Source organism: Gavia stellata, unplaced genomic scaffold, assembly GCF_030936135.1.
Source record: "Gavia stellata isolate bGavSte3 unplaced genomic scaffold, bGavSte3.hap2 HAP2_SCAFFOLD_218, whole genome shotgun sequence".
Taxonomy (NCBI): domain Eukaryota; kingdom Metazoa; phylum Chordata; class Aves; order Gaviiformes; family Gaviidae; genus Gavia; species Gavia stellata.
This window is the reverse complement of record NW_026777302.1, coordinates 17,536-87,189: the sequence shown is the minus strand read 5'-3', so window position 1 is coordinate 87,189 and position 69,654 is coordinate 17,536. Positions and strand designations below refer to the sequence as shown.

General features: G+C 51.3%; 2 protein-coding genes across 2 annotated transcripts; both read left to right on the top strand.

The window, feature by feature from the left end:
• Positions 1–28,236: 28,236 nt before the first annotated feature.
• LOC132321896 (SUN domain-containing protein 3-like) lies at positions 28,237–46,186 on the top strand. The gene is made up of 7 exons (XM_059835274.1): positions 28,237–28,352; positions 44,330–44,468; positions 44,695–44,779; positions 44,916–45,031; positions 45,214–45,381; positions 45,744–45,830; positions 46,040–46,186. Exons 1-7 carry the CDS (start codon positions 28,237–28,239, stop codon positions 46,184–46,186), a joined length of 858 nt encoding a protein of 285 aa, XP_059691257.1.
• Positions 46,187–56,633: 10,447 nt separating this feature from the next.
• On the top strand, positions 56,634–60,279 carry LOC132321895 (SUN domain-containing protein 3-like). The gene is made up of 8 exons (XM_059835273.1): positions 56,634–56,657; positions 58,106–58,146; positions 58,423–58,561; positions 58,788–58,872; positions 59,009–59,124; positions 59,307–59,474; positions 59,837–59,923; positions 60,133–60,279. Exons 1-8 carry the CDS (start codon positions 56,634–56,636, stop codon positions 60,277–60,279), a joined length of 807 nt encoding a protein of 268 aa, XP_059691256.1.
• Positions 60,280–69,654: the final 9,375 nt, after the last annotated feature.

Sequence of the window (69,654 nt, the reverse complement as noted above, 5' to 3'; positions counted from 1 at the left end):
CGACCCCACGGCATGGGAGGCGGTACCGAGATGCTGGAGTGAAACGTTAGGATGCTGCAAAGGAGCAGGCAGCGACAGCCGAGAGGCAGATCCTCTCCTCGGCTGCATCGTCACTCCCGTGTTTAACAAAGTCGTTGGGTCCCAGCGGTGCCCGTGAACAGTTTGTGGTGCCTGGCAGGAGCATCGCAGACTAGTCGGGTCTCCTTCTGTGCTCTGAACTTGCAGAGAGCTACAGAGGTGCCAAAACGTCTTGGCCAAGAAGATCCTCCTCAGGTGACCCCAACGTGTGTTTGGAATGCACCCAGAGAGTATTTCTTCTTGAAGAAGAAAGCCAATCCCAAAGCTAAGGAAGGAAGACACTTTTTAAGGAATGCACCTGGCATTTAGACGTGTTAAAGATAAAACCTGTCTCCACTAACTAACAATAAGCATTAACACAAGGACGACTTCCAGGAAGATAGAATAGAGTGCCAATACAGTGTCCGAAGGCTGACCTGCCCCATTATCCTGCGAAAACCACACCTCCTAGGTAGAAAACGCCCCCAACCCAAATAAGCCCCCTCCTCTCTGGGCATGCATAGTGAATTAAGAGAACTGTCGCTTTGCTTTAAGGTGAAGTAAGAAAGGTACCAACCAATAGCTAAGGGGTGGGACCAGTAGGCGTCACTCACTTTGCTAACTGTTTAAATACTTGTCATGATTTCAAGTGGGTGTGCATGCTAGGAGGAGAAATCCCCCATGCACCCAGCGCAGCAATAAACCAATGTCGGCTTTCTGAACTGTCATTTGGCTTGGGGAGTTTTCTTGGTTACGATTTTCCGTAACAGGCAGGGCAGGAGTAAATCCAGGTACCCTGCGTGGAGAAGGGGGAAAAAAGAGCTTCCCCAAGCAAGAGAGGGGAACAAAGAGCCGTCCCGAGAGGGACGTGATGAGAAAAAGCCGAGCAAGGCCGTGGCCAAACTGGATGCCCCACGTAGAGGATAAAAAGAAGAAAACCTCCCTGAGTGGAGCAGGGGCTAAACTCCCTGCCCTGACTGAGCAGGAGTACAACTAACTGCCCCGAGTAGGACTGGGGAAACTAGATGACCCAGGTGGGGCAGGGGCCAAACCAGACAGTTCAAGTAGGGCAGGAATAAGAACCAGCTGCCTCGTCAGGGCAGGAGCAATACAAGTGCCCGCCGAGCAGGAACAGGGGGTTATAGCAGACGTCCCAAGTGAGGACTGCCCAAAACTACATAAGCCAAGTGGGGCGGGAATAAAACTGCCTCCAGCCACCCCGAGTGGGAATTGGGCAAAGCTGGGGCAGATAGAAAGCTCACAAACCCTGGAGGTGGGAGAAAATGTGAAGACGCTAAAAATCCGCTCCTGAACATTTTTGGAGCTCCAGGGTGGGAGAGCAGCTGGGTGGGGGCCTGGCAGCCAGCCAAGGTCAACCCTGCCCAGTTGGTGAGTGTTCCTGTGGTAGCACTAGTTCAGAGTCAGCCTGAGGCTGTATCTTGGGGGGGCAGATGAAATTCATTGGAAACGAACCCATAAGAGACCTGGTGCTTTGCTGCACGCGTCTCACGGACACAGTCCCGTAGCTGGGAAGAGCGGAAAAGAAACTCTCAGTAACCCAATGTGCCAGCCAAAGCTGTGAACAGGCACGCTTACAGCCCTGGGCAGGTTTTTATTCCTCTGGCTGTGCGGCTCAGGGAAGAGGTGGGAGCTCTGCCGGGGGACGAACAGCCCTTTGCCAGCAGTGTGTGGGGAAGCCCAGCGGCTGCCAGCTGCTGGCTATGTGAGGTGCCCAGGCTGCGGCGGCTGCATGGCCGCAGTGCGTCCCCATGAGTCCCCGTGCGTCCCCGTGCGTCTCCGTGTCACAAAGGGGCAGTGATGCAGGACCCGCCCGCTGCTTGTGAGCTCACCAGGCCAGGGCTTCATATCCTGAAAAGCGGGCCAGTGAAAGCCACTTGGGCTGAGCTGGCCTTCGGGATAACTTGGCTCCTTCCTTTGCTTCTTGCGTGGCTACATTGTTCCAACCATTTATCATTTACTGCCCACTTGGCCTCCACTTCCATCCTCTTTCAAAGGTAATTAAGATTTGACTTTCAGGACAGATCACAGAGTAGGTAGATACAGGATAAAAGTCTCCGCTGGTCTATACCTTCCGAGCTGTCGGCTGAGCTATTACACCTCTCTGGGCTGGCCAGATATGCGTTATGGGTAGAGTTCCTATTTGCTAATTCTGATGTCTCTACCGTAGCCTGGGATAGGTAAGTGGGGGGTGGGGGCAGCGTAGTCTGAGGCGTTGGGCTCAGCCTAGAATGACAAGGAGCCCACCCTGGCTGCTGCGGTAGGAAGGAAGGCAGAAAAGGAGCACGGCAAAGGCAGCCGTTAAAGTAGTGGCCAAAAGCTGGTCCGTCACTCCTGCATCCGAGGTGGGAAAGTGTGGGCTGGAGAGCCAGAGGGCTCTGCTGCTAAAGCTGGCAACAGGTCAGCAGCAGGTCCTCTTCCGAGAAGGTGACGCACATTTGAGCCTTTCAAAAGGGCCTTTGGAACTGCTGTGAACCAGGGCCCCGTGACAGTGATGGTGAGGTCGTCAGCCTGCGGCTCTGCAGCAGTTAAAACTACCACGGAAACAGTTTTGATGGCGGATGCTGTTCTGTGAGTTTCCTTTGGGGTTTTCTTCCATCATTTTGTTGAGCTACAATTATTTCTTGGCGATCAGGTGACGGGATTGGCGCTGGTCTTCTCTTCCGCGAGCACATCCTGACATCCTTTGTCATCCCGAGCTTTCCCCTCTGTTCCTGAGAGAAGCGATGGCCGCAATGGGGAACGACTCCTGTGAGTAACAGTTTCCCCAGCAGGCTTGGATTTTGTGAATCCCCAAAGGCGATGGACGCGGCTGGTCCTCCATCCCTGAAAGCTGATGTGCTGACAACCTGGAGTGAAGTCTGGGGCGTTTCCTTATAGTGGCCAGATCTACCCAGGTGTTTTCAATTAGACACAGGAAACGGCGTTTTCTCACTCCTCTGCCACTATGTACAAGACGTTGAAAGATGACATTGCTCATAGAAAGCTCTGACATCAGTAGGGTTACCTTCTGTGCTAGGGTCTTGCTTGTTTTTGTCCAGTTACAATCAGGAAAAGGGAAGACTTGACCTGATAATCTAGTTCAAGAGCCTAGAGGGAAAGGAAGGTAGCCCGAGGCACAGAAATCAGAGTGTGGGTTTGTTGGACTTTGGGCAACGTAAGCAAGGGAACAGACTATCTTCCACAGCTGTTTCTTAACAAGCAAATTTCAATGGCAGCGTTAGGCTTCCCCCAATGTCTCTGTGTTGGAGGTTAGAGCTGGTTGTCCTGGGTGCTCCTGCACAGAACTCGACTTTGAAATATGCTTTTGTGCAACAGTATCGTCTCACCTCTTTTCAAACGTCGTTTCCCTGCAGTCATTGCCGAGGGAATGGCTCCGCCACAAAGGATCCTCTTTCCCCCGGAGAAGATTTGCATGGGCTGGCAGCAACGACAGAGAGCTGGAGCGGGACTCCACAACCTGCACAATACGTGCTTCCTCAACTCCGTCCTGCAGTGCCTGACGTACACACCCCCTCTGGCCAACTACCTGCTCTCTCGTGAGCACAGCTTGTCGTGTGAGTACTTTTAGGAACATCTCTTTGTCAATCTGTTGGGCACTTCCTGAGGATTCCCAGAACCTGGAATTTGATTTAGGGGAAAAGCAGCCCTTCTTTGTCAACCCCCCACCCCACCCGCCCCGAGCGGGTGTCCTTTGAACGCTCAAGCCTAGAAGCCGCTTGTCGTACCTAGGTGTGTTCCTCTTCAGAAAGTCACCTCTTTCTAGCCCCGGGTCTCCGTCCCTATTCCTGCAGCTTAAACTCTCTTTGCTTACGGCACACAAAACTTCTGTCAGTTTAGCATCCCTCTGAAAAAAGTTTTCTACGCACAAAAATGTCCCGGGCTTGTTGGGACATTGTCACCTTAGGAGAAGAGAGTAGAACTCCTCTCCATTAAGTTTCCCGTTGCTACGGATATTTTGCTAAGCTGACAAATCGCTTTCCTCTCTCTCCTCAGGTCGCCAGCTAGGCTTCTGCATGATGTGCAGAATGGAAGCGCACGTTAACATGGTCTTGCGTTCCTCCGCCAGTGCCATCGAGCCTTGGGCTGTCCTCAGTGTCCTCAAGCGTAAGTCATTTCAGGTGCTTTGACACGGTGTCTTCTGTTCTCGTAGGAGAGAACTCCTAACTTCTTCTTTCTTAGGAATAGGAGAACATTTCCAGCTTGGCATGCAGGAAGACGCCCACGAGTTCTTATGCTATACTGTCGATGCCATGCAGAGAGCTTGTCTGAGTGGAAGCAGCGAGTAAGCACAAGCAAATGACCTTTTGAAAGTTCCCCAGCCCTTTGGACTCCTCGACGTACTCCCATCAGGGAAAAACTACGCCCAGGGCTTTCAGACAAAGTAAAACTCTTGGAGGAGATAACTCCCTGCCTTACCATTTATTTCCAGCTTGGACATCTCTTCTCAATCAACTACCGTTGTCCATCAAATATTTGGGGGCTTTCTGAGATCCAGAGGTACTTTTCCACACCTATTGCTCTCCTTGGAATTGTCTGTGCCCTTCTGTCTGCCTGTGATCAACAGCTGTTCTTGTGACTGGCGTAGTAGGTACGACGAGTGTAAACCCGCACAGTCCACTCCCTCTATCGCTGAGCATTTCCATTTGCCTTCCAGCCACGTGCTTGAGCTGCAACGCGGTTTCTGATGCCTACGAGACCTTCCTGGATGTTCCTCTGGATATAAAAGTAAGAGGGTTTGGAATTGTGCTTCCAGACGTCCCAAGGCTCCTGTAGCTTTCCAGCATAAACGCAGTTGGCTTTAAAAACGTAGGCGGCAAACACAAGAGAGCTTGGTGGTGGGTGGGGAGTGGAATGGAAGGCGTCCTTCTGGGGAGGCCGTGGCAGTGGTCTCCCTGGAGGTGCCGGCTTTAAGCCGGACAAGCACGAATTATCCTCTCTGCAGCCTCGACGTGCTCTCATCCTTCTTCCCTTTGCCCTCCCTCCACACCTGTCTGACTCCCAGGCTGATGGGTTGTGGTGTTTTCCTTATTGATGACCCTGCACACCATCGGTAGCTGAACCGTGCGGTGCCCCAGAGAGGTGGCTCTTGATGGCCCTGGGATTCCGTGGAATTGAGGGGAATGTTCAGCGTAATCCCCTCTTTCGGCCTCCTCCTGGGCGCTGCTTGCGGGTTCAGGGTGGGTCTCCTCAGCATCAGGTACCTGGGTCTTCTGGTCAACTCCTAGGAAGTGTTGGGGCGAGGGCGTTGCCCTCAGCTCAGTGCTCTCCTTTCTCACTCCTCCAGGCAGCCTCATCGGTCAGCGCAGCTCTCGAGGACTTTGTGAAACCTGAGCAGCTGGATGGTGAAAACTGCTTTAAATGTAGCAAGTAAGATGATTCCTAACGACATATTAATACTAGATCCTGGGGGAAGGTGCTGCATGTCATCGAGCGTAAGTCATCTTTTCCTCTAGGTGAGATGCACAACAAGGACACGCGGCTTTTATTTTTAATCTGGCCTTAGACAACCGAATAGCCTTAAAATAGTGGAAGGACGTGTGAGACGTGAAAGCTTGTCCGGCCTTCTGGGGGGAGAAAAGGGGGCATTTAAGGCTGCGTTTCACCACTCGGCTCTGTGCTTGGATTCCAGGTGTGACAAGATGGTTGCCGCCTCCAAGAGGTTTACAATCCATCGGGCGCCAAAGGTTCTCACGGTGTGTCTGAAAAGGTTTGACCATTTCACCGGCGGGAAGATCAGCAAGGTGCGTACGCAATTGGAGTGCGACTTTCTCCCTGGAGCGGGAGGTTTCCCAAAGCAGTGCACTCTTTCCCAAGCTCTTCATGTTGAGATTTTTGTGTTCCCTTCTGGGGAGAGGAGAGCTCCCGTGGGAAGATGAGCATGCACTCTGCTCCGGCAGAGCTGCTTTGGCTGAGAACACTTTCCTGCCACCCAAACCACGACATGTCGCTTTAGGGAAAACCAAGTTTCCATCAGCCCCAAAAGATGTATTTGTAAACCTCTGGCCCCTGGTCTTGGAAAGCTATTTCGTGTTGAATTTCAGGATCATTTCTGAGCCCTCTTGGTCTCTCCGTAGGTTGTGGAGTATCCCATGTACTTGGATCTTCGGCCATACACGTCTCAGACAGCTGGAGAAGCGCTCTTCTACTCCTTATATGCTGTCCTGGTGCACAGCAGTGGCAGCTGTCATACAGGACACTATTTCTGCTACACGAAGGTGAAGAGCAACTTCTCGCCTAACAAGGGAAAAACGTACCCTGGGGAAGACAACTTCCGCGGCAGCGTTCCCGGCAGCCAAGCTTTTGGGGGGAAGGTCTCCTTACCGGCTGGGTTGGATCAGTTTTGGTGTCCTCTTGGTTCTGTAGTTTTCTGCCTGTCTTTTTGTGGAGACACCATGCAGTTCATCTCCAGATACCGATGCCTTCTTTGCAGGCCAGCAATGGACTGTGGTACGAGATGGACGATTCGTCTGTGGTTCCCTGTGACTTCAACACAGTTCTCAGGCAGCAAGCCTATTTACTGCTCTATGTCAGGTAATAAGCAGTATTCAGCTGTGTTCAGAATACTGTGTTTCCTTTTCCTGGCTTTGCTACTTTTCTTCTCGTCCTCCTGAATGTTCCTCTTTCCGTCACAGAAGGCAATTACTACCTGCATCGTTCCGTGCTGTCAAACCCGAGCTACCCCACGTTAGTCCTTATCCTTTCTTGCTGGGCTTTAGGCTGCTGCCCACATCTAAACTGCTGCTCCTCTGCTATCTGAAGCTAGCTAATGTAGAGGTGAGAACTTAACGGGGGCCTACAGGAAACATGGGGAGGGACCCTTGATCAGGGAGCGCAGGGGTAGGACGAGGGGTAACGGTTTGAAGCTGAAGGAGGGTAGATTTCAATTAGACCTTAGGAAGAAATTCTTTATGCTGGAGGTGGTGAGGCACTGGAAGAGGTTGCTAAGGGAAGTTGCGGATGTCCCTCCCTGGACATGTTCCAGGCCAGGCTGGACGGGGCTTTGAGCAACCTGATCTAGTGGAAGGTGTCCCTGCCCGTGGCAGGGGAGATGGAACTAGATGATGCCTTCCAACCCAAACCATTTGATGATCCTATGATTCTATGAAACGGAGGGTGTAGGGGGTGTAAAGCCGAGGTCTTGCTCCGACAGGGGCAGACCTGGTGGGAAGACCCTAATCGAATTTCCCACTTGTAGTTTTGGTTGCGTCTTCTCTCTGTCATAGAATCTGCTCTGAGAAAATGACAGGTTGGAACTGAACCCCAGAGGAGGCTGTGAGAACAGCACTAAACAGAGATCACTCTTTCTCTCCAGACGCTCCGATCTGAAAATGAGAGAAAGGACTTCTTCCTCACCGGCACCATCACATGCCCGTTCCTTCCTCAGTCAGTGGGCGGCCGGCAGCAAGCAGGCGGGTTCTGTGGGAGCATGGGATCTGCCTTGTCAGACTAAGGTAGCTCTGGGGAAGTGGGTCAGGGCACCAGGCGGATTTCTTTCTGGGATCTTGGCGTTGCTCTCTTTTCCCTCCCACACTGCAGCTTTCTTCACAGCCGCGAGGCTGCTCCCTCTGAAAGCATCCCGCCTAGATCCATCCCCTTTGTCCGCCTTTGGCCCTTCTGCCTTGGCAGCCCTCCAGAAGAGCCTTTGGGAGGCCTTTTGCTGTCCCCTCCCAGAGCTCCTGGGGTTTCCCCACTGTTGTGGTCCTCTTGGGAGGAAAGGGCAGGACCTTTTCACAGCTCTCTTTGCAGGACATGGTGGTGGGCATGGAGGACTCTCCAGAGCACAGCAGCTCCTCCGCACCAGCCAGCACCAGCCAGCTAACCTGGGCAGGTGCCCGGGAGGTGTCTGCAGGCCGGCCGTGCCTCATCTGGCCAGGCAGGCTCAGCGTCACCTCCGCCGTGCCCAGAAGACAGCCTGATTTCCTGCTCCACCGTCAACCATTTGACCGTGCGCTGCACAGCGTGCGAGAAGACAACAACGACGAGGAGCACGGATTCAGCCCTTTTTCCTGCTGCCAGAGGAACGGGGCCAGGGAGAGGGTCTGGAGCAGATCCTCGCAGTGGGGCAGTGGTCTCCGCAGCTGGTTCGTGGACACCACAGACTATGACCACTCAACAGGGAGGAGAAGGATGATAACTAGTCCTCCAAATTGTGGCCATGCTCCCAGGGATGACGCAGCTCCAGGGCCCTCCGATGTCAGCTTCCAGTTGGCTCCCCCACCCAGTGCTGCTTGGGAGCAAACCCTGCCGAGGCAGAGAGAGCGGAGCAGATCCCCGTGGCGGGGCTATGATCTCCGCAGCCGTTTTGTAGAGTACAGTGAGTACTGCTCAGCAAGGAGGAGGAGGAGGAGGGGGAGAATAAGTCTTCCATGTTGTGATGGAGCCCCAAGGGATGATGGAGCTCCAGGGCCCTCCAACGCCAGCTCCCAGTTGGCTCCCGCACCCAGGGCTGCTCGGGGGCAAACTTGGCTGAGGCAGAGAGAGCGGAGTAGATCCCCGCCGCGGGGCTATGATCTCCGCAGCCGGTTTGTGGCCACCACGGACTGTGACCCCGCAGCAGGGAGGAGGAGAAGGGTTTCAGTGCCCCGGAGAGACATGCCAGACAAACACTGCAGCGGTGATGGGGGCAGATTGTGACCCTGGTTGAGGGAGGAGCACAACACCTGACTCCTGCAAAGCCAGAGAGGAGGAGGAGGAGGAGGAGGAGGAGGAGGAGGAGGAATCCAGGAAGCACCAAAGCTGCCCCCAGCAGGGACCAAGCTGCACAAAGGGCACCAGCAGCCCACCCTGTCCCTCCTCCCGGTGCTGCCTCTGGCCAGGAAGAGCTCAGAGAGACCTTCCAGAGCGATGGACAGCTCTGCCGCCTGGCCCGCCTGCCCACAGGTCCCTCGAGGAAGACCTTTAATCCGTGGTCAGATTTTGGTATCACCTTGCAAAAACAACACTCCTTTGGAACCAACAGGCAGAAAAGCCAAAGCCAGAATTAAAAACATTTGTTGGCCTTCCAGGGTGTTTTCTTCTCTCTCGGTTTTGAGGCTTTTGGTGGAAATACCCACTGTGGGAGGTTTATATCTTGGGATTTTGAAAGCCGTGTGCTTGCACATGCCCATCTTCCAATCTCTTCTTTTTAAATATGGAGTTCAAGTCACACAAACAGAAATGGGCTGGATGAGCTGACAGTGAGGGGAACCGAAAACCGGCTGAACGGCCGGGCCCAGAGGGTGCTGCTCAGTGGCACCAAGACGAGTTGGAGGCCGGTAATTCCTGGTGTTGCCCAGGGGTCAGTACTGGCTCCAATCCTGTTTAACATCTTCCTTAATGGTCTGGATGATGGGGCAGAGTGCACCCTCAGCAAGCTGGCAGATGGCACCAGACGGGGAGGAGTGACGCTTAGGCCGGGGGGCCGTGCTGCCATCCCGAGGGACCTGGGCAGGCTGGAGAGATGGGCTGACAGGGACCTCATGCAGTTCAGCAAGGGGAAGTGCAAAGGGTGCTGTGCGGGTGACGAGCAGCGGCACAGAGTGCCCAGGGAACTTGTGGCGTCTCCATCCTTGGAGATGTTCCACAGCCCTCTGGACGTGGTCATGGACAACCGGCTGCAGGTGGCCCTGCTTGAGCAAGGGGGGTTGGACCAGGTGACTTCACCCTCCAGGTGACCTCCCAGCCAGCCTCAAGTAGCCTGTGATGCTGTGAAATGGATCCAGCCACCAACGCTGTCCCCCTCAGGCGGCCATCGACAGCTCCACCAGGAAGCTGCAACCCCTGGAGAAAAGCCCAGGCCAAAGCAGGCTCCTGGCAGGAGCTGCGGCCCCTGGGGCCCAGGCGGGAGCAGGGGGACAAGGTGAGGAGGAGGAAGGGGTGGCAGAGACGAGGCGCTGTGGGCTGCCCGCAGCCCCATTCCCCATCGCCCTGTGCCGCTTGGAGGGGAGAGGTGGCGGAGGAGTCGGGAAGGGAGGAGTGAGGCTGAGCCTGGGAAGAGCGGGGCTGGGGGAAGCTGTTATCATTGGGGTTTGTTGCTGCTCTCCTGCTCCCTTTTTAATTGCCTAATTGGTTAATTACATGAATTGCATCCTCTCCCCCAGCCTAAACCAGTTCCCACCAGTGTAGCACTGGCTGAGGACACCCGTGGTAAGAGCAGCACAAACCCGTTTCCCTTTCCCGCCCCTCTGGCTGCCGGGTGTAGCCGAGCCAGAGACTGGGCACTGGAGGGCTCATCCTGCCAGCGCTGCTCGCGGCAGCACAGGAGGGAGCGGCCCGATCCTGCTGAGCGTGGGGTCGCTCTCCCGCCTCGGTTGTCCCTGAGCCCGGCGCTGTTCGATGCGCCGCTGCCGCAGGCAGGCCAGGCAGTTTGCCTGTTGAGCGCTGGGGACGGCTGCCCCAGGGGAAGGGGGAGATGTCTCTGCTCCGTCCTGCTGCGGGAGCTGGGCTGAGCCTCAGTGTTGAGGGCCGAGAGCAGGTCTTTGCGTTCGTCTAGCTCGGAGAAAAGGAGGCCGAGGGGCGACCTCGTTGCTCTCCGCAGCTTCCTGGGGAGGGGACGTGGAGAGGGAGGTGCTGAGCACTTCTCCCAGGGATAGGACACATGGGAATGGTTCAAAGCTGCCCTAGGGGAGGTTCAGACTTGACATTAGGAGGCATTTCTTTATCGAGAGGGTGCTCAAGCACTGCAACAGGCTTCCTAGAGAGGTGGTCGATGCGCCAGGCCTCTCAGTGTTTAAGAAGCATTTGGACAACGCCCTTAACAACATGCTTTAACTTTTGGTCAGCCCTGAATCGGTCAGGCAGTTGGTCTAGGTGATCCTTGTAGGTCTCTTCCAAATGAAATATTTTATTCTCTTGTATGCTATGCTGTGCTGTAAAGAGGACAGCGTGGGCTGAAGGCATTGCAGTTTCTACAGCTGTGCAACGTGGGCTCGAAAACCAGCTCGACCCAACCCAACCCAGCTCAACCCAACCATAATTGTACAGTGCCGATAGGATTTGTCTTAGAAGATGACGCCTCCCTACCAAAGCCCTCCTGGTACCGTAACTGTGGGTTTTTAGGAGAATGGGAGTGGACGGGGTGTACGCAAAGAGGTGACGTTTGAGCAGGTGCCTCTTGTCAACATCTGCACCTTCCCGGCTCATGCTCCTTATCTCTTCTCCTCTGGTGATAGTCTACAGTTCCACCTTTGTCCTGGAGTAGAGATGTTGTACAAAACGTTGGAAATATCTCTGGTCCCGCCAGCCTACAGAGAGAAAACCTTTCGCTTCCCCATTCAGGAGCTCCTCTCAGACACATGAATTGCTTTACGCAGGACTGTGAGCCGGGAGCTTCCAGAAGCTGAGCATCAGCAAGGAGTTGTTTTGTGATCTGGGATGACCCCACCTTCCTTCATCCCTTTCTCTGTTGCCCAAATGAGAAGTGAAATGCCAGCCTGTTGTAGGTGAAAGCTGAAGGCCTTGTTTGCCTTGGTAAAGGCTTGGGCTGGTAGAAATCACTCTGTACCTGCCAAATACCGTTACGCCGAGGCTCGCCTCCGGCTCGGATGCCCCTGCCTGTTGTCCGTGCCTCCTTGACAGTCCTCCCCGTAGCAAGGTTGCCCTGGCTGACGTCAGACAGCAGAGAGAAACCAGAGCAGAGCAGAAGCCTACGGCTGTGCCCCCCAGCAGGCTGGTGCTACCCACAGCGGGGTGCAGGGAGCAAGGAAAGGCACCAGGAGAAGGGGGAGAAAGTGGCACGGGGAGACCTGCCCTGTCCAGGAGTGGAGGAGCTGCGGCTGCGGCCCCGGGCAGAGGGACCCGCTGCTGCTGCCTCCCCCGGCTCCTCCTGGGGCTGCTCCTGTTCTGCAGGGACGGGCACAGACGGGCACAGCTGGGACCCCTGTGGAGGGTGACCTCCAATGTTCTCGCTTCCTCCTCCGTGTCGGAGCTGGCGGGCTGTGGCGACTGATGGCTACACAGGGCGGGGGGACGCGATGACATGCTCCAGGTAGTCATCTGCTCCCTGCGCAGAGAACTTGATCTCCCACCTCTGTCCACTGCAGAGCGGGCAATTTGACGTCCTTCTTGCAGAAAATGGCGGCAGATGTTTTGGACCCTCAAAATGCCTATTTGGACCCTCAAAATGAGGATTTGGACCCTCAAAAGGAGGATTTGGACCCTCAAAATGAGCGTTTGGATCCTCAAAATGAGGATTTGGACCCTGCAAATGAGGCTTTAGCCCCTCAAAATGACTATTTGGACCCTGAAAATGAGGCTATGGGCTCTCAAAATAAGTATTTGGACCCGCAAAATGAGGATTTGGACCCTCAAATTATGCTTTGGACCATTGAATGAGGCTTCGAGCCCTCAAAATGAGGTTTTGGACCCTCACAATGAGGCTTTGGGACTTCAAAATAACAATTTGGACGTTCAGAATGAGATTTTGGACCCTCAAAATGGCTATTTAGACCCTCAAAATGAGACTAAGGACCCTCAAAATGCCTATTCGAACCCTCAAAATTAGGATTTGCATCCACAAAATGTCTATTTGGATGCTGGAAATTATGATTTGGGCCCACAAAATGACTATTTGGACCCTCAAATTGAGGCTTCATACCCTTAAATGAGGCTTTGGACCTTCAAAATTATGCTTTGGACTCTCAAAATGAGGCTTTGGGCCCTCAAAATGACTCTTTGGACCGTCAAAATGAAGTTTTGGACCCTCAAAATGAGGTATGGCATTCTCAAAATCAGATTTTGGCCCCTCCCAATGAGGATCTGGGCCCTCAAAATGACTATTTGGACTCTGAAAATGAGGCTTTGGACCTTCAAAATGGCTATTTGGACCCTCAAAACAAAGATTTTATTCTTCAAAATGAATATTTCAGCTTTCAAAATGGGGGTTTGGGCCCTCTAAATGAAGATTTGATGGTCAAAATGAAGATATTGGCCCTCAAAACAAGGCTTTGGACCTTGATATTAGTTTTTGTGTCCTCAAGGGATCCCTCGCCGCCAAGAACTGAGGCTTAGCAGCCTAAAAACAGGTCTGCGGAGGCCCCAAATGAGGCTTTGAACCCTCAAAATGACCATTTGGACCCTCAAAATTACTGTTTTGACCCTCAAAATGAGGTTTTGGACCCTCACAATGAGGCTTTGGACCCTCAAAATGGGGATTCCAGCCCCCAAACTAAGTTTTTGTTCCTCAAAATGAAGATTTCAGTCTTCAAAATGAACTTTCTATGTACTCAAAAGTTACTCGTCTTGAGAACGTTCCAAGCACTCCAAGTGAATAGTGCTCCTGCGTGTCGAGAGTCTGCCTGAAAAGAGGGTCCTGGGAAGAAAGAGACTATAAAAGACGCCAGGACAGACTGGGTGAAGGCGCCCCACCACCCAGGAACCACGAACGAGACACTACGCAGGATAAGACATCGCTGGAACCTAGGGTGGTGATATGTCTCTCTCTTTTCTATTTCTCCTTTTCTCTTGTCGATTCTTACCCTTCCTTCTTTTTCCTTTTACCCGTTGCTTGGGAATTATATAACTATAGAGGTCGTCAGGGACATTCCATCCCTTTTGTCTCCAACCAATAAAGGATTTTCTATTGAATCTTCTGCAAACCTGGGGCAGGGGCAGAGAAAGGGGCAGAAGCCAGAGTCAGGCCAGTTGCTGGGCCTGGGGCAGAGGCATGGCCTCTACACAGGCTGAGGGAGCTTCAAGTCTGGGGAGAGGAGACACTTGCCACCGCTCGCGTGTCCTGCCTCCTTTGTGCCAGCGCGGTGGAGGGAGCCCGGCGGGCTCTGCTGGTCTCTCCCTGCTGACTTCATTTCAGCTGCTGCTCTGCGCTGACGTCAAAACAGAGGAGTTTGTTGCCCTGCACAAGGCCCAGAGGTACCTGAGGCATCCAAGCCTGGTGATGCTCTTGCTGGTGCTCAGGGCCCTCATCACGCTTGCGAAGACACCTGAGACGGTGAGCATATAGGCAAGAAAAATGCCGGTCCTGCTGCCGGACATCATGGAGACCCTGCCGGATGCCAACACTGATGTCAAGATGAAGGCCCTGGTATTCCGCAGGAACACGATGCGTCACGTGAAGAGGGAGGAGGCCAGCATCATCGCTTTGCAGCTGGCGGAAAAGTTCCTGCCCCTCTTTGGTGATGTAAGGCTGCCATGGGAGCCTGAGCCCTACAGATGGGCGCTCTGCAAAGACAGCTGCCCGTCAGCCCAGCCCTGTGGGCAGCACTCGGGCAGGGCTCCCCTCCTCGCTCCTCTTGCGCGGCCTTTTAGGGCTCTGGGGCCATTCAGCCACAGCTGCGGATATGGCCCACAGTCCCCGTGTTCAGGATCTGACCCCAGATCGTCTCCCCTCACATCAGCCACGCTAACGCCGATGCATCGATGCATTCTTGCAGGAGCGGAAGTTGTCTCTGGCTTGCTTTTGGCAACAAAGTGCCCGAAGGCCGATGGGTGAAATACAGTACGAGGACTATGGTTTTGGTTCTCAAGTCTACCTACTCCTGATGTCATCCGCAGTGATAACGGCTCGCACTTATCCCGTGTAGGAAGTGCAAGAATGGGCAACACAAGAAGAAATTCAATGGGCGTAATGAGCATTTGGACCCTCAGAATGACTCTTTGGACCCTCACAATGAGGCTTTGAGCCCTCAGACTGTCTATTTGGATCCTAAACATGAGTATTTAGACCGTCAAAATGAGGTTTTGGAAGATCAAAATCAGACCCTCAAAATGGGGATTCGGGCCCTCAGAGTAAAGCTTTTGGCCCTCAAAACAAAGACTTCATTCCTCAAAATGAGATTTCAGCCCTCAAAAAGGGGCTTCAGGCCCTCAAAATGAGGATTTCATCCCTCAAAATGAAGATTTTGGCCCTCAATACAAGGCTTCCGATTTTGACATTAGGTTTTGTGCCCTCAAGGTATCCGTCGCCACTAAAAACTGAGGCGTGGCAGCCTAAAAACGGGTCTGTGGAGGCACAAAATGAGACTTTGGACCCTCAAAACGAGGCTTTGGACCCTCAGAATGCCTGTTTGGACCCTCAAAATGAGGTTTTGAACCTTCAAAATTCCTATTTTGACCCTCAAAATTCCTATTTGAACTTTCAAAATGAGACTTTGGACCCCCTGATATTTTTAATAAATAAAAAATAAATAAAATAATAAAAAATAATAAAAATAAATAATAAATGAAATAATAAAATACAAATGCATAAGTTAGGATTGTTAAGTTAGAAACAATAACCATAGGAACCTCACCAGGGAGTCACTGTTCAATACTAAGAAACTCACAGTAACGAGGTGGAACGATTAAGAATTGAATATAAAAGTCTTGTTTGAGTCCTGTGACAATGTGACCTGATATGCACCAGCGATGCTGCTTGGAAAATTCCTTCCCTTTCCCATCTTGATTCGAATATCAAGAATGCCAATCAATAAATATTAATAGAAATAACCATTGTTTATTTTAAGTATGGATATTGATAGAATAGTATAATCCAGAGAGCGATTAATAAAAAATAAATTACATCATATATTCTGCATGACGGTAACTAGGTATGATTTATCTGTGATTTAATCATAAACTAACTGTTGAACAATGTAGCATTGTGAATAGGTAAAGTTTGCTTGTCAAGAGAATGATAAGTTGTAGGCCTGGTCAGTAAAGGAAACTGAAGAAGATTCCAAGAATGGAATTTTGCAACCAACCTGAGCGTGCGCAAAGATTGGGTTCAACTAAAGGACACCATGAGGAAGACTATGGACGACCACCAGAGGACCTTGGACGATGTGCTGGTTTTGGCTGGGATGGGGTTAACTTTCTTCATAGCAGCTAGTATGGGGCTGTGTTTTGGATTGTATGGGACTATGTTTTGGATTTGGGCTGGAAACAAAGTTGATAAAGCAGGAATGTTTTAGTTACTGCTGAGCAGGGCTCACACAGCACCAAGGCCTTTTCTGCTCCTCACGCCACCCCACCAGCGAGTGGGCTGGGGGTGCACGGGAAGTTGGGAGGGGACACAGCCGGGACAGCTGACCCCATCTGACCAAAGGGATATTCCATACCATATGACATCATGCTCAGTATATAAAGCTGGGGGAGGAAGAAGGAAGGTGGGGACATTCGGAGTAATGGCGTTTGTCTTCCCGAGCAACCGCTACGTGTGATAGAGCCCTGCTTCCCTGCAGATAGCTGAACACCTGCCTGCCGACGGGAAGTGGTGTATGAATTCCTTCTTTTGCTTTGCTTCTCCGCGCGGTGTTTTTTGCTCTACCTATTAAACTGTTTTTATCTCAGCCCACGAGTTTTCTCACTTTTACTCTTCTGGTTCTCTCCCCCACCCCACCAGGGGGGAGTGAGTGAGCGGCTGTGTGGTGCTTAGTTGCCAGCTGGGCTTAAACCACGACAGACGACCACCTGTGTACCTGGAGGCGCATGCGTCACGAGCATTTACATATATTAATGAGTTCTCGGAAACTGTATGAATATGTTAATTGTTTCTTGGAAATATGATGAATATGTATACTTTGATTGTATATAACTTTTCTGGCAGAGAAACTAAGCACGTACACGGTGGAGCGAACCCCTGTGCGTCCAGCGCTGCAATAAAGAAGCGCCTTATCACCTACATACATTGTGTAGGTGAGTCTATATATTACAGATTTGTAACAGTTGGACCTTCAAAATGAGACTTTGGACTCTCAAAATGGGGATTCCGGCCCTCAAAACGGGGCCTCGGACCTTGACAATAGGTTTTGTGCCCTCAAGGGATCCCTTGCCACTAAAAACTGAGGCGCGGCAGCCTAAAAACTGGTCTGCGGAGGCACAAAAATGAAATTTTGGACCCTCAAAACGAGGCTTTGGACCCTCAAAATGACTATTTGGGTCCTCAGAATGAGGACTTGGACCCTCACAATGAGGATTTGGGCCCTCAAAATAACAATTTGGACCCTCAAAATGGTTATTTGGACCTTCAAAATTACTGTTTGACCTTCAAAATGAGGCTTTGGGCCTCAAACTGTCTATTTGGACCCTAAACGTGAGTATTTAGACCGTCAAAATGAGGTTTTGGGAGATCAAAATCAGATTTGGGGCCCTCAAAATGAGAAATTATACCCACAAAAGAAGACTTCCAAACTTCAAAATGAAGCATTGGACTCTCAAATGAGTATTTGGACCCTCAAAACGAGGCTTTGAACCCTCAAAATGAGGCCTTGGGACCTCAAAATGAAGTTTTGGACGCTCAGAATGACATTTGGGGTCCTCAAAATGAGGTTTTGGACCATCGCAATGAGGCTTTGGGATGTCAAAATGACTACTTGGGCCTTTAAAATGTGGTTTTGGACTCTCAAAATGAGGCTTTGGAGACTCAAAATGACTATTTGGGCCTCAAAATGAGGATTTGAGCACTGAAAATCAGACTTTGTGGCCTCCAAATGACTATTTGGACCGTCAAAATGAGGTTTTGGGTCCTCAAAATTACTATTTATGCCTTTAAAATGAGGCTTTGGACCATCAAAATGACTATTCGTACCCTCAAGTTTACAATTTGAAAACCTCAAAAATAAGGATTTGGATGCTCAAAATGAGGCTTCAGACCCTCAAAATGAGGCTTTGAGCCTTAACTGAGGCTACGGGCCCTCAAAATGACTATTTTGGTCCTCAAAATGAGGCTCTGGGCCCTTAAAATGGCTATTTGGAGCCACAAAATGAGGCTATAGTCCCTAAAATGAGGATTTGGATGCTCAAAAAGAATACTTGGACCTTCCAAATGAGACTCTGGACCCTCAAATCGGGGCTTAGGACCTTGACAATAGGTTTTGTGCCCTCAAGGGATCCATTGCTACTAAAAACTGAGGCGTGACAGCCTAAAAACCGGTCTGCGGAGGCACAAAATGAGGCTTTGGACCCTCAAAATGACAATTTGGACCCTCAACATTAGTTTGGATGCTCAAAATTACTGTTTGGACCCTGAAAATGAGGCTTTATACCCTCAAAATTACTATTTCAACCCTCAAAAAAAGGATTTGGACCCTGAAAATGAGGCTTCAAACCCTTAAATGAGGCTTTGGACCCTCAAAACGATGTCTGGGGTCCTCATAATGAGGTTTTGGACCCTCACAATGAGGATTTGGGCCCTCAAAATAACAATTTGGACCCTCAAAATGAGGCTTTGGACCCTCAAACTGTCTATTCGGACCCTAAACGTGAGTATTTAGACCGTCAAAATGAGGTTTTGGAAGATCAAAACCAGATTTTGGGCCCTCAAAATGACTATTTGGACCCTCCAAATGACTTTTTGGGCCCTCAAAATTACAATTTGAAAGTCACAAAATAAGGATTTGGACGCTCAAAATGAGGTTTCAAACCCCCGAAATGAGGCTTTGAGCCTTCACTGAGGGTTTGGCCCTCAAAATGACTATTTGGGCCCTCAAAATGAAGTTCTGGGCCCTCAAAATGGCTCTTTGGAGCCACAAAATGAGGCTAAGGGCCCTAAAATGAGGATTTAGATGCTCAGAAAGAATACTTGGGCCTTCAAAGTGAGGCTTTGTGTTGGAGAGGGAGAACCACCCGGAGTAACGATGAAATCTCAAAATGAGTATAGTCGTTCTTCCCTTTATTCAAGCTTACAGAGTATATATAGACAGATGCCAAGAACACGCGTCCGCAACAGTTGTATAATTGACTTACAGCCTCTGTTCACACGCCAGGGCGGCGAGTGTGATTGGTACAGTGCTCTTGTGCACGCACAGGAGCACTTCTCCTCTTTGTGGATGTAGCTCCTTCTTCTTGTTTACCATTCCACTGTCTCTTATCACAACAGGCTTTCAAGGACAGTTAGCGGTTCCCTCTGAGCCTTTCCTCTCATCAGAGACTGAGTTGCTCATGGGAATCAGATCATGTCCCTTGTTACTAAGCCATTCCTCCACAGCTTTGGACCCTCAAATCGGGGCTTTGGACCTTAACAATAGGTTTTGTGCCCTCAAGGGATCCATTGCCCCTAAAAACTGAGGCGTGGCAGCCTAAAAAATGGTCCGCGGAGGCCCAAAATGAGGCTTTGGACCCTCAAAATGACCATTTGGCCCCTCAAAATGCCTCTTTGGACCCTTCAAAATTATGCTTTGGACCTTCAAAATGACTATTTCGACACTCAAAATTACTATCTGAACCCTCAAAAGGAGGATTTGGACCCTCAAAACGAGGCTTTGGACCCTCAAAATGAGGCCTTGGGACCTCAAAATGAAGTTTTGGACACTCAAAATGACACCTGGGGTCCTCAAAATGAGGATTTGGACTGTCACACTGAGGCTTTGGACCCTCAAAATGACAATTTTGACGCCCAAAATTACTGTTTGGATGCTCAACATTACTGTTTGGACCCTCAAAATGAGGATTTGGACCCTCAAAATGAGGCTTCAAACCCTTAAATGAGGCTTTGGGCCCTCAAAATTAAGTTTTGGACCCTCCAAATGACTGTTTGGGCCTTTAAAATGTCGTTTTCAACTCTCAAATTGCAGCTTTGGAGCCTCAAAATGACTATTTGGGCCCTCAAAACTACCATTTGAACCCTCAAAATAAGGATATGGACGCTCAAAAGGAGGGTTCAAACCCTTGAAATGAGGCTTTGACCCTTAAATGAGCCGTTGGGCCCTCAAAATGACTATTTGGGCCCTCAAAATGCCTATTTGGACCCTCAAAATGAAGCTACGGGCCCTCAAAATGACTATTTGGGCCCTCAAAATGAGGTTCTGGGCCCTCGAAATGGCTACTTGGAGCCACAAAATGAGGCTACGGGCCCTAAAACAAGGATTTGGATGCTCAGAAAGAATACTTGGACCCTCAAAATGAGGCTTTGGACTCTCAAAATGGGGATTCCGGCCCTCAAAATGGGGCCTTGGACCCAGAATGACTATTTGAGGCTCAAAATTAGCATTTGGACACTGAAAATCAGACTTTGGGTCCTCCAAATGGTTATTTGGACTGTCAAAATGAGTTTTTGGGCCCTCAAAATTACTATTTAGGCCTTTAAAATGAGTCTTTGGACCGTCAAAATGAGTATTTGTACCCTCAAAATTACAATTTGAAGAAAATAAGGATTTGGAGGCTCAAAACAAGGCTTCAAACCCTCAAAATGAGGCTTTGAGCCTTAACTGAGGCGACGGGCCCTCAAAATTGCTATTTGGAGCCACAAAATGAGGCTAAGGGCCCTAAAATGAGGATTTAGATGCACAAAAAGAATTCTTGGACCTTCAAAATGAAGATTTTGGCCCTCAAATTGGGGCTTTGGACCTTGACAATAGGTTTTCTGCCCTCAAGGGATCCATTGCCACTAAAAAGTGAGGCATGGCAGCCTAAAAATGGGTCTGCGGAGGCGCAAAATGAGGCTTTGGACCCTCAAAATTACAATTTGGATGCCCAAAATTACTGTTTGGACACTCAAAATTACTGTTTGGACCCTCAAAATCACTGTTTGGACCCTCAAAATGAGGCTTCGAACCCTTAAATGAGGCTTTGGGCCCTCAAAATGATGTCTGGGGTCCTCATAATGAGGTTTTGGACCCTCACAATGAGATTTTGGGCCCTCAAAATAACAATTTGGACCCTCAAAATGAGGATTTGGGCCCTCAAACTGTCTATTTGGACGCTAAACGTGAGTATTTGGACCGTCACAATGAGGTTTTGGAAGACCAAAATCAGACTTTCGGCCCTCAAAATGACTATTTGGGGCCTCAAAATGAGGAAATATACCCTCAAAGAAGACTTTCAGACTTCAAAATGAGGCTTTGGACCCTCAAAATGGGGTTTCGGGCCCTCAGAATAAAGCTTTTGGCCCTCAAAACAAAGATTTCCTTCCTCAAAATGAAGATTTCAGCCCTCAAAAAGGGGGTTCGGGCCCTCAAAAAGAAGATTTCGATGCTCAAAATGAAGATTTCGGCCCTCAAATCAGGGGCTTCAGGCCCTCAAAATGAAGATTTTGGGCCTCAATACAAGGCTTCGCATTTGGACATTCGCAGACTGGTTGGGTCTCCTTCTGTGCTCTGAACTTCCAGAGAGCTACAGAGGTGCCAAAACATCTTGGCCAAGATGATCATCCTCAGGTGACCCCAACGTGTGTTTGGAATGCACCCAGAGAGTATTTCTTGTCTAAGAAGAAAGCCAATCCCAAAGCATCAAGCTTTGGCTGGCTGCAGCAGCTTTTGGCGTAAACAAAGACAGCAAAGTTAGAGCACTGCTCTTCTTGTTCGTCTCAGCTACAGCACTGTTAGATACTGCAGGGACGGGCAATGGATCAAGTCTGCAGATAGCTTCGCAAGTTGGCATTAGAAACATCAAGAGTGTCTGACAAGGGCAGACACGGTCTGCACAGGTCTGCCAGAGCTTCCTAGAGCCTGGAAGCCCTGGCAGCTGCTTCTGGCCAGGCTCCTTGTTGCCTTTACTAATAACAGCAGTGAAATATATTGTGGGTTTTTCATCTTTCTTTTTTCTGTTTTCTTTTTCCCCCCAGGAACCTTCAGAGGAATAATACTAAAAAGTCGAGCAAGAAAAATCTCTGGCCGGTTCAAGGTATGGCCAAGATGCCTTCCATAAAAGGAGCCTCTCAGGACACAGGAATTCTTCAGCCACCTTCACCCAACCAAGCCTGCCTGCCGTGGCATTTTGTGAAGGGTGACAAGCACCACTCTGCCCCAGCACAAAAGCCGTGGCTAAAGTGTATGAGTGAGGAGCCAGCGGCAGAGGCACCCCCTGCCCAACATCCAGCTGCCGGGATCCTCTGCTTTCCTGGGTGGCATCAGGCGCTGCCGGCTCCTGAGCCCTGACCCTCTAATGAGCTCAGCAGTGAGGTAACTTTGCACCTCGGAATGTCAGATGCCAGCTGGAGGAGCGGTGGTAGAGGAGGCTTGGAAGCAAAGCTGACTTTGTGCTGGAGGCGAGGTTGTGGGGCAAAACCAGCCACCCCTATTTGGGCAGGGGCATAAAGAGCCACTTGAGCATGTTATAGCACATCTCAAAACTCAAGGTCAAAAATAAGTGAAAAAGAATGGAAAGAATGGAAGGAAGATACTTTGTAAGGAATGCACCTGGCATTTAGACGTGTTAAAGATAAAACCTGTCTCCACTAACAATAAGCATTAACACAAGGACGACTTCTAGGAAGATAGAATAGAGTGCCAATACAGTGTCCGAAGGCTGACCCGCCTCATTATCCTGCGAAAACCACACCTCCTAGGTAGAAAACGCCCCCAACCCAAATAAGCCCCCTCCTCTCTGGGCATGCATAGTGAATTAAAAGAGAACTGTTGCTTTAAGGTGAAGTAAGAAAGGTACCAACCAATAGCTAAGGGGTGGGACCGGTAGGCGTCACTCACTTTGCTAACTGTTTAAATACTTGTCATGATTTCAAGCGGGTGTGCATGCTAGGAGGAGAAATCCCCCATGCACCCAGCGCAGCAATAAACCAATGTCGGCTTTCTGAACTGTCATTTCGCTTTGGGAGTTTTCTTGGTTACGATTTTCCGTAACAGGCAGGGCAGGAGTAAATCCAGGTACCCTGCGTGGAGAAGGGGGAAAAAAGAGCTTCCCCAAGCAAGAGAGGGGAACAAAGAGCCGTCCTGAGAGGGACGTGATGAGAAAAAGCCGAGCAAGGCTGTGGCCAAACTGGATGCCCCACGTAGAGGATAAAAAGAAGAAAACCTCCCTGAGAGGAGCAGGGGCAAAACTCCCTGCCCTGAGCTGAGCAGGAGTACAACTAACTGACCCGAGTAGGACTGGGGAAACTAGATGACCCAGGTGGGGCAGGGGCCAAACCAGACAGTTCAAGTAGGGCAGGAATAAGAACCGTCTGCCTCGTCAGGGCAGGAGCAATAAAACTGCCCGCCGAGCAGGAACAGGGGGTTATAGCAGACGTCCCAAGTGAGGACTGCCCAAAACTACATAAGCCAAGCGGGGCAGGAATAAAACTGCCTCCAGCCACCCTGAGTGGGAATTGGGCAAAGCTGTGGTGGATAGAAAGCTCACAAACCCTGGAGGCGGGAGAAAATGTGAAGACGCTAAAAAGCCGCTCCTGAACATTTTTGGCGCTCCAGGGTGGGAGAGCAGCTGGGTGGGGGCCTGGCAGCCAGCCAAGGTCAACCCTGCCCAGTTGGTGAGTGTTCCTGTGGTAGCGCTAGTTCAGAGTCAGCCTGAGGCTGTATCTTGGGGGGGCAGATGAAATTCATTGGAAACGAACCCATAAGAGACCTGGTGCTTTGCTGCACGCGTCTCACGGACACAGTCCCGTAGCTGGGAAGAGCGGAAAAGAAACTCTCAGTAACCCAATGTGCCAGCCAAAGCTGTGAAACAGGCACGCTTACAGCCCTGGGCAGGTTTTTATTCCTCTGGCTGTGCGGCTCAGGGAAGAGGTGGGAGCTCTGCTGGCGGACGAACAGCCCTTTGCCAGCAGTGTGTGGGGAAGCCCAGCGGCTGCCAGCTGCTGGCTATGTGAGGCACCCAGGCTGCAGGGGCTGCGTGGCCGCAGTGCGTCCCCATGAGTCCCCGTGCGTCCCCGTGCGTCTCCGTGTCACAAAGGGGCAGTGATGCAGGACCCGCCCGCTGCTTGTGAGCTCACCAGGCCAGGGCTTCATATCCTGAAAAGCCGGCCAGTGAAAGCCACTTGGGCTGAGCTGGCCTTCGGGATAACTTGGCTCCTTCCTTTGCTTCTTGCGTGGCTACATTGTTCCAACCATTTATCGTTTACTGCCCACTTGGCCTCCACTTCCATCATCTTTTAAAGGTAATTAAGATTAGACTTTCGGGACAGATCACAGAGTAGGTAGATACAGGATAAAAGTCTCTGCTGGTCTATACCTTCCAAGCTGTCGGCTGAGCTATTACACCTCTATGGGCTGGCGAGATATGCGCTATGGGTAGAGTTCCTATTTGCTAATTCTGATGTCTCTACCGTAGCCTGGGATAGGTAAGTGGGGGGTGGGGGCAGCGTAGTCTGAGGCGTTGGGCTCAGCCTAGAATGACAAGGAGCCCACCCTGGCTGCTGCGGTAGGAAGGAAGGCAGAAAAGGAGCACGGCAAAGGCAGCCGTTAAAGTAGTGGCCAAAAGCTGGTCCGTCACTCCTGCATCCGAGGTGGGAAAGTGTGGGCTGGAGAGCCAGAGGGCTCTGCTGCTAAAGCTGGCAACAGGTCAGCAGCAGGTCCTCTTCCGAGAAGGTGACGCACATTTGAGCCTTTCAAAAGGGCCTTTGGAACTGCTGTGAACCAGGGCCCCGTGACAGTGATGGTGAGGTCGTCAGCCTGCGGCTCTGCAGCAGTTAAAACTACCACGGAAGCAGTTTTGATGGCGGATGCTGTTCTGTGAGTTTCCTTTGGGGTTTTCTTCCATCATTTTGTTGAGCTACAATTATTTCTTGGCGATCAGGTGACAGGATTGGCGCTGGTCTTCTCTTCCGCGAGCACATCCTGACATCCTTTGTCATCCCGAGCTTTCCCCTCTGTTCCTGAGAGGAGCGATGGCCGCAATGGGGAACGACTCCTGTGAGTAACAGTTTCCCCAGCAGGCTTGGATTTTCTGAATCCCCAAAGGCGATGGACGCGGCTGGTCCTCCATCCCTGAAAGCTGATGTGCTGACAACCTGGAGTGAAGTCTGGGGCGTTTCCTTATAGTGGCCAGATCTACCCAGGTGTTTTCGATTAGACACAGGAAACGGCGTTTTCTCACTCCTCTGCCACTATGTACAAGACGTTGAAAGATGACATTGCTCATAGAAAGCTCTGACATCAGTAGGGTTACCTTCTGTGCTAGGGTCTTGCTTGTTTTTGTCCAGTTACAATCAGGAAAAGGGAAGACTTGACCTGATAATCTAATTCAAGAGCCTAGAGGGAAAGGAAGGTAGCCCGAGGCACAGAAATCAGAGTGTGGGTTTGTTGGACTTTGGGCAACGTAAGCGAGGGAACAGACTATCTTCCACAGCTGTTTCTTAACAAGCAAATTTCAATGGCAGCGTTAGGCTTCCCCCAATGTCTCTGTGTTGGAGGTTAGAGCTGGTTGTCTTGGGTGCTCCTGCACAGAACTCGACTTTGAAATATGCTTTTGTGCAACAGTATCGTCTCACCTCTTTTCAAACGTCGTTTCCCTGCAGTCATTGCCGAGGGAATGGCTCCGCCACAAAGGATCCTCTTTCCCCCGGAGAAGATTTGCATGGGCTGGCAGCAACGACAGAGAGCTGGAGCGGGACTCCACAACCTGCACAATACATGCTTCCTCAACTCCGTCCTGCAGTGCCTGACGTACACACCCCCTCTGGCCAACTACCTGCTCTCTCGTGAGCACAGCTTGTCGTGTGAGTACTTTTAGGAACATCTCTTTGTCAATCTGTTGGGCACTTCCTGAGGATTCCCAGAACCTGGAATTTGATTTAGGGGAAAAGCAGCCCTTCTTTGTCAACCCCCCACCCCACCCGCCCCGAGCGGGTGTCCTTTGAACGCTCAAGCCTAGAAGCCGCTTGTCGTACCTAGGTGTGTTCGTCTTCAGAAAGTAACCTCTTTCTAGCCCCGGGTCTCCGTCCCTATTCCTGCAGCTTAAACTCTCTTTGCTTACGGCACACAAAACTTCTGTCAGTTTAGCACCCCTCTGAAAAAAGTTTTCTACGCACAAAAATGTCCCGGGCTTGTTGGGACATTGTCACCTTAGGAGAAGAGAGTAGCACTCACCTCCATTAAGTTTCCCGTTGCTATGGATATTTTGCTAAGCTGACAAATCGCTTTCCTCTCTCTCCTCAGGTCGCCAGCTAGGCTTCTGCATGATGTGCAGAATGGAAGCGCACGTTAACATGGTCTTGCGTTCCTCCGCCAGTGCCATCGAGCCTTGGGCTGTCCTCAGTGTCCTCAAGCGTAAGTCATTTCAGGTGCTTTGACACGGTGTCTTCTGTTCTCGTAGGAGAGAACTCCTAACTTCTTCTTTCTTAGGAATAGGAGAACATTTCCAGCTTGGCATGCAGGAAGACGCCCACGAGTTCTTATGCTATACTGTCGATGCCATGCAGAGAGCTTGTCTGAGTGGAAGCAGCGAGTAAGCACAAGCAAATGACCTTTTGAATGTTCCCCAGCCCTTTGGACTCCTCGACGTACTCCCGTCAGGGAAAAACTGCGCCCAGGGCTTTCAGACAAAGTAAAACTCTTGGAGGAGATAACTCCCTGCCTTACCATTTATTTCCAGCTTGGACATCTCTTCTCAATCAACTACTGTTGTCCATCAAATATTTGGGGGCTTTCTGAGATCCAGAGGTACTTTTCCACACCTATTGCTCTCCTTGGAATTGTCTGTGCCCTTCTGTCTGCCTGTGATCAACAGCTGTTCTTGTGACTGGCGTAGTAGGTACGACGAGTGTAAACCCGCACAGTCCACTCCCTCTATCTCTGAGCATTTCCATTTGCCTTCCAGCCACGTGCTTGAGCTGCAAAGCGGTTTCTGATTCCTACGAGACCTTCCTGGATGTTCCTCTGGATATAAAAGTAAGAGGGTTTGGAATTGTGCTTCCAGACGTCCCAAGGCTCCTGTAGCTTTCCAGCATAAACGCAGTTGGCTTTAAAAACGTAGACGGCAAACACAAGAGAGCTTGGTGGTGGGTGGGGAGTGGAATGGAAGGCGTCCTTCTGGGGAGGCCGTGGCAGTGGTCTCCCTGGAGGTGCCGGCTTTAAGCCGGACAAGCACGAATTATCCTCTCTGCAGCCTCGACGTGCTCTCATCCTTCTTCCCTTTGCCCTCCCTCCACACCCGTCTGACTCCCAGGCTGATGGGTTGTGGTGTTTTCCTTATTGATGACCCTGCACACCATCGGTAGCTGAACCGTGCGGTGCCCCAGAGAGGTGGCTCTTGATGGCCCTGGGATTCCGTGGAATTGAGGGGAATGTTCAGCGTAATCCCCTCTTTCGGCCTCCTCCTGGGCGCTGCTTGTGGGTTCAGGGTGGGTCTCCTCAGCGTCAGCTACCTGGGTCTTCTGGTCAACTCCTAGGAAGTGTTGGGACGAGGGTGTTGCCCTCAGCTCAGTGCTCTCCTTTCTCACTCCTCCAGGCAGCCTCATCGGTCAGCGCAGCTCTCGAGGACTTTGTGAAACCTGAGCAGCTGGATGGTGAAAACTGCTTTAAATGTAGCAAGTAAGATGATTCCTAACGACATATTAATACTAGATCCTGGGGGAAGGTGCTGCATGTCATCGAGCGTAAGTCATCTTTTCCTCTAGGTGAGATGCACAACAAGGACACGCGGCTTTTATTTTTAATCTGGCCTTAGACAACCGAATAGCCTTAAAATAGCGGAAGGACGTGTGAGACGTGAAAGCTTGTCCGGCCTTCTGGGGGGAGAAAAGGGGGCATTTAAGGCTGCGTTTCACCACTCGGCTCTGTGCTTGGATTCCAGGTGTGACAAGATGGTTGCCGCCTCCAAGAGGTTTACAATCCATCGGGCGCCAAAGGTTCTCACGGTGTGTCTGAAAAGGTTTGACCATTTCACCGGCGGGAAGATCAGCAAGGTGCGTACGCAATTGGAGTGCGACTTTCTCCCTGGAGCGGGAGGTTTCCCAAAGCAGTGCGCTCTTTCCCAAGCTCTTCATGTTGAGATTTTCGTGTTCCCTTCTGGGGAGAGGAGAGCTCCCGTGGGAAGATGAGCATGCACTCTGCTCCGGCAGAGCTGCTTTGGCTGAGAACACTTTCCTGCCACCCAAACCACGACATGTCGCTTTAGGGAAAACCAAGTTTCCATCAGCCCCAAAAGATGTATTTGTAAACCTCTGGCCCCTGGTCTTGGAAAGCTATTTCGTGTTGAATTTCAGGATCATTTCTGAGCCCTCTTGGTCTCTCCGTAGGTTGTGGAGTATCCCATGTACTTGGATCTTCGGCCATACACATCTCAGACAGCTGGAGAACCGCTCCTCTACTCCTTATATGCTGTCCTGGTGCACAGCGGTGGCAGCTAACATACAGGACACTATTTCTGCTACACGAAGGTGAAGAGCAACTTCTCGCCTAACAAGGGAAAAACGTACCCTGGGGAAGACAACTTCCGCGGCAGTGTTCCCGGCAGCCAAGCTTTTGGGGGGAAGGTCTCCTTACCGGCTGGGTTGGATCGGTTTTGGCGTCCTCTTGGTTCTGTAGTTTTCTGCCTGTCTTTTTGTGGAGACACCATGCAGTTCATCTCCAGATACCGATGCCTTCTTTGCAGGCCAGCAATGGACTGTGGTACGAGATGGACGATTCGTCTGTGGTTCCCTGTGACTTCAACACAGTTCTCAGGCAGCAAGCCTATTTACTGTTCTATGTCAGGTAATAAGCAGTATTAACTGTGTTCAGAATACTGTGTTTCCTTTTCCTGGCTTTGCTACTTTTCTTCTCGTCCTCCTGAGTGTTTCTCTTTCCGTCACAGAAGACAATTACTACCTGCATCGTTCAGTGCTGTCAAACCCGAGCTACCCCACGTCAGTCCTTATCCTTCCTTGCTGGGCTTTAGGCTGCTGCCCAGGTCTGAACTGTGAGAACAGCCCTGAACAGAGATCACTCTTTCTCTCCAGACGCTCCGATCTGAAAATGGGAGAAAGGACTTCTTCCTCACCAGCACCATCACATGCCCGCTCCTTCCTCAGTCAGTGGGCGGCCGGCAGCAAGCAGGCGGGTTCTGTGGGAGCATGGGATCTGCCTCGTCAGACTAAGGTAGCTCTGGGGAAGTGGGTCAGGGCACCAGGCGGATTTCTTTCTGGGATCTTGGCATTGCTCTCTTTTCCCTCCCACACTGCAGCTTTCTTCACAGCCGCGAGGCTGCTCCCTCTGAAAGCATCCCGCCTAGATCCATCCCCTTTGTCCGCCTTTGGCCCTTCTGCCTTGGCAGCCCTCCAGAAGAGCCTTTGGGAGGCCTTTTGCTGTCCCCTCCCAGAGCTCCTGGGGTTTCCCCACTGTTGTGGTCCTCTTGGGAGGAAAGGGCAGGACCTTTTCACAGCTCTCTTTGCAGGACATGGTGGTGGGCATGGAGGACTCTCCAGAGCACGGCAGCTCCTCCGCACCAGCCAGCACCAGCCAGCTAACCTGGGCAGGTGCCCGGGAGGCGTCTGCAGGCCGGCCGTGCCTCATCTGGCCAGGCAGGCTCAGCGTCACCTCCGCCATGCCCAGAAGACAGCCTGATTTCCCGCTCCACCGTCAACCATTTGACCGTGCGCTGCACAGCGTTCGAGAAGATAACAACGACGAGGAGCACAGATTCGGCCCTTTTTCCTGCTGCCAGAGGAACGGGGCCAGGGAGAGGGCCTGGAGCAGATCCCCGCAGTGGGGCAGTGGTCTCCGCAGCTGGTTTGTGGACACCATGGACTATGACCACTCAACAGGGAGTAGAAGGAGAACTTGTCCTCCAAATTGTGGCCATGCTCCCAGGGATGACGCAGCTCCAGGGCCCTCCGATGTCAGCTTCCAGTTGAATCCCCCACCCACTGCTGCTTGGGAGCAAACCCTGCCGAGGCAGAGAGAGTGGAGCAGATCCCCACAGCGGGGCTATGATCTCCGCAGCCGTTTTGTAGAGTACAGTGAGTACTGCTCAGCAAGGAGGAGGAGGAGGAGGAGGGGGAGAATAAGTCTTCCACGTTGTCACCGAGTCCCAAGGGATTATGGAGCTCCAGGGCCCTCCAACGCCAGCTCCCAGTTGGCTCCCGCACGCAGGGCTGCTCGGGGGCAAACTTGGCTGAGGCAGAGAGAGCGGAGTAGATCCCCGCCGCGGGGCTATGATCTCCGCAGCCGGTTTGTGGCCACCACAGACTGTGACCCCGCAGCAGGGAGGAGGAGAAGGGTTTCAGCGCCCCAGAGAGACATGCCAGACAAACACTGCAGCGGTGATGGGAGCAGCTTGCGACCCTGGTTGAGGAAGGAGCACAACATCTGACTCCTGCAAAGCCAGAGATGAGGAGGAGGAGGAGGAGGAGGAATCCAGGAAGCACCAAAGCTGCCCCCAGCAGGGACCAAGCTGCACAAAGGGCACCAGCAGCCCACCCTGTCCCTCCTCCCAGTGCTGCCTCTGGCCAGGAAGAGTTCAGAGAGACCTTCCAGAGCGATGGACAGCTCTGCCGCCTGGCCCGCCTGCCCACAGGTCCCTCGAGGAAGACCTTTAATCCGTGGTCAGATTTTGGTATCACCTTGCAAAAACAACTCCTTTGGAACCAACAGGCAGAAAAGCCAAAGCCAGAATTAAAAACATTTGTTGGCCTTCCAGGGTGTTTTCTTCTCTCTCGGTTTTGAGGCTTTTGGTGGAAATACCCACTGTGGGAGGTTTATATCTTGGGATTTTGAAAGCCGTGTGCTTGCACATGCCCATCTTCCAATCTCTTCTTTTTAAATATGGAGTTCAAGTCACACAAACAGAAATGGGCTGGATGAGCTGACAGCGAGGGGAACCGAAAACCGGCTGAACGGCCGGGCCCAGAGGGTGCTGCTCAGTGGCACCAAGACGAGTTGGAGGCCGGTAATTCCTGGTGTTGCCCAGGGGTCAGTACTGGCTCCAATCCTGTTTAACATCTTCCTTAATGGTCTGGATGATGGGGCAGAGTGCACCCTCAGCAAGCTGGCAGATGGCACCAGACGGGGAGGAGTGGCGCTTAGGCCGGGGGGCCGTGCTGCCATCCCGAGGGACCTGGGCAGGCTGGAGAGATGGGCTGACAGGGACCTCATGCAGTTCAGCAAGGGGAAGTGCAAAGTGTGCTGTGCGGGTGACGAGCAGCGGCACAGAGTGCCCAGGGAACTTGTGGCGTCTCCATCCTTGGAGATGTTCCACAGCCCTCTGGACGTGGTCATGGACAACCGGCTGCAGGTGGCCCTGCTTGAGCAAGGGGGGTTGGACCAGGTGACTTCACCCTCCAGGTGACCTCCCAGCCAGCCTCAAGTAGCCTGTGATGCTGTGAAATGGATCCAGCCACCAACGCTGTCCCCCTCAGGCGGCCATCGACAGCTCCACCAGGAAGCTGCAACCCCTGGAGAAAAGCCCAGGCCGAAGCAGGCTCCTGTCAGGAGCTGCGGCCCCTGGGGCCCAGGCGGGAGCAGGGGGACAAGGTGAGGAGGAGGAAGGGGTGGCAGAGACGAGGCGCTGTGGGCTGCCCGCAGCCCCATTCCCCATCGCCCTGTGCCGCTTGGAGGGGAGAGGTGGCGGAGGAGTCGGGAAGGGAGGAGTGAGGCTGAGCCTGGGAAGAGCGGGGCTGGGGGAAGCTGTTATCATTGGGGTTTGTTGCTGCTCTCCTGCTCCCTTTTTAATTGCCTAATTGGTTAATTACATGAATTGCATCCTCTCCCCCAGCCTAAACCAGTTCCCACCAGTGTAGCACTGGCTGAGGACACCCGTGGTAACAGCAGCACAAACCCATTTCCCTTTTCCCACCCCTCCGGCTGCCAGGTGTAGCCAAGCCAGAGGCCGAGCAGGGGAGGGCTCATCCTGCCAGCGCTGCTCGCGGCAGCACAGGAGGGAGCAGCCCGATCCTGCTGAGCGCGGGGTCGCTCTCCCGCCTTGGCTGCCCCTCGGCCCGGCGCTGTTCGATGCGCCGCTGCCGCAGGCAGGCCGGGCAGTTTGCCTGTTGAGCGCTGGGGATGGCTGCCCCAGGGGAAGGGGGAGATGTCTCTGCTCCGTCCTGCTGCGGGAGCTGGGCTGAGCCTCAGTGTTGAGGGCCGAGAGCAGGTCTTTGCGTTCGTCTAGCTCGGAGAAAAGGAGGCCGAGGGGCGAACACGTTGCTCTCCGCAGCTTCCTGGGGAGGGGACGTCGAGAGGGAGGTGCTCAGCACTTCTCCCAGGGATAGGACACATGGGAATGGTTCAAAGCTGCCCCAGGGGAGGTTCAGACTTGACCTTAGGAGGCATTTCTTTACCGAGAGGGTGCTCAAGCACTGCCACAGGCCTCTCAGTGTTTAAGAAGCATTTAGAAAATGCCCTTAACAACATACTTTAACTTTTGGTCAGCCCTGAATCAGTCAGGCAGTTGGACTAGACGATCCTTGTAGGTCTCTTCCAAATGAAATATTTTATTCTCTTGTATGCTATGCTGTGCTATAAAGAGGACAGCGTGGGCTGAAGGCATTGCAGTTTCTACAGCTGTGCAACCTGGGCTCGAAAACCAGCTCGACCCAACGCAACCTAACGCAATTCAATGCAACCCAACCCAACCCAACCCAACCATCATTGTACTTTCTCTTGGAGGTAGTGCTGATAGGATTCAGCTTAGAAGATGACGCCTCCCTACCAAAGCCCTCCTGGTACCATAACTGTGGGATTTTAGGAGAATGGGAGTGGACGGCGTGTACGCAAAGAGGTGACGTTTGAGCAGGTGCCTCTTGTCAACATCTGCACCTTCCCGGCTCATGCTCCTTATCTCTTCTCCTCTGGTGATAGTCTACAGTTCCACCTTTGTCCTGGAGTAGAGATGTTGTACAAAACGTTGGAAATATCTCTGGTCCCGCCAGCCCTACACAGAGAAAAACTTTCACTTCACCATTCAGGAGCTCCTCTCAGACACGTGAATTGCTTTATGCAGGACTGGGAGCCGGGAGCTTCCAGAAGCTGAGCATCAGCAAGGAGTTGTTTTGTGATCTGGGACGACCCCACCTTCCTTCATCCCTTTCTCTGTTGCCCAAATGAGAAGTGAAATGGCAGCCTGTTGTAGGTGAAAGCTGAAGGTCTTGTTTGCCTTGGTAAAGGCTTGGGCTGGTAGAAATCACTCTGTACCTGCCAAATACCGTTACGCCAAGGCTCGCCTCCGGCTCGGATGCCCCTGCCTGTTGTCCGTGCCTCCTTGACAGCCCTCCCTGTAGCAAGGTTGCGCTGGCTGACGTCAGACAGCAGAGAGAAACCAGAGCAGAGCAGAAGCCTACGGCTGTGCCCCCCAGCAGGCTGGTGCTACCCACAGCGGGGTGCAGGGAGCAAGGAAAGGCACCAGGAGAAGGGGGAGAAAGTGGCACGGGGAGACCTGCCCTGTCCAGGAGTGGAGGAGCTGCGGCTGCGGCCCCGGGCAGAGGGACCCGCTGCTGCTGCCTCCCCCGGCTCCTCCTGGGGCTGCTCCTGTTCTGCAGGGACGGGCACAGACAGGGCACAGCTGGGACCCCTGTGGAGGGTGACCTCCAATGTTCTCGCTTCCTCCTCCGTGTCGGAGCTGCCAGGCTGTGGCGACTGAGGGCTACGCAGGGCAGGGGGACGAGATGACATACTCCAGGTAGTCATCTGCTCCCTGCGCAGAGAACTTGATCTCCTACCTCCATCCTCTGCAGAGCGGGCAATTTGACGTCCTTCTTGCGGAAAATGGCGGCAGATGTTTTGGACCTTCAAAATGCCTATTTGGACCCTCAAAATGAGAATTTGGACCGTCAATAAGAGTCTTTGGACCTTCAAATGACGCTTTGGGACTTCAAAATAACAATTTTGACCCTCAGAATGAGATTTTGCACCGTCAAAATGGCTATTTAGAGCCTCAAAATGAGACTAAGGGCCCTCAAAATGACTATTTGGACCCTCAAAATGAGGATTTGCATCCACGAAATGTCTCTTTGGATGCTGAAAATTATGCTTTGGACCTTCAAAATGACTGTTTGAACCCTCAAAATGAAGTTTTGGACCCACAAAATGATGGCTGGCGTCCTCAAAATCAGGTTTTGGACCCTCACAATGAGGATCTGGGCCCTCAAAATGACTATTTGGACTCTGAAAATGAGGCTTTGGACCTTCAAAATGGCTATTTGGACTCTCAAAACAAAGATTTCCTTCCTCAAAATGAAGATTTCAGCCCTCAGAAAGGGGGTTCCGCCCTCAAAATGAAGATTTCGAAGCCCAAAATGAAGATTTCGGCCCTCTAATCAGGGGCTTCAGGCCCTCAAAATGAAGATTTTGGCCCTGAAAATGAGGATTTCAGCCCTCAAAATGAAGATTTTGGACCTCAATTGAAGGCTTCAGATTTTGACATTAGGTTTTGTGCCCTCAAGGGATCTGTCACCACTAAAAACTGAGGCATGGCAGCCTAAAAATGGGTTCGCAGAAGCTCAAAGTGAGGATTTGGACCCTTAAAATGAGGCTTTGGACCCTCAAAATGAGGTCTTAGACCATCAAAATGGAGTTTTGGGAGCTCAAAATGACGTCTGGGGTCCTCCAAATTGGGTTTTGGACCCTCACAATGAGGCCTTATGACTTCAAAATGACAATTTGGACCATCAAAATGACTATTTGCACCCTTAAAATGAATATTTGGGCCTTTAAAATGTAAGTTTGGATTCTCAAAATAAGGCTCTGGGCCCTCAAAATGAGGCTTTGGAACCTCAAAGTGACAATTTGGATTTTCAAAATGGGGATTTGCACCCTCAAAATGAGGATTTCAACCCTCAGAATGAGGCTTTTGGCCCTCAAAATGACTATTTGGACCCTCAATATGAGGCTATGGGCCCTCAAAATGACTATTTGGGCCCTCAGAATGAGGCTCTGGGCCATCAAAATGGCTATTTGGAGCCACAAAATGAGGCTGCGGGACACAAAATGCGGATTTGGATACTCAAAAAGAATACCTGGACCTTCAAAATGAGGCTTTGGACTCTCAAAATGGGGATTCGGGCCCTCAAAATGGGGCCTCGGACCTTGACAATAGGTTTTGTGCCTTCAAGGGATCTGTTGCCACTAAAAAATGAGGCGTGGCAGCCTAAAAACGGGTCTGCGGAGGTGCAAAATGAGGCTATGGACCCTCAAAATGACCATTTGGATGCTCAAAATGAGGTTTTGAACCTTCAAAATTACTACTTCGATCCTCAAAATGAGGATATGAACTTTGCGTGCTCAAACTGCCTATTTGAACCCTCAAAATGTGGTTTCGAGCCCTTGAATAAGGCTTAGGACCCTCAAAATGAACTTTTGGACCCTCAAAATGACGTCTGCGGTCCTCATAATGAGGTTTTGGGCCCTCACAATGAGTATTTGGGACCTCAAAATGAAAATCTGGACCCTCAAAATGAGGCTTTGGGCCCTCAAACTGTCTATTTGGACCCTAAACGTGAGTATTTAGACCGTCACAATGAGGTTTTGGAAGATCAAAACGAGGTTTGGGGCCCTTAAAATGAGGAATTACACCCTCCAAAGAAGACTTTCAGACTTCCAAATGAAGCTTTGGACCCTCAAAATGGGGTTTCGGGCCCTCAGAATAAAGCTTTTGGCCCTCAAAACAAAGATTTCCTTCCTCAAAATGAAGATTTCAGCCCTCAGAAAGGGGATTCGGGCCCTCAAAAAGAAGAAATCGATGCTCAAAATGGAGATTTCGGCCCTCAAATCAGGGGCTTCAGGCCCTCAAAGTGAAGATTTTGGGCCTCATGTGGACATTAGGTTTTGTGCCCTCAAGGGATCTGTCGCCACTAAAAACTGAGGCGTGGCAGCCTAAAAACAGGCTGGCAGAAGCTCAAAATGAGGCTTTGGACCCTCAAAATGAGGTTTTAGACCCTCAAAATGATTATTTGGGCCTTTAAAATATGGTTTTGGACTCTCAAAATGAGGCTTTGGAGACTCGAAATGACTATTTGAGCCCTCAAAATGAGGCTTTGGAACCTCAAAATGACTATTTGGACCATCAGCATGACTATTTGCACCCTCCAAATGACTGTTTGGGCCTTTAAAATGTCGTTTTGGACTCTCAAATTGCCGCTTTGGAGCCTCAAAATGACTATTTGGGCCCTCAATATTACAATTTGAACCTTCAAAATAAGGATTTGGATGCTCAAAACGAGGCTTCAAACCCTTGATATGAGGCTTTGACCCTTAAATGAGCCCTTGGGCCCTCAAAATGACTATTTGGACCCTCAAAATGACGTCTAGGTTCCTCATAATGACTATTTGGGCCCTCAAAATGAGGCTCTGGGGGGGGGGGGGGGGGGGGGGGGGGGGGGGGGGGGGCCCTCAAAATGGCTATTTGGAGCCACAAAATGAGGCTACGGGCCCTAAAATGAGGATTTGGATGCTCAAAAAGAATACTTGGACCTTCAAAATGAGGCTTTGGACTCTCAAAATTGGGATTCCGGCCCTCAAAACGGGGCCTTGGATTTTGACAATAGGTTTTGTGCCCTCAAGGGATCCACTGCCACTAAAAACTGCGCCGCAGCAGTCTAAAAACGGGTCTGCGGAGGCACAAAAATGAGATTTTGGAACCTTAAGATGAGGCTTTGGACTCTCAAAATGACCATTTGGACCCTCAAGATGCCTCTTTGGACCCTCACAATGATGCTTTTGACCTTCAAAATGACTATTTCGACCTTCAAAATTACTACCTGAAGCCTCAAAAGGAGGCTTTGGACCCTCAAAATGCAGCTTTGGGCCCTCAAAATGAAGTTTTGGACCGTCAAAATGACATCTGGAGTCCTCAGAATGAGCTATTGAATCATCACAGTCAGGCTTCGGGACATCAAAATGACAATTTGGACCCTCAAAATGAGGTTTTGGATCCTCAAAATGGGGATTTGGACCTTCAAAATGAGATTTTGGGCCCTTAAAATGAGGTTTGGGGCTTTCAAAATTACTATTTGGATGCTGAAAATGAGGCTTTGGAGACTCAAAATGACTATTTGGAAACCACAAAATGAAGCTACGGGCCCTCAAAATGACTATCTGGAACCTCAAAATGGGGCTATGGGCCCTCAAAATGGCTCTTTGGAGCCAGAAAATGAGGCTACGGGCCCTAAAATGAGGATTTAGATGCTCAGAAAGAATACTTGGACCTTCCAAATGAGGCTTTGGACCCTCAAATCGGGGCTTTGCACCTTGACAATAGGTTTTTTGCCCTCAAGGGATCCATTGCCCCTAAAAACTGAGGCGTGGCAGCCTAAAAACGGTTCTGCGGAGGCGCAAAATGAGGCTTTGGACCCTCAAAATGAGCATTTGGCCCCTCAAAATGCCTCTTTGGACCCTCAAAATTATGCTTTGGACCTTCAAAATGACTATTTCGATGCTCAAAATTACTATCTGAACCCTCAAAAGGAGGATTTGGACCCTCAAAATGAGGCCTTGGGACCTCAAAATGAAGTTTTGGACACTCAAAATGACACCTGGGGTCCTCAAAATGAGGTTTTGGACCGTCACAATGAGGCTTTGGACCCTCAAAATGACTATTTCGATGCTCAAAATTACTGTTTGGATGCTCAACATTACTGTTTGGACCCTCAAAATGAGGATTTGGACCCTCAAAATGAGGCTTCGAACCCTTAAATGAGGCTTTGGGCCCTCAAAATTAAGTTTTGGACCCTCAAAATGACTGTTTGGGCCTTTAAAATGTCATTTTGGACGTGCAAATTGCAGCTTTGGAGCCTCAAAATGACTATTTGGGCCCTCAAAATTGCAATTTGAACCCTCAAAATAAGGATTTGGATGCTCAAAGCGAGGCTTCAAACCCTTGAAATGAGGCTTTGACCTTTAAATGAGCCTTTGGGCCCTCAAAATGACTATTTGGACCCTCAAAATGCCTATTTGGACCCTCAAAATGAAGCTACGGGCCCTCAAAATGACTATTTGGGCCTTGAAAATGAGGCTCTGGGCCCTCAAAATGGCTCTTTGGAGCCACAAAATGAGGCTAAGGGCCCTAAAATGAGGATTTAGATGCACAAGAAGAATTCTTGGACCTTCAAAATGAAGATTTTGGCCCTCAAATCGGGGCTTTGGACCTTGACAATGGGTTTTGTGCCCTCAAGGGATCTGTTGCCACTAAAAAGTGAGGCGCGGCAGCCTAAAAACGGGTCTGCGGAGGCGCAAAATGAGGCTTTGGACCCTCAAAATTACAATTTGGATGCTCAAAATTACTGTTTGGACGCTCAAAATTACTGTTTGGACCCTCAAAATTACTGTTTTGAACCCTCAAAATGAGGCTTCCAACCCTTAAATGAGGCTTTGGGCCCTCAAAATGAAGTTTTGGACCCTCAAAATGATGTCTGGGGTCCTCATAATGAGGTTTTGGACCCTCACAATGAGATTTTGGGCCCTCAAAATTACAATCTGGACCCTCAAAATGAGGCTTTGGGCCCTCAAACTGTATTTGGACCCTAAACGTGAGTATTTAGACCGTCACAATGAGGTTTTGGAAGATCAAAATGAGATTTTGGGCCCTCAAAATGAGGAATTACACCCTCCAAAGAAGACTTTCAGACTTCCAAATGAGGCTTTGGACCCTCAAAATGGGGATCTGGGCCCTCAGAATAAAGCTTTTGGCCCTCAAAACAAAGATTTCCTTCCTCAAAATGAAGATTTCAGCCCTCAGAAAGGGGGTTTGGGCCCTCAAAAAGAAGAATTCAATGCTCAAAATGAAGATTTCGGCCCTCAAATCAGGGGCTTCAGGCCCTCAAAATGAAGATTTTGGGCCTCAATACAAGGCTTCGCATTTGGACATTAGGTTTTGTGCCCTCAAGGGATCTGTCGCCACTAAAAACTGAGGCGTGGCAGCCTAAAAACAGGTTGGCAGAAACTCAAAATGAGGCTTTGGACCCTCAGGATGCGGTTTTGGAGACTCAAAATGACTATTTGAGGCTCAAAATTAGCATTTGGACACTGAAAATCAGACTTTGGGCCCTCCAAATGGTTATTTGGACCATCAAAATGAGTTTTTGGACCCTCAAAATTACTATTTAGGCCTTTAAAATGAGGCTTTGGAGCCTCAGAATGACTATTTGGGCCCTCAAAATGAGGCTTTGGAACCTGAAAATGACAATTCGGACCATCAACAAGACTATTTGCACCCTCAAAATGACTGCTTGGGCCTTTAAAATGTCGTTTTGGACTCTCAAATTGCAGCTTTGGAGCCTCAAAATGACTATTTGGGCCCTCAAAATTGCAATTTGAACCCTCAAAATAAGGATATGGACGCTCAAAGCGAGGCTTCAAACCCTTGAAATGAGGCCTTGACCCTTAAATGAGCCTTTGGGCCCTCAAAATGACTATTTGGACCCTCAAAATGAGGCTCTGGGCCCTAAAAAGAGGATTTGGTTGATCATAAAAAATACTTGGGCCTTCAAAATGAGGCTTTCTTCCTCAAAACTGGGATTCCGGCCCTCAAAACGGGGCCTCGGACCTTCACAATAGGTTTTGTGCCCTCAAGGGATCCACTCCCACTAAAAACTGTGTCGCAGCAGCCTAAATACGCGTCTGCGGAGGTGCAAAAATGAGATTTTGGACCCTCAAAATGAGGCTTTGGACCTTCAAAATGACCATTTGGACCCTCAAGATGCCTCTTTGGACCCTCAAAATGATACTTTGGACCTTCAAAATGACTATTTCGACCATCAAAATAACTATCTGAACCCTCAAAACGAGGCTTTGGACCCTCAAAATGAGGCTTTGGGTCCTCAAACTGTCTATTTGGACCATAAACGTGAGTATTCAGACCGTCAAAACGAGGTTTTGGAAGATCAAAATCAGATTTTGGGCCCTCAAAATTAGTATTTGGGCCCTCAAAATGTGGAATTATACCCACATAAGAAGACTTTCAGACTTCAAAGCGAGGCTTTGGACTACCAAAATGAGGCCCTGGGACCTCAAAATGAAGTTTTGGATCCTCAAAATGACATCTGGAGTCCTCAAAATGAGCTTTTGGATTGTCACAATCAGGCTTTGGGACATCAAAATGACAATTTGGACCCTCAAAATGAGGTTTTGGATCCTCAAAATGGGGATTTGGACCTTCAAAATGAGATTTTGGGCCCTTAAAATGAGGTTTGGGGCTTTCAAAATTACTATTTGGATGCTGAAAATGAGGCTTTGGAGACTCAAAATGACTATTTGGAACCCTCAAAATGAAGCTACGGGCCCTCAGAATGACTATCTGGAACCTCAAAATGGGGCTACGGGCCCTCAAAAAGGCTATTTGGAGCCAGAAAATGAGGCTACGGGCCCTAAAATGAGGGCCTAAACCCTGAAGGCGGAGCTGGTCGCCTGGCAACGGCCGCCCAGGAGTCTGGGGGGAGTCAGTGGACCCAGGACAGCCAATCGCATTTGGGGAAGGGTGTGATTGACATGTAACCAGACAGCCAATGGGAGGCAACATCACCTCAGGGAAGGGCGGGCAGTGATGGGGGTGGGGAGGGAGCCCTCAGGCAGCCAATAAGAGAGAGCATCACCTCAGGGGAGGGTGGGCCCCAACTGAGGGCAGAGTGACAGCCCATGTGGGCAATGAGAGGTCAGAGTCCAGGTGAAGGGCGGGAGCCCACCAGGGCAGCCTGAACCAGCTGGGGGCCAATCAGAGGCAGCATCCCCTCAGGGGAGGAGACTGACAGCCCTCCCGACCTATTCCGGCAAAGACTGGTGTGAGAAGAAGGCGGGCTCCACTGGCAGCCGGGCCGAGCTTCAAGATGGCGCAGGTGGGGCCTGCTGTGAGGCTGAGGGTGGGGAGGAGGGGGAGGACCCGGCCGCCATCCGGCATCTCCCGCCTGAGGTGGTGAGTTGAGTAGGGGGGATGTGGGGCTGGGGTCCCCCCTCAGAGCAGGGGGGTCCCAGGGTTGATGCTCTCCCCACCTCTCTCCCCACAGCTGCTGCACATCATCTCCTTCCTGACGCTGCCCCCACCCCCTGCTGAGACTGGGCCAGACCTGCCGCTGCCTCCACGAGGTGTGCGACAGCGAGGCCGGCTGGCGCCACCTCTGCACCCCTCTCCCCCGGCCGCCGCCAGCCCCCATCCCTGCAGGAGGGCCGCCATCCTCACCTGTGAGTCCCTGTCATTGCCAAGGGATGGGGGGTGGCACTTTGTCCCCCAGCCTCATTTTCAGAGTCCACAGCTTTGATTGTACGGTTGAAAGCCTCATTTGTATGGTCCCAAACCCTCATTTTTAGGGTACAAACCCTCAATCATAAGTTCCAAACCCCCCTTTTAAGGTTCAAAGACTCAGCGATGAACGACTTAAACGATTCTATATTTCTACAATTCTATGATTCTATGCTTTTAAGGGCCCAGAGTTTCATTTTTAAAGCCCAAAGTCTGATTGTGAAGGTCAAAGCCTCAGTTTTAGAGGCCAAAGCCTTATGTAGTGGGTCCAAAGGCTCATTTGTAGCTTCCAAAGCCTCCTTTTCAGGGACCATAGCCTCCTTTTCAGGATTCGGTCCACAATTTGGAGAACCCCAAGGCTATTTTGAGCCCCCCAAGACCCATTTCTAGGGTGCAAAGTCTTAGGTTTTGGTACGGAAGCATCATTTGAGGGCACAAAGCCTAATTTCTGCGTTTGAAGTCTCAATCTCATTTCCAAAGCCCCGTTTTTAAAGAACAAAGCCCCATTTTGAAGGCCCACACCCTCCTTTTGAGGGTCCAAACTCTCATTTATTATTAGGTCCAAACCTCTCTTTTACAGCTCTGAGCCTCCACTGGAGTGCCCAAAGCTCTAAAACTTCATTTCTTGGGGCCATGGACGGTCCAAGAGTTTCCCCTCCTTTGCAGGCTCCAAAACCTCATCTTTAGCATCGAGCCCATCTTTTAGCCCCAAAAGTCTCTTTTTTAGGGCCAGACCCCTCATTTCTAGGGTCCCAACCTGTCTTTTATTACCCATAGTCTATTTTTAGGGCCCACGGTTTCATTCTGAGGGTCTAATCCCGCACCATCAGGGCAGCAAGCCTCTTTTTAGGCTCCAAAGCTACATTTCTAGTGTCCAAAGCCTCCTTTTTACTTTCCAAATCTTAGTTTGCGTTTCCAAAGCCTCATTTCAGGCTCCAAAGCCTCAGTTTTATGGTCCCAGGTGTTATGGCTTTCCACATGCCAGCAAGTGTGCCAGGGTCCGGCCCTAGGATATGGCTGAAAGTGCAAGGTCCGAGTGAAGGTGTCCAATTCCTCTTTTATTACTTCTCAGATGACAGCTCATGCTGGTGCCTGAGGGATTTCTCGAATGACGGTTCAGTTGAGGCAGGTGGGCGTCCGTGGGGAAGCAAGTGTTACCGAAATCTTCAACAGCAGTAGAATGATGTCTCTTCCTTTGGTCTTGGAGGAGACTGCACAACCAAAAGGTAGACTAGACGGGTCTCGGTGGGGTTTTCCAAACTGGTTACCCCCTTGACTTAGTGTAAGCACTGCTCAGCAACAACTAAACCATCAGTGTGTTACCAACGTTAGTCTCCTCCTACATCCAAAACACAGGACCATACCAGCTACTAGGAAGAAAGTTAGCTCCATCCCAGCCGAAACCAGGACAAGTGGGAATTGAAAGAGCTGACCCCTCGGTAGGAGACGTTCTGGTTTTGCAGGGTTTCTTCCCTTGCGGAAAGGAGTGCAAAACCTGCTCCCCGTCAGGTTGGACTTTGCCTCAAAACGTGGCGCTGCCCTTTCTGTTGTGACATCACTGACTGCCGTTGATGTCACAAAGCGTCATTGGCGCTGAGTTAGACCCAGCAGGGCATAAGATTGGGGTCGTGCCTGCACCATTGTCACTCTCGGTCTTGAGAGAAGAGAGATCGCAGAGTGGTTGGCTCGCTCCCGAGCAAGCAGGATGCCTGTTTCCCGCACCTCAGCGGATGCAGAGAGACAGCCATGGAGGGCCCTCGATCTGAACGGGTACGTTTGAAAAATCCTCCTCTCCTTTCCCCAAGGGTATTTTCCACCTCATCTGCTGGGGTGGGTGGGGGACGGACAGGGGACGCACACGAGGGCAGCCTGAGAGCTCGGCCTGGAGGTGGTGTAAGGCAGCAGCAGTCTCCTCAGTCCCTTCACAAACGCCAGCACTAGGCCTCGAAAGCCTTTTGTCTCTGCCAAATGGGGGACGAGTCCCTTTTGGATCGCATGGAGGGAGTCCCAAGCGGTTGCCCAGCTCCATCCTGCTGCAGTAACTGTGACAGCTTAGCTTAGCTGTGGGCTAAGGAACATCCCTGGGCAGCCAGGAAGGCAGCGGAGGCGGTACAGGGCTCACCGCGGAGTGCTCTGGGTGCCTGCAGCAGCTCTTCCTGGCCTGGGGAGAGCAGCTGGCCCCAGCCCTGGGAGGAGGGCGGCAGGCAGGCAGGGAGTGAGGCCAGGACAGCAGCACGACTAGAGACGGAGAGAGCCAGGTCATAACCTGCTGCCCTCCATAAAACCCCACGCTGCAGAGGTGGGCAGCAGGGCGAAGCAGAGCGCTTCCAGCTGCTAGCTGATGCCTAGAGAAGAGGTGCTTGGGTCTCGGGAGGAGAGCAGGCTTTTCCCTCCACCTGGCCAGGGTGCTGGGGTTGCGGAGATGCCAGCCAGGTTGGGCAGGTGGGTGCAAGAGGACCCAGAAAGCAGGGAGGGATCAGGCCAGAAGCCCCGTGTGCTGCCTGGCTGCCTGGCAGGAGCAGGCAGCCCCAGAGCATGGGGGCTGTCTGCACTACTGCCCTCCAGCCGCGCAGCCCAGCACCCCCATTCCGGGGGCACCGTCCTGCCCCTTCTCTGGGGAGAGAGCCGAGCGGGGCCAGGCTGCTGCCCCTGTGTCAGGCCAGAGGCCTGTGTGTGTCCCAGGGGTGCTGTGCAAGGGGCCAGACTTTCCCAAAGGCCCGGGGGCCCTTGGGCTTGCAGCTGTGCTGAGCACAGGAACCTCATAGCAAGTGAGCTCCTGAACGGATCCCTGGCAAACCTGCGTCCCAGCCTTGGGCTTTGGTAACAAGAGTGTTCCTTCTCTTTTTAGACAATGCATCACCCACCAGAAGGGCAGGAGGGTCCTGAGGCTCCTTTTCCTGCTGCTTCCCATCCTGTCTGGTGAGTATCCCTGACCACAAATGGTGTCCTCAGTCCTGGGGAGAGGGACCAACTCCTGAGGAAAATAACCACCTCTTGACAATGTGACCCACAGCTGTTGTCTACTGCTGGGGCTCAACGGCGTGGGGAAAGGGAGCCTTGCGCGTAAGTGTCTCTTGCTGTGGGAAAGCCAACGCCTGCAAAGGCGGAGACGGATCTTCCCGAGTGACCTCCGCAGGGTGGCAGGCTGAAGCGGGGAGCACTTTGGCAGAAGGTGCCTTTGCTGCCTGCATCCATCCTGCCCCCTCTTCATCTTGCAGGAGGCGCCAGGGCTTCCTGAAGAGGAGCTGCAGTCTCTGGGGTAAGAGCGCTTTCTTGCCAAGGAACGCACTCTGTGGAGCCGTCTCAGCTGGCTTCGTGCTGCCTGCACTCACTCGCCTCGCGTCCAGGGCTCCTGACCTTCCCCGTCTGCTACCCGCAGTGGTGGAAGGGAGCCGTTTGTAAACAGGAGGAAGGAAAGGGGCTGGGGGGCGGGGGGTGACCCAAGCCCAGAGCACCCTTCTCTGCACGGCGTTTGGAGCCTGCCTGCAGAGGCTGGGCAGCTGCTGGACAAGAGCTGCTTTCTCTTTGCCTCCAGGAACTCACAGGCTTGGCTGGAGCAGAAGATGCAGGAGCTCAAGGAGACGGCGGCTCAGGTGTCTGCTGCCAGGGCGAACATACTCCAGGCAGTGCGAGAGGTCCTCGGAGACCATGGTGTCCAAGAGGAGAAGAAACAGGTAAGGGTGCTGGGGGTAGATCAGAGACCTTTCTGCCTTTGCAGGCTCCCTCATGCTGCTTCCTCGTGGCCCTCGCAAAGTCAGCACCTTTTCCGACAGGTCTTGGCTTGGCTTTTCGGACACAGAGGCGCTCCTTGGCTCTGTGCTAGGACTCTGTATTCGTGCAGAACGGCCTGTGCATGTGTTTGTGTTCACTGCCATCTCTCTGTTCCTAATCTTTCCCCAGGAAATTCTGCAGCTGACTCAGGCGGCAATTAAGAACGTGCTTGAAAACTACCTCCCGATGCCTGACTGGGCTCTGGAAGCCATAGGTACGCAGACGGGAAGCCTCACTGCCCTCGGTTTGTGTATGGCACTCCCCAAATCTCCCGAGCTCTGCTGTCAAGCCTGAGAAATACATCCTAATGTGGCGCTTCAACTCCTAATCTCTGGCCACCTTCATGTCAGGTGCCACCATTGAGGAGGAGAGGACATCCAAGAGTTATGGTGGGCAAGGCAAGAAGAGCTGGTGGCTTTCTCCATTCGGCTTCTCTTCTGCAAACCCTCCAGAGACGATCTTGCAGGTATCATGAGAGCAGTCCGGACTCGTGGCTCACCTCCTTGCTTTTGGGCTGCCAGACGAAGTGCACAGCGCTTCCCTTCCGGCCGGCCGTATCGCTCAGCCCTCCTGTCTGCATTGCAGTCCTGACCCCTGCGAGGCTCGTTGGCTGCCTTGCCACTGATGCTCACGGCTTTCTGGTTTCAGCCCCGTATGGCCCCTGGCAACTGCTGGGCTTTCCAGGGATCTTGGGGCCACGTGGTCATCCGGCTGCCTGAGCAGATCTGGCCAAGGGCTTTCACCATCTGGCATATCTCCGAGGCAGTCTCTCCTTCCGGAGAAGTCAGCAGCGCCCCCAAAGAGTTTGCCGTCTCCGTGAGTCTTTGCCTTGTGCTTCTCAGGGTGGGGCCTGGCCCCAGGGAAAAGCTCTACCAGAGACGTGCTTCTCACAGCAGCTTCTCTCAGAGCTCTGTCTGGGGCTGGCTGCTGCAGGGCACTGCCTCCCCTGGGGGGCCACTGGGGGCACGTGGCGGGTCTGTGCCTCTGGGGGCTTCTCTCTGCTTCATGGCCAAGGATCCTGGAGCACGTGCTCAAAGCACCCAGAGTCAGCCTAAGCTGTACTAGGCTACCGCTAGAGCCGAGGGAGGTGGGCAAGGCTTCCCGGTTCGGCCTCGGCGTGCCCTTTTTCTGGCGCCCTGCTCGAGCCTGACCTGCTCCCTTTGTCTCTTGTCTGTGAGGGCGTGGATGAGGCAGGGGCAGAAACTCTCCTGGGGACATTCACCTACGAGGTGCACAAGGAGGTGGCTCAGACGTTCCACGTGCAGGTACCACAAGAGCTGCGAGCAGCATGCGCGGGAAGAAGGCCGGGTTCCCTGCAAGTCCATGGAGGAAAGAGCTCTGGTTGCCCTTGCTTCCTCCTTCGTCAGGGCTGCCGTTTGGTCCTCGGCAGGGGCAGTGTGGGCAGAGGGGGCTCCGGCGATGTGCTGTGGCTCTTGCCACCTGCCTAATGATGGCTCCCCCCATTTCTTTACAGAAGGAGCTTCCCAGGACCTTTCGCTACATCAAATTCAAGGTGCAGAGCAACTGGGGAAACCCAGAGTACACCTGTGTGTACCGTGTACAGGTTCACGGGAAGACGGCGAGCCACCACGACCACCCACAGGCCCAAGATTTCCTTTGAGAAGACTAATAAAACAAGATGTGTGGCAGATTGGCTGTGTGTCTTCCTTGTAAAAAGGAAGGTCTGAGGTCTGCCTCAGACCTGGCTCTTGCCCGATTTGGAGGCAGGAGGGTGTATCCACCATCCTGCATAAACGGCTGCCCTCGCTGCACCGGCAGGAGCCATTGCCCGTGGCGCCTTTCCTTCTGCTGTAGAGCTCCAGCCCCGGCAAAACCTCCAGCAGGACACAGGGAGCACCGGCACTGTCCCCATGTCCCCGGCAGGGCACCAGCACTGTCTCCATATTCCAGGACACCGGCATGGTCCCTATGTCCCAGCACACCGACGCTGTCCCCCCAGTCCCTGGCTGCCCTGTTGCCACTGTGACCTCACAAGAGCAGGCAGCAGCAGGTGCTGGTAGCGCCCCGGGAAGGGTCGAATGCGGTGACTGTGGGGGGATTCCTCCGTGATGGCTGGTCTGTGTAAAAGGTGGGTGGGTCAGACCTGGTCCTCCCTGGGGACCATCCCAAAGGGGCTGTGACCCCACAGCGCTGGCCCCACTGCTGCCTTGGGCAGCCCCAGGCAGGCTGGGGACCGAGCACTGTCTCTGCTTCTCCCAGGCACAGCACGCGTGCTGGATCGAGTTGGGAGTGAGGGGAGCTGGTGACAACAGCAGGCACACCACCCGCCAGAGCTTCCTCTGACCGCTGCGCAGTATCCTCTCCTTTGGCCTCACAGACGCATTCGGCGTCGTCCTGCTCTGCTCCACCTTCCTCTTCCTCTTTGTCCTGCTCTGGCCCCTCTTTGTGCTGCAGGACCACGTGCTGCCGGCCCTGCTAGTCCTGGGTGGGGAGAGCTGCGCTCCCCATTACCGATATCTTCCTCACCTGTCTGCTGCCATCCCTGGCTGCCTTCCTCACCGTTCTCGTCATCCCGTCCTCCTTTTCCTCGGCTTCATGCATCTGCTGGTGCCGCTGCCAAGCTGAGCCCATCAAAGACAGTGGCAGTGCCTTGGGGATAAGGTGTTTGAGAAGATGTAGGAGAAGCAGCCCTGCAGACCCCCAGGGTAGGGAGAAGGAGGGGAAGAGGTGCTCCAGGTGCGAGAGCAGAGATTCCCCTGCAGCTCCTGGGGAGGACCATGGTAACACAGGTTCTCACCCTGCAGCCCGTGGACATCCGCCGTTGTCACGGCTTTCACAGATCACAGAATCAGTACGGTTGGAAAAGACCTGTAAGATCATCAAGTCCAACCTGGAAAAAAAAAAAAAAAAAACAAAACAAAACCAAAACACCCAAACAAACAACAAAAACCACAAAAAAACCACAAAACCCACGCCACACAACAACAACAAGCCACAACCCACCCAACACCACACAGCACCATGCCCATCAAGCTACATCCCACAATGCCACATCCACACGCTCCTTGAATACCTCCAGGGAGGGTGACTCTACCACCTCCCTGGGCAGCCTATTCCAATGTTTCACTACTCTCTCAGTAAAGAACTTTTTCCTAATATCTAGCCTGAACCTCCCCTGGCGCAACGTGAGGCCATTTCCTCTAGTCCTGTCACTAGTCACTTGGGAGAAGAGACCAGCACCCACCTCTTTGCAACCCCCTTTCAGGTAGTTGTAGAGAGCGATAAGGTCTCCCCTCAGCCGCCTCTTCTCCAGGCTAAACAACCCCAGCTCCCTCAGCCGCTCCTCATAAGACTTGTGTTCCAGACCCCTCACCAGCTTCGTCGCCCTTCTCTGGACACGCTCCAGCACCTCAATGTCTTTCTTGTAGTGAGGGGCCCAAAACTGAACACAGTATTCGAGGTGCGGCCTCACCAGAGCCGAGTACAGAGGCATGATCACCTCCCTGCTCCTGCTGGCCACACCATTTCTGATACAAGCCAGGATGCCGTTGGCCTTCTTGGCCACCTGGGCACACTGCTGGCTCATATTCAGCCGGCTGTCGATCAACACCCCCAGGTCCTTTTCTGCGGGGGAACTTTCCAGCCACTCATCCCCAAGCCTGTAGCATTGCCTGGGGTTGTTGTGGCCAAAGTGTAGAACCCAGCACTTGGCCTTATTGAACTTCATCCGGTTGGCCTCAGCCCATCGATCCAGCCTGTCCAGATCCCTCTGCTTATTGCCAGCCAGCAACTAAGCACCACACAGCTGCTCACTCGCTCGCTCTCTCCCCCTGTGGCGGGATGGGCGAGAGAATTGGCAGGGCCAAAGTGAGAAAACTCGAGGGTTGAGATAAAGACAGTGCAGTAGGTAAAGCAAAAGCCACGCGCGCAAGCAAAGCAAAACAAGGAATTCATTCACTCCTTCCCATCGGCAGGCAGGTGTGCAGCCATCTACAGTGAAGCAGGGCTCCATCACGCGTAACGATTACTTGGGAAGACAAACGCCATCCCTCCAAACGTCCCCACCCTCCTTCTTCTTCCCCCAGCTCTATATGCTGAGTATGACATCATATGGTATGGAACATCCCTTTGGTCAGTTGGGGTCAGCTGTCCCGGCTGTGCCCCCTCCCAACTTCTTGTGCACCCCCAGGCTGCTCGCTGGTGGGGTGGCGTGAGAAGCAGAAAAGGCCTCGGCTCTGTGTAAGCCCTGCTCAGCTGTAATGAAAACATCCCTCTACTCTCAACACTGTTTGCAGCACAAATCCAGAACACAGCCCCATACCACCTACGGTGAAGAAAATCAACTCTAGCCCAGCCCAAACCAGCACACCACGGTGCCCCTTCGCCGACGCTGGGGAGCACCCCAGCTCCGCCTGATGACAGCAGCCACTCAAACACAGGCGGTACAGTCAGGGCAACAGGTTTCTTGTCCTGCTGCAGGTCCTCAAAATGAGGTTTTGGACCTTCACAATGAGGATTTGGGCCCCCAAAATGACTATTTGGTCCCTCAATATGAGGCTATGGGCCCTCAAAATGACCATTTGGGCCCTCAGAATGAAGCTCTGGGCCATCAAAATGGCTATTTGGAGCCACAAAATGACTATTTGGACCCTCAAAATGAAGCTACGGGCCCTCAAAATGTCTGTTTGGGCCCTCAAAATGAGGCTCTGGGCCCTCAGAATGGCTATTTGGAGCCACAAAATGAGGCTACAGGCCATAAAATGAGGATTTGGATGCTCAAAAAGAATACTTGGACCTTCAAAATGAGGCTTTCTTCCTCAAACCTGGGATTCCGGCCCTCAAAATGGGCCTCGGACCTTGACAATAGGTTTTGTGCCCTCAAGGGATCTGTTGCCACTAAAAACAGAGGCATGGCAGCCTAAATTGGGTCTGCGGAGGTGCAAAATGAGACTATGGACCCTCAAAATGACCATTTGGATGCTCAAAATGAGGTTTTAAACCTTCAAAATTACTACTTAGATGCTCAAAATGAGGATATGGACCCTTAAATATGGCTTTGCGTGCTCGTACTGCCTATTTGAACCCTCAAAATGAGGTTTTGAACCCTTAAATGAGGCTTAGGACCCTCAAAATGAACTTGTAGACCCTTAAATGATGTCTGGGGTCCTCATAATGAGGTTTTGGGCCCTCACAATGAGGATTTGGGCCCTCAAAAAAAACAATCTGGACCCTCAAAATGAGGCTTTGGGCCCTCAAACTGTCTATTTGGACCCTAAACATGAGTATGTAGACCGTCACAATGAGGTTTTGGTAGATCAAAATCAGATTTTCGGCCCTCAAAATGACTATTTGGGCCCTCAAAATGAGGAATTACACCCTCCAAAGAAGACTTTCAGACTTCCAAATGAGGCTTTGGACCCTCAAAATGGGGATTTGGGCCCTCAGAATAAAGCTTTTGGCCCTCAAAAACAAAGATTTCCTTCCTCAAAAAGAAGATTTCAGCTCTCAGAAAGGGGGTTCGCGCCGTCAAAATGAAGAAATCGATGCTCAAAATGAAGATTTCGGCCCTCAAATCAGGGGCTTCAGGCCCTCAAAATGAAGATTTTGGGCCTCAGTACAAGGCTTCGCATTTGGACATTAGGTTTTGTGCCCTCAAGGGATCTGTCGCCACTAAAAACTGAGGTGTGGCAGCCTAAAAGCAGGTTGGCAGAAGCTCAAAATGAGGCTTTGGACCCTCAGGATGAGGTTTTGGAGACTCAAAATGACTATTTGAGGCTCAAAATTAGCATTTGGACACTGAAAATCAGACTTTGGGCCCTCCAAATGGTTATTTGGACCATCAAAATGAGTTTTTGGACCCTCAAAATTACTATTTAGGCCTTTAAAATGAGGCTTTGGAGCCTCAGAATGACTATTTGGGCCCTCAAAATGAGGCTTTGGAACCTGAAAATGACAATTCGGACCATCAACAAGACTATTTGCACCCTCAAAATGACTGTTTGGGCCTTTAAAATGTCGTTTTGGACTCTCAAATTGCAGCTTTGGAGCCTCAAAATGACTATTTGGGCCCTCAAGATGCCTCTTTGGACCCTCAAAATGATACTTGGGACCTTCAAAATGACTATTTCGACCATCAAAATAACTATCTGAACCCTCAAAACGAGGCTTTGGAGCCTCAAAATGAGGCTTTGGACCCTCAAAATGAGGCTTTGGGTCCTCAAACTGTCTATTTGGACCATAAACGTGAGTATTCAGACCGTCAAAACGAGGTTTTGGAAGATCAAAATCAGATTTTGGGCCCTCAAAGTTAGTATTTGGGCCCTCAAAATGTGGAATTATACCCTCATAAGAAGACTTTCAGACTTCAAAGCGAGGCTTTGGACTATCAAAATGAGGGCCCTAAAATGAGGATTTAGATGCTCAGAAAGAATACTTGGACCTTCCAAATGAGGCTTTGGACCCTCAAATCGGGGCTTTGCACCTTGACAACAGGTTTTTTGCCCTCAAGGGATCCATTGCCCCTAAAAACTGAGGCGTGGCAGCCTAAAAAACGGTTCTGCGGAGGCGCAAAATGAGGCTTTGGACCCTCAAAATGAGCATTTGGCCCCTCAAAATGCCTCTTTGGACCCTCAAAATTATGCTTTGGACCTTCAAAATGACTATTTCGATGCTCAAAATTACTATCTGAACCCTCAAAAGGAGGATTTGGACCCTCAAAATGAGGCCTTGGGACCTCAAAATGAAGTTTTGGACACTCAAAATGACACCCGGGGTCCTCAAAATGAGGTTTTGGACCGTCACAATGAGGCTTTGGACCCTCAAAATGACTATTTCGATGCTCAAAATTACTGTTTGGATGCTCAACATTACTGTTTGGACCCTCAAAATGAGGATTTGGACCCTCAAAATGAGGCTTCGAACCCTTAAATGAGGCTTTGGGCCCTCAAAATTAAGTTTTGGACCCTCAAAATGACTGTTTGGGCCTTTAAAATGTCATTTTGGACGTGCAAATTGCAGCTTTGGAGCCTCAAAATGACTATTTGGGCCCTCAAAATTGCAATTTGAACCCTCAAAATAAGGATTTGGATGCTCAAAGCGAGGCTTCAAACCCTTGAAATGAGGCTTTGACCTTTAAATGAGCCTTTGGGCCCTCAAAATGACTATTTGGACCCTCAAAATGCCTATTTGGACCCTCAAAATGAAGCTACAGGCCCTCAAAATGACTATTTGGGCCTTGAAAATGAGGCTCTGGGCCCTCAAAATGGCTCTTTGGAGCCACAAAATGAGGCTAAGGGCCCTAAAATGAGGATTTAGATGCACAAGAAGAATTCTTGGACCTTCAAAATGAAGATTTTGGCCCTCAAATCGGGGCTTTGGACCTTGACAATGGGTTTTGTGCCCTCAAGGGATCTGTTGCCACTAAAAAGTGAGGCGCGGCAGCCTAAAAACGGGTCTGCGGAGGCGCAAAATGAGGCTTTGGACCCTCAAAATTACAATTTGGATGCTCAAAATTACTGTTTGGACGCTCAAAAATTACTGTTTGGACCCTCAAAATTACTGTTTTGAACCCTCAAAATGAGGCTTCCAACCCTTAAATGAGGCTTTGGGCCCTCAAAATGAAGTTTTGGACCCTCAAAATGATGTCTGGGGTCCTCATAATGAGGTTTTGGACCCTCACAATGAGATTTTGGGCCCTCAAAATTACAATCTGGACCCTCAAAATGAGGCTTTGGGCCCTCAAACTGTATTTGGACCCTAAACATGAGTATGTAGACCGTCACAATGAGGTTTTGGTAGATCAAAATCAGATTTTCGGCCCTCAAAATGACTATTTGGGCCCTCAAAATGAGGAATTATACCCTCCAAAGAAGACTTTCAGACTTCCAAATGAGGCTTTGGACCCTCAAAATGGGGATCTGGGCCCTCAGAATAAAGCTTTTGGCCCTCAAAACAAAGATTTCCTTCCTCAAAATGAAGATTTCAGCTCTCAGAAAGGGGGTTCGCGCCGTCAAAATGAAGAAATCGATGCTCAAAATGAAGATTTCGGCCCTCAAATCAGGGGCTTCAGGCCCTCAAAATGAAGATTTTGGGCCTCAGTACAAGGCTTCGCATTTGGACATTAGGTTTTGTGCCCTCAAGGGATCTGTCGCCACTAAAAACTGAGGTGTGGCAGCCTAAAAACAGGTTGGCAGAAGCTCAAAATGAGGCTTTGGACCCTCAGGATGCGGTTTTGGAGACTCAAAATGACTATTTGAGGCTCAAAATTAGCATTTGGACACTGAAAATCAGACTTTGGGCCCTCCAAATGGTTATTTGGACCATCAAAATGAGTTTTTGGACCCTCAAAATTACTATTTAGGCCTTTAAAATGAGGCTTTGGAGCCTCAGAATGACTATTTGGGCCCTCAAAATGAGGCTTTGGAACCTGAAAATGACAATTCGGACCATCAACAAGACTATTTGCACCCTCAAAATGACTGTTTGGGCCTTTAAAATGTCGTTTTGGACTCTCAAATTGCAGCTTTGGAGCCTCAAAATGACTATTTGGACCCTCAAAATGAGGCTCTGGGCCCTAAAAAGAGGATTTGGTTGATCATAAAAAATACTTGGGCCTTCAAAATGAGGCTTTCTTCCTCAAAACTGGGATTCCGGCCCTCAAAACGGGGCCTCGGACCTTCACAATAGGTTTTGTGCCCTCAAGGGATCCACTCCCACTAAAAACTGTGTCGCAGCAGCCTAAATACGCGTCTGCGGAGGTGCAAAAATGAGATTTTGGACCCTCAAAATGAGGCTTTGGACCTTCAAAATGACCATTTGGACCCTCAAGATGCCTCTTTGGACCCTCAAAATGATACTTTGGACCTTCAAAATGACTATTTCGACCATCAAAATAACTATCTGAACCCTCAAAACGAGGCTTTGGACCCTCAAAATGAGGCTTTGGGTCCTCAAACTGTCTATTTGGACCATAAACGTGAGTATTCAGACCGTCAAAACGAGGTTTTGGAAGATCAAAATCAGATTTTGGGCCCTCAAAATTAGTATTTGGGCCCTCAAAATGTGGAATTATACCCACATAAGAAGACTTTCAGACTTCAAAGCGAGGCTTTGGACTACCAAAATGAGGCCCTGGGACCTCAAAATGAAGTTTTGGATCCTCAAAATGACATCTGGAGTCCTCAAAATGAGCTTTTGGATTGTCACAATCAGGCTTTGGGACATCAAAATGACAATTTGGACCCTCAAAATGAGGTTTTGGATCCTCAAAATGGGGATTTGGACCTTCAAAATGAGATTTTGGGCCCTTAAAATGAGGTTTGGGGCTTTCAAAATTACTATTTGGATGCTGAAAATGAGGCTTTGGAGACTCAAAATGACTATTTGGAACCCTCAAAATGAAGCTACGGGCCCTCAGAATGACTATCTGGAACCTCAAAATGGGGCTACGGGCCCTCAAAAAGGCTATTTGGAGCCAGAAAATGAGGCTACGGGCCCTAAAATGAGGGCCTAAACCCTGAAGGCGGAGCTGGTCGCCTGGCAACGGCCGCCCAGGAGTCTGGGGGGAGTCAGTGGACCCAGGACAGCCAATCGCATTTGGGGAAGGGTGTGATTGACATGTAACCAGACAGCCAATGGGAGGCAACATCACCTCAGGGAAGGGCAGGCAGTGATGGGGGTGGGGAGGGAGCCCTCAGGCAGCCAATAAGAGAGAGCATCCCCTCAGGGGAGGGTGGGCCCCAACTGAGGGCAGAGTGACAGCCCATGTGGGCAATCAGAGGTCAGAGTCCAGGTGAGGGGCGGGAGCCCACCAGGGCAGCCTGAACCAGCTGGGGGCCAATCAGAGGCAGCATCCCCTCAGGGGAGGAGACTGACAGCCCTCCCGACCTATTCCGGCAAAGACTGGTGTGAGAAGAAGGCGGGCTCCACTGGCAGCCGGGCCGAGCTTCAAGATGGCGCAGGTGGGGCCTGCTGTGAGGCTGAGGGTGGGGAGGAGGGGGAGGACCCGGCCGCCATCCGGCATCTCCCGCCTGAGGTGGTGAGTTGAGTAGGGGGGATGTGGGGCTGGGGTCCCCCCTCAGAGCAGGGGGGTCCCAGGGTTGATGCTCTCCCCACCTCTCTCCCCACAGCTGCTGCACATCATCTCCTTCCTGACGCTGCCCCCACCCCCTGCTGAGACTGGGCCAGACCTGCCGCTGCCTCCACGAGGTGTGCGACAGCGAGGCCGGCTGGCGCCACCTCTGCACCCCTCTCCCCCGGCCGCCGCCAGCGCCCGTCCCTGCAGGAGGGCCGCCATCCTCACCTGTGAGTCCCTGTCATTGCCAAGGGATGGGGGGTGGCACTTTGTCCCCCAGCCTCATTTTCAGAGTCCACAGCTTTGATTGTACGGTTGAAAGCCTCATTTGTATGGTCCCAAACCCTCATTTTTAGGGTACAAACCCTCAATCATAAGTTCCAAACCCCCCTTTTAAGGTTCAAAGACTCAGCGATGAACGACTTAAACGATTCTATATTTCTACAATTCTATGATTCTATGCTTTTAAGGGCCCAGAGTTTCATTTTTAAAGCCCAAAGTCTGATTGTGAAGGTCAAAGCCTCAGTTTTAGAGGCCAAAGCCTTATGTAGTGGGTCCAAAGGCTCATTTGTAGCTTCCAAAGCCTCCTTTTCAGGGACCATAGCCTCCTTTTCAGGATTCGGTCCACAATTTGGAGAACCCCAAGGCTATTTTGAGCCCCCCAAGACCCATTTCTAGGGTGCAAAGTCTTAGGTTTTGGTACGGAAGCATCATTTGAGGGCACAAAGCCTAATTTCTGCGTTTGAAGTCTCAATCTCATTTCCAAAGCCCCGTTTTTAAAGAACAAAGCCCCATTTTGAAGGCCCACACCCTCCTTTTGAGGGTCCAAACTCTCATTTATTATTAGGTCCAAACCTCTCTTTTACAGCTCTGAGCCTCCACTGGAGTGCCCAAAGCTCTAAAACTTCATTTCTTGGGGCCATGGACGGTCCAAGAGTTTCCCCTCCTTTGCAGGCTCCAAAACCTCATCTTTAGCATCGAGCCCATCTTTTAGCCCCAAAAGTCTCTTTTTTAGGGCCAGACCCCTCATTTCTAGGGTCCCAACCTGTCTTTTATTACCCATAGTCTATTTTTAGGGCCCACGGTTTCATTCTGAGGGTCTAATCCCGCACCATCAGGGCAGCAAGCCTCTTTTTAGGCTCCAAAGCTACATTTCTAGTGTCCAAAGCCTCCTTTTTACTTTCCAAATCTTAGTTTGCGTTTCCAAAGCCTCATTTCAGGCTCCAAAGCCTCAGTTTTATGGTCCCAGGTGTTATGGCTTTCCACATGCCAGCAAGTGTGCCAGGGTCCGGCCCTAGGATATGGCTGAAAGTGCAAGGTCCGAGTGAAGGTGTCCAATTCCTCTTTTATTACTTCTCAGATGACAGCTCATGCTGGTGCCTGAGGGATTTCTCGAATGACGGTTCAGTTGAGGCAGGTGGGCGTCCGTGGGGAAGCAAGTGTTACCGAAATCTTCAACAGCAGTAGAATGATGTCTCTTCCTTTGGTCTTGGAGGAGACTGCACAACCAAAAGGTAGACTAGACGGGTCTCGGTGGGGTTTTCCAAACTGGTTACCCCCTTGACTTAGTGTAAGCACTGCTCAGCAACAACTAAACCATCAGTGTGTTACCAACGTTAGTCTCCTCCTACATCCAAAACACAGGACCATACCAGCTACTAGGAAGAAAGTTAGCTCCATCCCAGCCGAAACCAGGACAAGTGGGAATTGAAAGAGCTGACCCCTCGGTAGGAGACGTTCTGGTTTTGCAGGGTTTCTTCCCTTGCGGAAAGGAGTGCAAAACCTGCTCCCCGTCAGGTTGGACTTTGCCTCAAAACGTGGCGCTGCCCTTTCTGTTGTGACATCACTGACTGCCATTGATGTCACAAAGCGTCATTGGCGCTGAGTTAGACCCAGCAGGGCATAAGATTGGGGTCGTGCCTGCACCATTGTCACTCTCGGTCTTGAGAGAAGAGAGATCGCAGAGTGGTTGGCTCGCTCCCGAGCAAGCAGGATGCCTGTTTTCCCGCACCTCAGCGGATGCAGAGAGACAGCCATGGAGGGCCCTCGATCTGAACGGGTACGTTTGAAAAATCCTCCTCTCCTTTCCCCAAGGGTATTTTCCACCTCATCTGCTGGGGTGGGTGGGGGACGGACAGGGGACGCACACGAGGGCAGCCTGAGAGCTCGGCCTGGAGGTGGTGTAAGGCAGCAGCAGTCTCCTCAGTCCCTTCACAAACGCCAGCACTAGGCCTCGAAAGCCTTTTGTCTCTGCCAAATGGGGGACGAGTCCCTTTTGGATCGCATGGAGGGAGTCCCAAGCGGTTGCCCAGCTCCATCCTGCTGCAGTAACTGTGACAGCTTAGCTTAGCTGTGGGCTAAGGAACATCCCTGGGCAGCCAGGAAGGCAGCGGAGGCGGTACAGGGCTCACCGCGGAGTGCTCTGGGTGCCTGCAGCAGCTCTTCCTGGCCTGGGGAGAGCAGCTGGCCCCAGCCCTGGGAGGAGGGCGGCAGGCAGGCAGGGAGTGAGGCCAGGACAGCAGCACGACTAGAGACGGAGAGAGCCAGGTCATAACCTGCTGCCCTCCATAAAACCCCACGCTGCAGAGGTGGGCAGCAGGGCGAAGCAGAGCGCTTCCAGCTGCTAGCTGATGCCTAGAGAAGAGGTGCTTGGGTCTCGGGAGGAGAGCAGGCTTTTCCCTCCACCTGGCCAGGGTGCTGGGGTTGCGGAGATGCCAGCCAGGTTGGGCAGGTGGGTGCAAGAGGACCCAGGAAGCAGGGAGGGATCAGGCCAGAAGCCCCGTGTGCTGCCTGGCTGCCTGGCAGGAGCAGGCAGCCCCAGAGCATGGGGGCTGTCTGCACTACTGCCCTCCAGCCGCGCAGCCCAGCACCCCCATTCCGGGGGCACCGTCCTGCCCCTTCTCTGGGGAGAGAGCCGAGCGGGGCCAGGCTGCTGCCCCTGTGTCAGGCCAGAGGCCTGTGTGTGTCCCAGGGGTGCTGTGCAAGGGGCCAGACTTTCCCAAAGGCCCGGGGGCCCTTGGGCTTGCAGCTGTGCTGAGCACAGGAACCTCATAGCAAGTGAGCTCCTGAACGGATCCCTGGCAAACCTGCGTCCCAGCCTTGGGCTTTGGTAACAAGAGTGTTCCTTCTCTTTTTAGACAATGCATCACCCACCAGAAGGGCAGGAGGGTCCTGAGGCTCCTTTTCCTGCTGCTTCCCATCCTGTCTGGTGAGTATCCCTGACCACAAATGGTGTCCTCAGTCCTGGGGAGAGGGACCAACTCCTGAGGAAAATAACCACCTCTTGACAATGTGACCCACAGCTGTTGTCTACTGCTGGGGCTCAACGGCGTGGGGAAAGGGAGCCTTGCGCGTAAGTGTCTCTTGCTGTGGGAAAGCCAACGCCTGCAAAGGCGGAGACGGATCTTCCCGAGTGACCTCCGCAGGGTGGCAGGCTGAAGCGGGGAGCACTTTGGCAGAAGGTGCCTTTGCTGCCTGCATCCATCCTGCCCCCTCTTCATCTTGCAGGAGGCGCCAGGGCTTCCTGAAGAGGAGCTGCAGTCTCTGGGGTAAGAGCGCTTTCTTGCCAAGGAACGCACTCTGTGGAGCCGTCTCAGCTGGCTTCGTGCTGCCTGCACTCACTCGCCTCGCGTCCAGGGCTCCTGACCTTCCCCGTCTGCTACCCGCAGTGGTGGAAGGGAGCCGTTTGTAAACAGGAGGAAGGAAAGGGGCTGGGGGGCGGGGGGTGACCCAAGCCCAGAGCACCCTTCTCTGCACGGCGTTTGGAGCCTGCCTGCAGAGGCTGGGCAGCTGCTGGACAAGAGCTGCTTTCTCTTTGCCTCCAGGAACTCACAGGCTTGGCTGGAGCAGAAGATGCAGGAGCTCAAGGAGACGGCGGCTCAGGTGTCTGCTGCCAGGGCGAACATACTCCAGGCAGTGCGAGAGGTCCTCGGAGACCATGGTGTCCAAGAGGAGAAGAAACAGGTAAGGGTGCTGGGGGTAGATCAGAGACCTTGCTGCCTTTGCAGGCTCCCTCATGCTGCTTCCTCGTGGCCCTCGCAAAGTCAGCACCTTTTCCGACAGGTCTTGGCTTGGCTTTTCGGACACAGAGGCGCTCCTTGGCTCTGTGCTAGGACTCTGTATTCGTGCAGAACGGCCTGTGCATGTGTTTGTGTTCACTGCCATCTCTCTGTTCCTAATCTTTCCCCAGGAAATTCTGCAGCTGACTCAGGCGGCAATTAAGAACGTGCTTGAAAACTACCTCCCGATGCCTGACTGGGCTCTGGAAGCCATAGGTACGCAGACGGGAAGCCTCACTGCCCTCGGTTTGTGTATGGCACTCCCCAAATCTCCCGAGCTCTGCTGTCAAGCCTGAGAAATACATCCTAATGTGGCGCTTCAACTCCTAATCTCTGGCCACCTTCATGTCAGGTGCCACCATTGAGGAGGAGAGGACATCCAAGAGTTATGGTGGGCAAGGCAAGAAGAGCTGGTGGCTTTCTCCATTCGGCTTCTCTTCTGCAAACCCTCCAGAGACGATCTTGCAGGTATCATGAGAGCAGTCCGGACTCGTGGCTCACCTCCTTGCTTTTGGGCTGCCAGACGAAGTGCACAGCGCTTCCCTTCCGGCCGGCCGTATCGCTCAGCCCTCCTGTCTGCATTGCAGTCCTGACCCCTGCGAGGCTCGTTGGCTGCCTTGCCACTGATGCTCACGGCTTTCTGGTTTCAGCCCCGTATGGCCCCTGGCAACTGCTGGGCTTTCCAGGGATCTTGGGGCCACGTGGTCATCCGGCTGCCTGAGCAGATCTGGCCAAGGGCTTTCACCATCTGGCATATCTCCGAGGCAGTCTCTCCTTCCGGAGAAGTCAGCAGCGCCCCCAAAGAGTTTGCCGTCTCCGTGAGTCTTTGCCTTGTGCTTCTCAGGGTGGGGCCTGGCCCCAGGGAAAAGCTCTACCAGAGACGTGCTTCTCACAGCAGCTTCTCTCAGAGCTCTGTCTGGGGCTGGCTGCTGCAGGGCACTGCCTCCCCTGGGGGGCCACTGGGGGCACGTGGCGGGTCTGTGCCTCTGGGGGCTTCTCTCTGCTTCATGGCCAAGGATCCTGGAGCACGTGCTCAAAGCACCCAGAGTCAGCCTAAGCTGTACTAGGCTACCGCTAGAGCCGAGGGAGGTGGGCAAGGCTTCCCGGTTCGGCCTCGGCGGGCCCTTTTTCTGGCGCCCTGCTCGAGCCTGACCTGCTCCCTTTGTCTCTTGTCTGTGAGGGCGTGGATGAGGCAGGGGCAGAAACTCTCCTGGGGACATTCACCTACGAGGTGCACAAGGAGGTGGCTCAGACGTTCCACGTGCAGGTACCACAAGAGCTGCGAGCAGCATGCGCGGGAAGAAGGCCGGGTTCCCTGCAAGTCCATGGAGGAAAGAGCTCTGGTTGCCCTTGCTTCCTCCTTCGTCAGGGCTGCCGTTTGGTCCTCGGCAGGGGCAGTGTGGGCAGAGGGGGCTCCGGCGATGTGCTGTGGCTCTTGCCACCTGCCTAATGATGGCTCCCCCCATTTCTTTACAGAAGGAGCTTCCCAGGACCTTTCGCTACATCAAATTCAAGGTGCAGAGCAACTGGGGAAACCCAGAGTACACCTGTGTGTACCGTGTACAGGTTCACGGGAAGACGGCGAGCCACCACGACCACCCACAGGCCCAAGATTTCCTTTGAGAAGACTAATAAAACAAGATGTGTGGCAGTTTGGCTTGTGTGTCTTCCTTGTAAAAAGGAAGGTCTGAGGTCTGCCTCAGACCTGGCTCTTGCCCGATTTGGAGGCAGGAGGGTGTATCCACCATCCTGCATAAACGGCTGCCCTCGCTGCACCGGCAGGAGCCATTGCCCGTGGCGCCTTTCCTTCTGCTGTAGAGCTCCAGCCCCCGGCAAAACCTCCAGCAGGACACAGGGAGCACCGGCACTGTCCCCATGTCCCCGGCAGGGCACCAGCACTGTCTCCATATTCCAGGACACCGGCATGGTCCCTATGTCCCAGCACACCGACGCTGTCCCCCCAGTCCCTGGCTGCCCTGTTGCCACTGTGACCTCACAAGAGCAGGCAGCAGCAGGTGCTGGTAGCGCCCCGGGAAGGGTCGAATGCGGTGACTGTGGGGGGATTCCTCCGTGATGGCTGGTCTGTGTAAAAGGTGGGTGGGTCAGACCTGGTCCTCCCTGGGGACCATCCCAAAGGGGCTGTGACCCCACAGCGCTGGCCCCACTGCTGCCTTGGGCAGCCCCAGGCAGGCTGGGGACCGAGCACTGTCTCTGCTTCTCCCAGGCACAGCACGCGTGCTGGATCGAGTTGGGAGTGAGGGGAGCTGGTGACAACAGCAGGCACACCACCCGCCAGAGCTTCCTCTGACCGCTGCGCAGTATCCTCTCCTTTGGCCTCACAGACGCATTCGGCGTCGTCCTGCTCTGCTCCACCTTCCTCTTCCTCTTTGTCCTGCTCTGGCCCCTCTTTGTGCTGCAGGACCACGTGCTGCCGGCCCTGCTAGTCCTGGGGAGAGCTGCGCTCCCCATTACCGATATCTTCCTCACCTGTCTGCTGCCATCCCTGGCTGCCTTCCTCACCGTTCTCGTCATCCCGTCCTCCTTTTCCTCGGCTTCATGCATCTGCTGGTGCCGCTGCCAAGCTGAGCCCATCAAAGACAGTGGCAGTGCCTTGGGGATAAGGTGTTTGAGAAGATGTAGGAGAAGCAGCCCTGCAGACCCCCAGGGTAGGGGAGAAGGAGGGGAAGAGGTGCTCCAGGTGCGAGAGCAGAGATTCCCCTGCAGCTCCTGGGGAGGACCATGGTAACACAGGTTCTCACCCTGCAGCCCGTGGACATCCGCCGTTGTCACGGCTTTCACAGATCACAGAATCAGTACGGTTGGAAAAGACCTGTAAGATCATCAAGTCCAACCTGGAAAAAAAAAAAAAAAAAAAACAAAACAAAACCAAAACACCCAAACAAACAACAAAAACCACAAAAAAACCACAAAACCCACGCCACACAACAACAACAAGCCACAACCCACCCAACACCACACAGCACCATGCCCATCAAGCTACATCCCACAATGCCACATCCACACGCTCCTTGAATACCTCCAGGAAGGGTGACTCTACCACCTCCCTGGGCAGCCTATTCCAATGTTTCACTACTCTCTCAGTAAAGAACTTTTTCCTAATATCTAGCCTGAACCTCCCCTGGCGCAACGTGAGGCCATTTCCTCTAGTCCTGTCACTAGTCACTTGGGAGAAGAGACCAGCACCCACCTCTTTGCAACCCCCTTTCAGGTAGTTGTAGAGAGCGATAAGGTCTCCCCTCAGCCGCCTCTTCTCCAGGCTAAACAACCCCAGCTCCCTCAGCCGCTCCTCATAAGACTTGTGTTCCAGACCCCTCACCAGCTTCGTCGCCCTTCTCTGGACACGCTCCAGCACCTCAATGTCTTTCTTGTAGTGAGGGGCCCAAAACTGAACACAGTATTCGAGGTGCGGCCTCACCAGAGCCGAGTACAGAGGCATGATCACCTCCCTGCTCCTGCTGGCCACACCATTTCTGATACAAGCCAGGATGCCGTTGGCCTTCTTGGCCACCTGGGCACACTGCTGGCTCATATTCAGCCGGCTGTCGATCAACACCCCCAGGTCCTTTTCTGCGGGGGAACTTTCCAGCCACTCATCCCCAAGCCTGTAGCATTGCCTGGGGTTGTTGTGGCCAAAGTGTAGAACCCAGCACTTGGCCTTATTGAACTTCATCCGGTTGGCCTCAGCCCATCGATCCAGCCTGTCCAGATCCCTCTGCTTATCGCCAGCCAGCAACTAAGCACCACACAGCTGCTCACTCGCTCGCTCTCTCCCCCTATGGCGGGATGGGCGAGAGAATTGGCAGGGCCAAAGTGAGAAAACTCGAGGGTTGAGATAAAGACAGTGCAGTAGGTAAAGCAAAAGCCACGCGCACAAGCAAAGCAAAACAAGGAATTCATTCACTCCTTCCCATCGGCAGGCAGGTGTGCAGCCATCTACAGTGAAGCAGGGCTCCATCACGCGTAACGATTACTTGGGAAGACAAACGCCATCCCTCCAAACGTCCCCACCCTCCTTCTTCTTCCCCCAGCTCTATATGCTGAGTATGACATCATATGGTATGGAACATCCCTTTGGTCAGTTGGGGTCAGCTGTCCCGGCTGTGCCCCCTCCCAACTTCTTGTGCACCCCCAGGCTGCTCGCTGGTGGGGTGGCGTGAGAAGCAGAAAAGGCCTCGGCTCTGTGTAAGCCCTGCTCAGCTGTAATGAAAACATCCCTCTACTCTCAACACTGTTTGCAGCACAAATCCAGAACACAGCCCCATACCACCTACGGTGAAGAAAATCAACTCTAGCCCAGCCCAAACCAGCACACCACGGTGCCCCTTCGCCGACGCTGGGGAGCACCCCAGCTCCGCCTGATGACAGCAGCCACTCAAACACAGGCGGTACAGTCAGGGCAACAGGTTTCTTGTCCTGCTGCAGGTCCTCAAAATGAGGTTTTGGACCTTCACAATGAGGATTTGGGCCCCCAAAATGACTATTTGGTCCCTCAATATGAGGCTATGGGCCCTCAAAATGACCATTTGGGCCCTCAGAATGAAGCTCTGGGCCATCAAAATGGCTATTTGGAGCCACAAAATGACTATTTGGACCCTCAAAATGAAGCTACGGGCCCTCAAAATGTCTGTTTGGGCCCTCAAAATGAGGCTCTGGGCCCTCAGAATGGCTATTTGGAGCCACAAAATGAGGCTACAGGCCATAAAATGAGGATTTGGATGCTCAAAAAGAATACTTGGACCTTCAAAATGAGGCTTTCTTCCTCAAACCTGGGATTCCGGCCCTCAAAATGGGGCCTCGGACCTTGACAATAGGTTTTGTGCCCTCAAGGGATCTGTTGCCACTAAAAACAGAGGCATGGCAGCCTAAATTGGGTCTGCGGAGGTGCAAAATGAGACTATGGACCCTCAAAATGACCATTTGGATGCTCAAAATGAGGTTTTAAACCTTCAAAATTACTACTTAGATGCTCAAAATGAGGATATGGACCCTTAAATATGGCTTTGCGTGCTCGTACTGCCTATTTGAACCCTCAAAATGAGGTTTTGAACCCTTAAATGAGGCTTAGGACCCTCAAAATGAACTTGTAGACCCTCAAAATGATGTCTGGGGTCCTCATAATGAGGTTTTGGGCCCTCACAATGAGGATTTGGGCCCTCAAAAAAACAATCTGGACCCTCAAAATGAGGCTTTGGGCCCTCAAACTGTCTATTTGGACCCTAAACATGAGTATGTAGACCGTCACAATGAGGTTTTGGTAGATCAAAATCAGATTTTCGGCCCTCAAAATGACTATTTGGGCCCTCAAAATGAGGAATTATACCCTCCAAGGAAGACTTTCAGACTTCCAAATGAGGCTTTGGACCCTCAAAATGGGGATTTGGGCCCTCAGAATAAAGCTTTTGGCCCTCAAAACAAAGATTTCCTTCCTCAAAATGAAGATTTCAGCTCTCAGAAAGGGGGTTCGCGCCGTCAAAATGAAGAAATCGATGCTCAAAATGAAGATTTCGGCCCTCAAATCAGGGGCTTCAGGCCCTCAAAATGAAGATTTTGGGCCTCAGTACAAGGCTTCGCATTTGGACATTAGGTTTTGTGCCCTCAAGGGATCTGTCGCCACTAAAAACTGAGGTGTGGCAGCCTAAAAGCAGGTTGGCAGAAGCTCAAAATGAGGCTTTGGACCCTCAGGATGAGGTTTTGGAGACTCAAAATGACTATTTGAGGCTCAAAATTAGCATTTGGACACTGAAAATCAGACTTTGGGCCCTCCAAATGGTTATTTGGACCATCAAAATGAGTTTTTGGACCCTCAAAATTACTATTTAGGCCTTTAAAATGAGGCTTTGGAGCCTCAGAATGACTATTTGGGCCCTCAAAATGAGGCTTTGGAACCTGAAAATGACAATTCGGACCATCAACAAGACTATTTGCACCCTCAAAATGACTGTTTGGGCCTTTAAAATGTCGTTTTGGACTCTCAAATTGCAGCTTTGGAGCCTCAAAATGACTATTTGGGCCCTCAAGACGCCTCTTTGGACCCTCAAAATGATACTTTGGACCTTCAAAATGACTATTTCGACCATCAAAATAACTATCTGAACCCTCAAAACGAGGCTTTGGAGCCTCAAAATGAGGCTTTGGACCCTCAAAATGAGGCTTTGGGTCCTCAAACTGTCTATTTGGACCATAAACGTGAGTATTCAGACCGTCAAAACGAGGTTTTGGAAGATCAAAATCAGATTTTGGGCCCTCAAAATTAGTATTTGGGCCCTCAAAATGTGGAATTATACCCTCATAAGAAGACTTTCAGACTTCAAAGCGAGGCTTTGGACTATCAAAATGAGGGCCCTAAAATGAGGATTTAGATGCTCAGAAAGAATACTTGGACCTTCCAAATGAGGCTTTGGACCCTCAAATCGGGGCTTTGCACCTTGACAATAGGTTTTTTGCCCTCAAGGGATCCATTGCCCCTAAAAACTGAGGCGTGGCAGCCTAAAAACGGTTCTGCGGAGGCGCAAAATGAGGCTTTGGACCCTCAAAATGAGCATTTGGCCCCTCAAAATGCCTCTTTGGACCCTCAAAATTATGCTTTGGACCTTCAAAATGACTATTTCGATGCTCAAAATTACTATCTGAACCCTCAAAAGGAGGATTTGGACCCTCAAAATGAGGCCTTGGGACCTCAAAATGAAGTTTTGGACACTCAAAATGACACCTGGGGTCCTCAAAATGAGGTTTTGGACCGTCACAATGAGGCTTTGGACCCTCAAAATGACTATTTCGATGCTCAAAATTACTGTTTGGATGCTCAACATTACTGTTTGGACCCTCAAAATGAGGATTTGGACCCTCAAAATGAGGCTTCGAACCCTTAAATGAGGCTTTGGGCCCTCAAAATTAAGTTTTGGACCCTCAAAATGACTGTTTGGGCCTTTAAAATGTCATTTTGGACGTGCAAATTGCAGCTTTGGAGCCTCAAAATGACTATTTGGGCCCTCAAAATTGCAATTTGAACCCTCAAAATAAGGATTTGGATGCTCAAAGCGAGGCTTCAAACCCTTGAAATGAGGCTTTGACCTTTAAATGAGCCTTTGGGCCCTCAAAATGACTATTTGGACCCTCAAAATGCCTATTTGGACCCTCAAAATGAAGCTACGGGCCCTCAAAATGACTATTTGGGCCTTGAAAATGAGGCTCTGGGCCCTCAAAATGGCTCTTTGGAGCCACAAAATGAGGCTAAGGGCCCTAAAATGAGGATTTAGATGCACAAGAAGAATTCTTGGACCTTCAAAATGAAGATTTTGGCCCTCAAATCGGGGCTTTGGACCTTGACAATGGGTTTTGTGCCCTCAAGGGATCTGTTGCCACTAAAAAGTGAGGCGCGGCAGCCTAAAAACGGGTCTGCGGAGGCGCAAAATGAGGCTTTGGACCCTCAAAATTACAATTTGGATGCTCAAAATTACTGTTTGGACGCTCAAAATTACTGTTTGGACCCTCAAAATTACTGTTTTGAACCCTCAAAATGAGGCTTCCAACCCTTAAATGAGGCTTTGGGCCCTCAAAATGAAGTTTTGGACCCTCAAAATGATGTCTGGGGTCCTCATAATGAGGTTTTGGACCCTCACAATGAGATTTTGGGCCCTCAAAATTACAATCTGGACCCTCAAAATGAGGCTTTGGGCCCTCAAACTGTATTTGGACCCTAAACATGAGTATGTAGACCGTCACAATGAGGTTTTGGTAGATCAAAATCAGATTTTCGGCCCTCAAAATGACTATTTGGGCCCTCAAAATGAGGAATTACACCCTCCAAAGAAGACTTTCAGACTTCCAAATGAGGCTTTGGACCCTCAAAATGGGGATCTGGGCCCTCAGAATAAAGCTTTTGGCCCTCAAAACAAAGATTTCCTTCCTCAAAATGAAGATTTCAGCTCTCAGAAAGGGGGTTCGCGCCGTCAAAATGAAGAAATCGATGCTCAAAATGAAGATTTCGGCCCTCAAATCAGGGGCTTCAGGCCCTCAAAATGAAGATTTTGGGCCTCAGTACAAGGCTTCGCATTTGGACATTAGGTTTTGTGCCCTCAAGGGATCTGTCGCCACTAAAAACTGAGGTGTGGCAGCCTAAAAACAGGTTGGCAGAAGCTCAAAATGAGGCTTTGGACCCTCAGGATGCGGTTTTGGAGACTCAAAATGACTATTTGAGGCTCAAAATTAGCATTTGGACACTGAAAATCAGACTTTGGGCCCTCCAAATGGTTTTTTGGACCATCAAAATGAGTTTTTGGACCCTCAAAATTACTATTTAGGCCTTTAAAATGAGGCTTTGGAGCCTCAGAATGACTATTTGGGCCCTCAAAATGAGGCTTTGGAACCTGAAAATGACAATTCGGACCATCAACAAGACTATTTGCACCCTCAAAATGACTGTTTGGGCCTTTAAAATGTCGTTTTGGACTCTCAAATTGCAGCTTTGGAGCCTCAAAATGACTATTTGGGCCCTCAAGATGCCTCTTTGGACCCTCAAAATGATACTTTGGACCTTCAAAATGACTATTTCGACCATCAAAATAACTATCTGAACCCTCAAAACGAGGCTTTGGAGCCTCAAAATGAGGCTTTGGACCCTCAAAATGAGGCTTTGGGTCCTCAAACTGTCTATTTGGACCATAAACGTGAGTATTCAGACCGTCAAAACGAGGTTTTGGAAGATCAAAATCAGATTTTGGGCCCTCAAAATTAGTATCTGGGCCCTCAAAATGTGGAATTATACCCTCATAAGAAGACTTTCAGACTTCAAAGCGAGGCTTTGGACTATCAAAATGAGGGCCCTAAAATGAGGATTTAGATGCTCAGAAAGAATACTTGGACCTTCCAAATGAGGCTTTGGACCCTCAAATCGGGGCTTTGCACCTTGACAACAGGTTTTTTGCCCTCAAGGGATCCATTGCCCCTAAAAACTGAGGCGTGGCAGCCTAAAAACGGTTCTGCGGAGGCGCAAAATGAGGCTTTGGACCCTCAAAATGAGCATTTGGCCCCTCAAAATGCCTCTTTGGACCCTCAAAATTATGCTTTGGACCTTCAAAATGACTATTTCGATGCTCAAAATTACTATCTGAACCCTCAAAAGGAGGATTTGGACCCTCAAAATGAGGCCTTGGGACCTCAAAATGAAGTTTTGGACACTCAAAATGACACCTGGGGTCCTCAAAATGAGGTTTTGGACCGTCACAATGAGGCTTTGGACCCTCAAAATGACTATTTCGATGCTCAAAATTACTGTTTGGATGCTCAACATTACTGTTTGGACCCTCAAAATGAGGATTTGGACCCTCAAAATGAGGCTTCGAACCCTTAAATGAGGCTTTGGGCCCTCAAAATTAAGTTTTGGACCCTCAAAATGACTGTTTGGGCCTTTAAAATGTCATTTTGGACGTGCAAATTGCAGCTTTGGAGCCTCAAAATGACTATTTGGGCCCTCAAAATTGCAATTTGAACCCTCAAAATAAGGATTTGGATGCTCAAAGCGAGGCTTCAAACCCTTGAAATGAGGCTTTGACCTTTAAATGAGCCTTTGGGCCCTCAAAATGACTATTTGGACCCTCAAAATGCCTATTTGGACCCTCAAAATGAAGCTACGGGCCCTCAAAATGACTATTTGGGCCTTGAAAATGAGGCTCTGGGCCCTCAAAATGGCTCTTTGGAGCCACAAAATGAGGCTAAGGGCCCTAAAATGAGGATTTAGATGCACAAGAAGAATTCTTGGACCTTCAAAATGAAGATTTTGGCCCTCAAATCGGGGCTTTGGACCTTGACAATGGGTTTTGTGCCCTCAAGGGATCTGTTGCCACTAAAAAGTGAGGCGCGGCAGCCTAAAAACGGGTCTGCGGAGGCGCAAAATGAGGCTTTGGACCCTCAAAATTACAATTTGGATGCTCAAAATTACTGTTTGGACGCTCAAAATTACTGTTTTGAACCCTCAAAATGAGGCTTCCAACCCTTAAATGAGGCTTTGGGCCCTCAAAATGAAGTTTTGGACCCTCAAAATGATGTCTGGGGTCCTCATAATGAGGTTTTGGACCCTCACAATGAGATTTTGGGCCCTCAAAATTACAATCTGGACCCTCAAAATGAGGCTTTGGGCCCTCAAACTGTATTTGGACCCTAAACATGAGTATGTAGACCGTCACAATGAGGTTTTGGTAGATCAAAATCAGATTTTCGGCCCTCAAAATGACTATTTGGGCCCTCAAAATGAGGAATTACACCCTCCAAAGAAGACTTTCAGACTTCCAAATGAGGCTTTGGACCCTCAAAATGGGGATCTGGGCCCTCAGAATAAAGCTTTTGGCCCTCAAAACAAAGATTTCCTTCCTCAAAATGAAGATTTCAGCTCTCAGAAAGGGGGTTCGCGCCGTCAAAATGAAGAAATCGATGCTCAAAATGAAGATTTCGGCCCTCAAATCAGGGGCTTCAGGCCCTCAAAATGAAGATTTTGGGCCTCAGTACAAGGCTTCGCATTTGGACATTAGGTTTTGTGCCCTCAAGGGATCTGTCGCCACTAAAAACTGAGGTGTGGCAGCCTAAAAACAGGTTGGCAGAAGCTCAAAATGAGGCTTTGGACCCTCAGGATGCGGTTTTGGAGACTCAAAATGACTATTTGAGGCTCAAAATTAGCATTTGGACACTGAAAATCAGACTTTGGGCCCTCCAAATGGTTTTTTGGACCATCAAAATGAGTTTTTGGACCCTCAAAATTACTATTTAGGCCTTTAAAATGAGGCTTTGGAGCCTCAGAATGACTATTTGGGCCCTCAAAATGAGGCTTTGGAACCTGAAAATGACAATTCGGACCATCAACAAGACTATTTGCACCCTCAAAATGACTGTTTGGGCCTTTAAAATGTCGTTTTGGACTCTCAAATTGCAGCTTTGGAGCCTCAAAATGACTATTTGGGCCCTCAAAATTGCAATTTGAACCCTCAA

What these genes read in the sequence shown, in the direction of transcription:
- LOC132321896 (XM_059835274.1), top strand. Translation starts at nt 28,237, where the DNA reads ATGCCTTCTTTGCAGGCCAGCAATGGACTGTGGTACGAGATGGACGAT. An exon ending in CCAAAGAGTTTGCCGTCTCC is followed by an intron (nt 45,382 to 45,743) that starts GTGAGTCTTTGC and finishes CTTGTCTGTGAG; the next exon opens with GGCGTGGATGAGGCAGGGGC. An exon ending in CTCAGACGTTCCACGTGCAG is followed by an intron (nt 45,831 to 46,039) that starts GTACCACAAGAG and finishes ATTTCTTTACAG; the next exon opens with AAGGAGCTTCCCAGGACCTT.
- LOC132321895 (XM_059835273.1), top strand. Translation starts at nt 56,634, where the DNA reads ATGGAGGGCCCTCGATCTGAACGG. An exon ending in AGGGCCCTCGATCTGAACGG is followed by an intron (nt 56,658 to 58,105) that starts GTACGTTTGAAA and finishes TTCATCTTGCAG; the next exon opens with GAGGCGCCAGGGCTTCCTGA. An exon ending in CCAAAGAGTTTGCCGTCTCC is followed by an intron (nt 59,475 to 59,836) that starts GTGAGTCTTTGC and finishes CTTGTCTGTGAG; the next exon opens with GGCGTGGATGAGGCAGGGGC.